At 43.0% G+C, this 71157-nt stretch overlaps 5 protein-coding genes across 6 annotated transcripts; 4 read left to right on the top strand and 1 right to left on the bottom strand.

The window, feature by feature from the left end:
- The first annotated feature begins 1279 nt into the window (after nucleotides 1-1279).
- LOC132465534 (putative nuclease HARBI1) lies at nucleotides 1280-2665 on the top strand. The gene is made up of 3 exons (XM_060062211.1): nucleotides 1280-2051; nucleotides 2152-2310; nucleotides 2393-2665. The coding sequence occupies exons 1-3, from the start codon at nucleotides 1411-1413 to the stop codon at nucleotides 2610-2612; spliced, it is 1020 nt and encodes a 339-aa protein (XP_059918194.1). The 5' UTR covers nucleotides 1280-1410; the 3' UTR covers nucleotides 2613-2665.
- Nucleotides 2666-2733: 68 nt separating this feature from the next.
- Nucleotides 2734-3926, bottom strand: LOC132465533 (uncharacterized). Its single transcript, XM_060062210.1, has 2 exons — nucleotides 3213-3926; nucleotides 2734-3072 (listed from the first exon to the last, which is right to left on the bottom strand). The coding sequence occupies exons 1-2, from the start codon at nucleotides 3625-3627 to the stop codon at nucleotides 2789-2791; spliced, it is 699 nt and encodes a 232-aa protein (XP_059918193.1). The 5' UTR covers nucleotides 3628-3926; the 3' UTR covers nucleotides 2734-2788.
- An 11554-nt stretch (nucleotides 3927-15480) lies between these two features.
- On the top strand, nucleotides 15481-17495 carry LOC132465530 (uncharacterized). Its single transcript, XM_060062206.1, has 2 exons — nucleotides 15481-16013; nucleotides 16231-17495. Exons 1-2 carry the CDS (start codon nucleotides 15706-15708, stop codon nucleotides 17126-17128), a joined length of 1206 nt encoding a protein of 401 aa, XP_059918189.1. The 5' UTR covers nucleotides 15481-15705; the 3' UTR covers nucleotides 17129-17495.
- A 26792-nt stretch (nucleotides 17496-44287) lies between these two features.
- On the top strand, nucleotides 44288-46972 carry LOC132465532 (uncharacterized). Its single transcript, XM_060062209.1, has 6 exons — nucleotides 44288-44302; nucleotides 44543-44925; nucleotides 45090-45311; nucleotides 45586-45819; nucleotides 46264-46383; nucleotides 46774-46972. Exons 2-6 carry the CDS (start codon nucleotides 44554-44556, stop codon nucleotides 46846-46848), a joined length of 1023 nt encoding a protein of 340 aa, XP_059918192.1. The 5' UTR covers nucleotides 44288-44302; nucleotides 44543-44553; the 3' UTR covers nucleotides 46849-46972.
- A 2834-nt stretch (nucleotides 46973-49806) lies between these two features.
- Nucleotides 49807-56801, top strand: LOC132465531 (uncharacterized). 2 transcript variants are annotated; one of them, XM_060062208.1, is made up of 10 exons: nucleotides 49808-50500; nucleotides 50708-50865; nucleotides 53125-53271; nucleotides 53604-53777; nucleotides 54022-54186; nucleotides 54616-54759; nucleotides 54835-54934; nucleotides 55175-55557; nucleotides 55722-55943; nucleotides 56271-56801. In XM_060062208.1, exons 1-10 carry the CDS (start codon nucleotides 50305-50307, stop codon nucleotides 56550-56552), a joined length of 1971 nt encoding a protein of 656 aa, XP_059918191.1. In that variant the 5' UTR covers nucleotides 49808-50304; the 3' UTR covers nucleotides 56553-56801. The 2 variants fall into 2 exon arrangements, with proteins under 2 accessions (XP_059918190.1, XP_059918191.1); XM_060062207.1 differs by having other exon boundaries at nucleotides 49807-50500; nucleotides 54616-54934.
- Nucleotides 56802-71157: the final 14356 nt, after the last annotated feature.

Here is a 71157-nt window from a genome sequence, read left to right as displayed (position 1 = left end):
TAAAGATTAAGGACCTGGATTATATCTTACAGTATTGAAAACTGTTGAAATTACAATTCAGAGTGGAGAAGGCTGAAGGAATTGGCCCTAAAAGTGTCAGTTTCACCCACTCTGGATTATCGCTTCAAGAGACTGTGAAATGCTTTTTAAAAAAATGTCATTTCCCCTATTGGTGAAATGAACCTTGTCTTTTAGGTACAAACCACAGCAGTTAAACCTTATTCCAGGATGCTCTACGCTGTTGCCTCCTAGCTCTACACTAACAAATGCGTTCATCACACTGTTCACCCATTTCCTAGCGTGATTTAGCTTCCCCGGATGGTCAGCCCTCCACCAGCGTCTCTTGTTGATGGTAGAGTAGACGATCTGCATTGCTGGGAACTGCCGGTGGAGGTACTGCAGGTCCTGCTTCATTGCGGCAACAATAAGCCTTGGTTTAGTTATTCAGTTCTGTTGGATTCCAGCCCACCATGGAATATATGGCAATGAAATTGCTGATAAATTAGATAAAAGATACTAACCTAATTAGAAGAATTTAACCTTAAGTATATATATTTTTTATTTTTATTTATTCATTTCTTTTGTTCGTTTGTTTTATTTTGTTTATTTTGTTTCGTTAGTTTGGTTTTTTCTTTGAATTTATTTGTATGATTTAAAGTATGATTTGCCAACGTCCTTGTCCTTGTCAACGTCCTTGTCACAAACTCCTGTGTAGTAGTCCAGTAGGTCGCGGTATATGGGGAAAAACTATGATCCGCCACTAAACTAGAAGAAGAAGAAGATCTCTGCATCCGGTACGTCACGGACTAGGTCACGTGTCCTGGCCACATAACGCGGAAGCAAATCGCTCTTGTATGTTACCATGCGCCACTGAGCAGTTTGCATAGGAATGAATGGGCGTCCATTTTCCAGTCCGTGGTCCATCCTTTATTATGTCCATGGTCTGAACAAGCAATCACCGAACTGACCGCTTCTAAACTCGTGCACGAGAATTGACGTAATCCATAGCAACGGCGCGTCACTCTTAGTTCATTCTTAGTGATTCATCCTTAGTAAGAATAGGTCTCAGCGGCTTTGTGAATAACTTTTAAGAAAAAACTCCTACGTAAAATGTTTTAGCGCGAGTTAGGAGCACTCCTAGCGGTAAGATAAAATGCTTTGTGAATACGGCCCCTGGGGCCGGTTGCACCAACTGGGCGTAAGCCTGGTCGTAACTACGCCTGGTCGTAACTTGGCGTTCTAAATCCAACCTAACCGGTTGCACCAACTGGGCTTAGCGTTCTTTTCACTAAGACCAAGACGTAAATCCTACGCCTGGTCAGGGGGAGGCGTAGAGTCGAAATTTCTGCTGTTTCCATAGCAATTACAATAATAAAAAAAAACGTTACAATCAATGCATCCAGCGCTAATATGGCACGTATTATCCATAGGGTGTACAACGAGCGGGCATTTAGACGGGAAAGGGTAATTAGGGACAGAAGCAATCCATTGGACATTTATAATGACGAGGAGCTGATTGAGAGGTTTCGATTCTGTAGGAGAGATCTGTTTGAATTAATAGAAGAGCTGTCACCGGATTTACAGTTCGTGTCGGACCGCAATGCAGCGCTACCACCGTCCTTGCAACTGCTGATTGCGCTTCGTTTTTTCGCAAACGGGGCTTTTCAGAACACTGTAAGCGACATGGTGAGGGTCCATAGATCGACCGCCTGTCGGGTAATCCGGAGGGTTTCCCTGGCTTTGAGCCGCCGCATCGCTCGTTACGTCCACCTCCCGAACGAGGAAGAGGCGGCGGCGATGAAGGAACGGTTCCGCCAGGCGTCCGGTATGCCTGGGATCGTGGGCTGCATCGGGATACATGTGCAGATCCAGGCCCCACATGAGAACGAGTATTTGTACGTTAATCGAAAAGGTTACCATTCGATTAACATACAAATAGCTTGTGACGCAAATTATAACATCATTAATTTGGTGGCGAGATGGCCTGGATCCACCCACGATTCCCGCATCCTCCGGGAGAGTGCGTTATTGCAGGACTTCGAGGAAGGAAGGTAGGCTATAGCCTAGTGTTTTTCTAATCAGCTACACTGAAACAATTTGAGCTTCACTTTAAGTAATGAACAGCAACCTAATTAAAGTATATTTTCATAGGTGCAGCGGGCTGCTCCTCGGGGACAGTGGATACCCGCTGAAACGGTGGCTGATGACCCCGCTAATTGCTCCAACAACTGACCAAGAACGGAGGTATAACACCATACACTCCGCAACTAGGTCAGTTGTTGAGAGATGTATCGGGGTTCTCAAACGCAGGTAAACCATAAGTAATATGCATCCCTTAAAAAGACATAAAAAAATATCTAGATATAGATGTAATTTTTCTTATTTTGTTTAGGTTTCACTGTCTTCATGGGGAGATGCGGATGCACCCAGAACGGGTCTGCACTGTAATAGCAGCGTGCACAGTTCTGCACAACATTTGCATCGCCAAAAGAATCCCTCTCCCCAGACACCATCAGCCACCGGCAGTCCCCGAGGAAGATGTGCGTCAAGCCACTCGGCCTGAGGACATCGCTGGCCGATTAGTCCGTGCTCAGCTCATTAATCAGTTGTAAATATTGTTTTAATTATGTATATATGTTTTTTATAGGCCGACACGAACTGTAAATCCGGTAACAGTAAATCTTAATTTGAACAGTAAAAAGTAAAACATTAAAACACAGAAATATAATCAAACAATTATCCTAACTCTAAAATATTTATTTACATTATTTACATTGTACAGGGATGGTCACGGTTGGTCTTCAAAAATAATTGTTTGGGGCCTAATTTGTTGCTGGAGCAAATGAATTTGGAGCCGTAATTTAATTTGTTCTAATTCAATTTTTTTGGTCTCTGCCTCTAATTTAATGGTCTCCTTCTCCACCCGGACAATTTCCTTCTCCATGAGGACCTGTTGAAGGTCCTCACTTCTCCTCCGCTTCGTTGCCGGGGGTGGGGATGGACAGGAAGGGGTTGCCACTGCTGGTTCTATCGGTGGTGGTGGTGTTGAGCTGGTAGTGGCACTTTCCAAGTCTGAAACAAAATGTGAATTTATTAATTCTGGGCAATAAGGCTAGTCCTGCTTATTCAACTTATGTGTAGTCCTGCTTATTCAACTTAGGCTAGTCCTGCTTATAACAAACCATCCTCAATAAATATGCTAGGCTACATACCTTCTTCCAACTGCTCCGGCGGTTGAGGACATCCGCTGTCCACCCCGTCCAACCCGACGAAGGCTGGTGAATCCTCCCCGAAAATAGCGACGATAATGTCACTATAGGGTGATGTTTTCGGGGGAGGACCACCGCCAGTGGGATGGTGCTTTAGAGAAGAGACGTCCTTCTTGGCCCGGGACAGGAGGTCTTTCCATTTCTTTTTTATGTCACCATCCGTCCGATGACAGCCTGAGTCTGAACAGCTGTTCAGACTCTCCATTATAAATCTCCATGTCTCTTGCTTTGTTTTGTTTGTTACGACATTGGACTGCTTGGCAGTCAGTGCCGTCTTATTCTCACTGTATAATTCTATTAATTTTCTAATTTCAACGTCGGTGAAGTTAACTTTTCTCTTTCTGTTTTCCTCCATCATGTCGGTTTGTCGGATTTGTCGGTTTGTCGGATGTTGGTAAAATAGTAAACAGCTGTTGTCACAAGGTATCCTAGCAACGCGGTGATATGCGCATCACATGGAACATTCACATGGCCGCGCATGGCTAAGACCGGGCGTAGTTGAGACCAGTCGTAAGTCCCGTTGGTGCAACCGGCGTTAGTTCCATTCTAACGCCAGGTCGTAACTAAGACCTACTTAGCAGTTACGACCAGGCTTAGTTACGCCCAGTTGGTGCAACCGGCCCCTGGTCTATTCCAACATTGCTGAGGCATATAAGGCCATTCCAGGTGACGCACTCTGTCACCTGTGGTGTCCCTCAAGGATCAGTCCTTGGCCCCACCCTCTTCACGCTATACATGCTCCCCCTTGGTCGTGTCATCAGCCGGCATGGAATACCTTTCCACTGCTACGCTGATGACACCCAACTCTACATCAAAACAAACCCAACCCCCTCTGCAGCTCCATCCACACTTTCCACCTGCCTGGAGGAGATAAAGGTGTGGATGGCGGCTAACTTCCTGCAGCTCAATGGCTCAAAAACGGAAGCCATTCTTGTTGGCACTCCACACCAGACCCGGTCATCCAGAATCACCAACATCACCTTCTCCGGCCATGACATCCACCTCTCATCCTTAGTCACTAACCTTGGTGTCAAAATGGATCCTCACCTGACCTTTGAGGCCCACATTCAATATCTCTGCAAAACCTCCTTCTTCCACCTCAGGAACATTGCAAAACTCCGCCCCATACTCACTCCCCGATTCCGAAAAACTTGTCCACGCCTTTGTCTCCTCCAGGCTGGACTACGGCAACACACTCTTCATCAGGATCCCCAGAAAGAACATCCAGAGGCTGCAATACATCCAGAATTGTGCTTCCGGGATCCTGATGGGGGTGCGGAAGTACCACCACATCACACCCATCCTCAAATCCCTCCACTGGCTTCCTGTCCAGTACAGGATCCAATTCAAGGTCTCCCTTCTGTCCCACCAGTGCCTCCATGGCACTGCCCCCCTCAAAGAACTCATCACCCCCCATTCCTCCTCACGCCATCTCCGCTCTGGACAGGCCAACCTCCTCAGCTTCCGAGGACAAGGCTCCGAATTATGGGCAACCGCGCCTTCTGCTCAGCTGCACCTAGTCTGTGGAATGCTCTCCCTGACCATCTAAGGGCCCCACAGACTGTGGATTCTTTTTAGAAAAGCCTTTGGCTAAACTTCTATTTATTTATTTTTATTTATTTATTTATTTTGTTGCATTTTTCTCTTTTCTTTTAATGTGCATTGTAGCACTTTGAGATCATTGAATTGATATAAAGTGCGTTATAAATACACCATTTATTATTATTATTATTCCTCAACCCCATCTTGGCCTTTCAGACCATAAATCTGTGCTGCTGGTTCCAGCTTACAAACCCAGGCTGATACGGACTAGGGCAACCCAGTCACACATCAGGGTGTGGCCAGATTGAGCAGTCTCAGCGCTGCAGGACTGTTTTAAATGCACTAACTGGGGGATTTTTAAAACAGCAGCATCTCAGGGTGAGCATCATATTAACATTGAGGAATATGCTGAAACAATGATGAGCTACATTGCCAAGTGCACAGAGGATGTTACTGTGATGAAGACCTATATAGTACGGAACAACCAAAAACCCTAGATGACTGCTGAGGTACGTCAGCTGTTAAAGGCTCGGGATGCTGCGTACAGTGGAGGAGACAAGGCCGCTCTCTGTTCAGCCAGATCAGCTCTCTCCAGAGGGATCAGAGCAGCCAAAAGACGCCATGCAGGGAAAAATAAAGGAGAACCTCTGTAGCACAGGAAACACCAGGCAAATGTGTCAGGGGGTTCAACATATCACTCAGTACAAGACCAGGCAGAGGATTGAGGACTGTGATGTTTCTCTCCCTGACAGACTCAATGACTTTTTTGCCCGGTTTCAGGCACCAGGAGGGCCAACGAGAGGGGGGACTGGACTCTCCCCTCCATCCGGTCAGCCGCCTGTGGTCATCAGCCCAGCTGACACCAGGAGAACCCTGGCCAAGATCAACCCTCGGAAAGCAGCCGGCCCGGACAACGTTCCGGGGAGGGCGCTCCAAGCCTGTGCTGATGAGCTGACAGATGTTCTAACAGACATTTTCAACATCTCTCTCTGTCAAGCCACTGTACCCAGATGCTTCAAAACATCCATCATCGTTCCAGTTGCAAAAAAGTCTGTTGTGTCCTGTCTGAATGACTACCGTCCTGTTGCATTGACCCCAATAGTGATGAAGTGTTTTGAACGGTTAATCAAACCACACATCACATCCAGCCTACCTGCATCACTGGATCCACATCAGTATGCCTACCGCTCAAACCGTTCCACAGAGGATGCAATATCAACCACCCTGCATACAGTACTCACCCATCTAGAACAGAGAGACACCTATGCTAGAATCCTGTATGTTGACTTCAGCTCTGCATTTAACACCATCTTGCAGAGACTGATGGATAAACTTCTCCTCCTGGGCCTAAAACCCACCCTCTGTCACTGGATACTGGATTTCCTGTTGGAGCGACCACAGTCAGTTTGTGTTGGGAAAAACATCTCCAAATCCATCACACTGAGTACAGGATCCCCCCAGGGATGTGTGCTCAGTCCTCTACTGTACACGCTGCTGACCTATGACTGTGTGCCAAGGCACAAGATCAACATGATTGTAAAGTTTGCAGATGACACTACAGTCGTGGGTCTCATTCATGGGAATGAGGAATCCTGTTACAGAGAGGAGGTCAATCTGTTTGAGAGCTGGTGCAGAGACAACAACCTGGTGCTCAATGCGGAAAAGACCAAGGAAATGATCGTGGACTTCCGTAGATCACAACCTAAGCACACACCCCTCTGCATCAGTAATCGTGAAGTGGAAAAGGTGGAGAACATCAAGTTCCTGGGAGTACAGATTTCTGATAACCTTTCCTGGTCCAAAAACACCACTGGGCTAGTGAAGCGAGCCCAACAGAGATTGTACTTCCTGAGGAAACTCCATCAGGCCCCACTACCTCCCAGTATCCTCACCACATTCTACAGGGGGGCAGTGGAGAGTGTGCTGACGTACGCCATCCCTACCTGGTTCTCCAGCTGCAGTGCGGCGGACAAAAAGGCCCTGCAAAGAGTGGTGAGATCAGCGGAAAAGGTCATTGGAGCCTCACTTCCCTCTGTACAGGACATATTCCTAAGCCGCTGCAGGAATAGGGCCCAGAAAATAGTGAGAAACCCCTCTCACCCTCTGAACAGCTTCTTTCAGCTCCTACCCACCAAGAAGCGCTATCGCAGCTTAAGATGCTCCACCACCAGGCTGCGGAACAGCTTCATGCCTCAAGCTGTCAGGATGCTCAATGCACCAGTGGCCTCATTACAGAAAAATCCTAACTTCTCATCCTAACTTAAGTTAGGGACTCAAAGATAGGAAAAATCCTAACTTCCTATTACAGAAGCAGTCCCTAACCTGTTGGCCGTTTCCTATCTTATCTTTAGCCTCCTATCTTATCTTAACTTAGGTGATCCTAACTGTTCTTTCAATCCGATTTTTCGATCGGCAATCGTCAGGTGATGTCTGGTTCTGCACATAATGCGCACGAGATTGATATAAGGCTTAATAATAAAGGCAATAATAACGGTTAATAATAACGGCAAGCTTGTAGCAGTAGTATGGTCATGGCGGGGATTGCTGGAGGCATTAGTTCAGGCGGTGGACGAAAGGAAAAGTATTTTATTCTGCATATTTTCCCCAAATTTAACGTCGCGGATCAAAGCAAACAGATGGCAAGAGGTGTCGGACGCGGTCTCAGCGGTTTGTGGGGTACTGAGGATGGTGGACAGTATAAAGAAAAAGTGGTCGACCAAAGCGAGTGACGCCAAGACCAGAGGGACGCTACAGAAGAGAGACCAGGCAAAGACGGGGGCTGGTATGCCAGAAGTGAAGCCTATAACCATGCTAGAGGAGAAGATCCTGGCCACCATGGGTCAAGTTTACACCCAAGGTAAGTTCAGCTCAACGCTTCTATCTATCTAGTTTAGCAACCGCGGATTATGTTTAAGTTTGACTTCACCAATACAAGGCAAGAACGCTAGCGCTAAGGTTAGATTTTGGCAATAAATAAACCTAACGAGTGGACCACAGATTCACAGAATTTGTATAAACTAGTGTCAGTGTCCACATTTTGGGGGCGGTGTACTGCTAGTGCTACGGTGTAGCAACTAACGGTTAATCTAAAATGTAACAAATAGACGCGCTATCGATAAGTGATTTTGAGGAGTGGCTCCATAGTAACCCTAACTAGAATAGGGCGACCAGACGTCCCAGATTTTAATTGCCTGTCCGATTGGATATTTCAATCACATTAATATCCAAACTGGAATGTCCCCGGTGTTTCTGCCTCATCGGGACCATGGCCTCGTTTTGATTTCTGACGTCTCACTTTAAACTAGAAGCTATATAGACAAAGATAGTTGTTGGACCACAAAATACAGAATATGGACCAGTAAACAGCAAAAGAAAAGCCAACGCTGACAACCCCCCTAACATGAAATCATTTGTGTATAGGCATTTCAACCGGCACAGAGGTGGGCCTGCCTGAGGAGATCCTTGAGAACGTCAGTGCCGAGGTGTCTGAATCAACTGAGGTCATACTGACGTTGATGGATTGTGACAGCAGGACTCTGCCAACAGCAATAATTATCCCATCACCTGGCAAGTTGATGCTCACTGTTTAAATATTTTAATAAATATGAGGTGCATTTTTACAACGACGCTGTCTCAACTGTAGCTACTCCATTTATGAACAGTTGAGGTTTATAATAGGAAGGCTACTGTTCAAGGAAAATTGTCTTGATTCACAGTTTAAATTCTTCTCTACAGCTAAAAATAAGAAACACATTAGCCTACAAGAGGAGCTTCTGGAGTTGGAGAAGGAGAAGCTGTTGGTGATGCGAGAGAAACTAAATGTTGAGAAGGAGAGACTGAAATTGGATAAAGAAAATTTTGAATTCATGAAGGAGTATTTTATTGACCACGGGAACAATATTGTGAACTTATTTGAACAATGAAATGAAATAATTTGTACACTTATTTAAGTTTGATTGAGTTAAACTGTTAATTTATTTTTTATATTGTTGAATTAAATATTTTACATCAAATTGGTATGTTTTCTTTTTAATTATCTTATCTAAAATAATGTGCAATTAGGTTGTTTCTGGCAGTTCTACCAGTCTGTGCACCATCATAATAATAATACATTTCATTTAGAGGCGCCTTTCAAGACACCCAAGGTCACCTTACAGAACATATAGTCATCATAAATTTTTTAAAAAAAACAAGACATTGTGGAAAAAAAAATAAATAAATTAATTAATTAACATAAGCAATAAGAAATAAATAAAACAAAAACAAGACAAAAAAATAAATAAAAACAGTGATCAGTTAGACGTTGTGAGCGAGTTTGAACAGGTGAGTTTTGAGTTGTGACTTGAAGGTTGTAATGGTGTCTGACTGTTTTATGTGTGGGGGGAGGGAGATCCAGAGCCTGGGTGCTGAACAGCTGAATGACCGGGCACCCATTGTAGTGAGTCGTGATGTGGGGATACATAGTAGTCCAGCAGAGGTTGAGCGGAGGGAGCGGGAGGGAGTGTATTCTTGGAGGAGGTCGCAGAGATAACTGGGGGCTAGGTTGTGGAGAGCTTTGTAGGTGAGGAGTAGGGTTTTGTATTGGATACGGTAGTGTACTGGGAGCCAGTGAAGTTGAATGAGGACAGGGGTGATGTGGTCAGATGATTTGGTGCGGGTGATGATCCGGGCGGCTGAGTTCTGAATGATCTGCAGTCTGTTGATGAGTTTGGTGGGGAGTCCGGTGAGGAGGGCGTTGCAGTAGTCTATGCGTGATGTGACAAATGAGTGAACTAGGATTTCAGTGCTGGATTGGGTCAGTGATGGGCGGAGTCTGGCGATGTTGCGGAGGTGGAAGAATGCAGTCCGGGTGATGTTGTGAATATGGGGTGCGAATGAGAGGGTGTTGTCCAGGATGACGCCGAGGCTCTTGACTTTGGAGGAGAAGGGTACTGGGAATCCATCGATAATTATGAGTGGAGCTGGGGTGTGTTGTGATTTAGTGAGGGTGGATTTGGATCCGATGAGCAGGGCCTCGGTCTTGTTTCCATTGAGTTTCAGGAAGTTCCTGCTCAACCAGCTCCGGATCTCTTCCAGGCACGTGATGAGGGAGGTGGGGGGGATGGCAGCGGTGGGTTTGGTGGAGATGTAGACCTGTGTGTCGTCAGCGTAGCAGTGAAAATGGACCCCATGGTGACGGAGGAGTGTGCCCAGCGGGAGGAGGTAAGTGGTGAAGAGGAGTGGACCCAAGACTGACCCCTGGGGGACACCCAGTGAGACACCTGAACACCCAGACTTGTGGTTGCTTAGTTGAACAAATTGTTGACGGCCGGTGAGGTAGGATGTAAACCAGGAGAGTGCAGCACCAGTGATCCCAATACCAGCTAGGCGGTCAAAGAGCAGAGGGTGGGAGATGGTGTCGAATGCTGCGCTGAGATCGAGGAGGATGAGAATGGTGAGTAATCCAGAGTCGGCTGCAAGGAGGAGGTCGTTGGTGATTTTGACTAGGGCTGTTTCAGTGCTGTGTTTTGGACGGAAGCCAGATTGGAACGGTTCATGGAGATTGTTAATGTCGAGGTGGGACTGTAGTTGTGCGGCAACCACCCTTTCAAGTGTTTTGGAGATGAAAGGGAGATTGGAGATGGGCCGGTAATGGTTAAGGTCAGTTGGGTCAGCACCAGGTTTTTTCAGGATGGGAGTGATGGCAGCCAGCTTGAGAGTGGGGGGTACAGTACCAGTAGTGAGGGAGGAGTTAATTATGTTGGTGATCATGGGGGAGATGGACGGAAGACATGCTTTGACAAGGGAGGTGGGAAGAGGATCGAGCTGACAGGTGGTGGTTTTGGCTTTGCGGATGAGTTCTGAAACGGTCTGTTCTGTTACTAGGGTGAAGTCGGAGAGGCTGATGAGAGGTTGGCCAGAGGTGATCATCCAGGGTGGGTCATCAGAGGGGGTGCGAGATGAGGCCAGTTGTTGGTGAATGGTGTTGATTTTAGAGCTGAAGAAGTGTAAGGAACGCAGTGCATTGGGTGGTGGAAATATCTGGAGGGAGAGATTTAGGAGGCTGAAGTAAGGGGTTGACTGTTGAGAAGAGGACTCTGCTGTTGCCTGTACCAGTGTTGATGAGGTAGAGTCGCTCCAGTCGACGACCAGTGGCTTTGAGCTGGCGCAGATGAGGAGTGAACCAGGGAGCAGTGTGGGTGAATGAGACTGAGCGGGTTTTCAGGGTGGTGAGGGAGGAGGAGAGGCAGTTATTGTAGTGAGTCACCAGGTCAGTCAGGGAGGAAGCTGGGGGAGGGTTGGGGTAGGAGCTGATCATGGTGGAGAGGTCTGTGGTGTTGATAAGTTTGATGTTTCTGAAGGAGATGGTCCGTTGTTCCTTGGTTTTGTGTAGTTGGGTATGAATGTCAAAAAGTACAGCTTTGTGGTCGGAGATGGGGAAATCAATGACAACAAGGTTAGTGGGAGTGATGTCAGTGCAGCAGATTAAATCCAGAATGTGACCTTTGTTATGGGTTGGGAGGTTGACATGTTGCGTAACGCCAAGACAGTCCAGAAGTGATGTGAAGTCATTAGCAAAAGTACAGGATGGGTTGTCAATGTGGATGTTGAAATCACCAAGGAGGATAACAGTGGGGGACATTGCACATACAGATGTAAGTAGTGATGAGAATTCATTGAGGAAAACGGCGGAGGGTTTTGGTGGTCTGTAAATGGTGACAATGATAGTGGGTTTGGGGCCTGAGAGTTTTACAGTTAGACATTCAAAGGAGGAGTGAAGGGGGACTGTGACAGTGGTGACTTTGATGTTATCACGATGGAGGAGAGCGAGGCCACCCCCCCTCCCATTAACCCGGGGTTTACTAATAAAAGAAAAACCTGGTGGGACAGCTTCATTTAGATGGGAGAAGTCATTTGGTTGTTGCCAGGTCTCAGTGAGGCAGAGAATGTCTAGGCTCTGGTCAACAATAAAGTCATTTATCAAAAGGGCCTTATTACTGAGGGATCTGGTGTTCAGCAGACAGAGTTTCAGACAGGTGAGTGGAGTGTAGCAGGTTGCTTTGAGCAGAGGGGACAGTACACTGTGATTGACGGGACTGACCGTACGGGCTGTGCGAGGAGGGGGGCGGGGCCCAGTGGACCAGAAGGAGCGTATGTTTTTGTTGCTGGTGTGAGTGTACTGAAAATTCCGTCCAGAGCCTCGGTGGATGTATTTTGGTCGTTTGAGAATGTCCTGGTGGGATGCAAGCTGAGGTGGTTGGGTCCTTGAGAAGATCCGTAGACGTAACATCTCCGTTACCGAGTAACGGAGCGGCAGAAATGCGCTCACGTGAGAGTCAAACATAGCGCAATCCAGAGGAACAGGTTAAAATCCACAGGTTGTGAAGTCGGAAGAAGCCAGCGGTAGATCCAGGCGATTATGGTGAAGCCACAGAGCCAGCACAGCGGAGGCAGAGGAGTGGAGCAAGCCGGTTGTAGCTACGCTGGAGACGGGGAAGCCAGTTGGACGGCGCCGGGGGTTAACAGCAGTCTAGCCGGCCGGCAGGTGTCATCCACCAACAGCTGCACGACTCCATGCACAAAACACAAAACAAAACACGCAGACGTTTAACGTTCAGAAATAAATAAATAAATCAAGAAAACTGACGCAGTTACTTAACTTAACTTTGTAGTCCGATCCGAGGTCCAGAAGGGTTTCAGACAGAAGGTGTTGAAAGTAAGCAAAAGAAAACTGATAAAAAGTTAAAAGACTAGAAAGAAAAAGAAAATCGCGAAAAAATAATGTTCAGAATGACGTTCCGGTGAGCAGCAGCAGCAACAGCGTTCAAAAGGCAACAGCGTCCACCAACTGTACGACCTAACGTAAAAACACGTAAAAATAAAGAAAACTGGAGCACTGACAATAGCGAAAAGTGACTATATATAACTAGTAAACTTAGCTAAACTACTAAAGACCAAAAAAAAACGACAAAATGTTCAATGCAATAGTGAGAAATATCGGAAATACTGAATAAAAACAAGCCATACAGAGCGGCGTTAGACCATTAGCGTCCCCGTTACTAGGCAATGATGTATGCCATCATGGCCTTCCTCTTCATCTTCAACCATGGCCGGGACGTCCTTAGGGTCCGGGAGATTAGCAATCCTGCATATGTTGTGCAACACAGCAGTGGCCTTCACGAACATCACTGCTCTCTCAGGGGAATATTGAAGATATCCCCCACTCATATCATGGCATCTCCATCTACAACATCAAAAGTTAATCAGTTTGTTTGCTTACAATGCTTTCCTTTTTTGGTGTGATGTTATAGTCCATATTAATATTATCACATTTTAAATAAATACATTTGCTACATTGCTTTTGAAGTATATAGTGTTACACTATCTTCTTAGGGGTTACGACACACTCCTTATCTACGTTATTGAATGCACCAAAGCAGTATAGTTTAACCTTCCTTTCCATATACCATATAGCCTCTCCTGACGGCTACGGCACCTTTTGTGTGCCACATTGTACCTCCTCTCTGCCTCTGTAAACTCGTTCATGACTGGTGTCATTAGGTAGGGTTTCAAGGGATATCCCGAGTCCCCCAAAAGCCATCCACTTCCCCTGCCCTCACTCAGGTATGCATTGATATCACTGTAAATGCACATATTGAATATATTAAAGAGTATTTGAGTGAAGCCTAATAATAAAGCAGGTAAAACAATTCTTTATGTTAGTGTCTATGGGACCCACCTGGTGTTGAATATGAAAGAGTCATGGGTGGATCCAGGCCACTTTGCCAACAAATGCCGTATAACCATATTTTGGTCCCCTATGGCCTGAACATTGATGGCATGGTATCCCTTACGGCACACATAAGCCGGCTTATTGCCACTCTGACTTAAAAAAGCCTCCTTAATCTGCTGCAGCTCTTCTCCACGAGGAAACTGAATGTATTTCTTTGCAAGATTGCAGATGGCATTGGTCCCTGAGATTGCGTGAAATACATGGCTGTGAAACCGAAGACAGGCTTGCAACCTCAGTCTGGAAGTCCCCCTTGGCAAAAAAACGTAGAGCATTTGTTATCTGCACAACCACTGGCAAGGCTCCATGTCTCATTGTAGGCCTCTCCAGAGCAGGACGTAATTCTTCCACCAAATTCAAAATTAACTGTCTTGGCAGGCGATAAAGTGATATTAAAATATGGTCCGGAAAATGTAACGCGTCATTATGCGGTCTCAGTAGCCTTTCAGTCATCACGTTTCTGTTTTCATGTTCGTCCTCGTCTTCATTGTCACACAGCAGACCCACTAGCAGTGCTGCTGCCATTTTTCAGTTATTTCAGTTATTTACAGTTATTTTGAACTTAGGACAGGGTGTATGGCCACCTAACTTAGGGAGCCTAACTTAAGAAATTCCTAACTTAGGATAGTTCTGTAATGGTTAAATTCCTATCTTAAAATAAGATAGGATTTCTTCCTAAGTTAAGTTAGGAAACCTCCTTCTGTAATATCAAAACCCCTAAATGCCTTCCTATCTCAAGATAGGATAGGATTTCAGAGTTAGGCCGTGGCTACACCAGACGCGGACATTTTGCTTTGCGGACGCCTTGTGAACGCAGCAGAATTCGAAACCGTTGAAAGCAATGAGAGTGGCTACACCAGACGCTGAAACTGAATGTACCGCGCCGACATTTCCGCGCGGAAAATTAAGACATAGACTGGTTTCTATTTTTATTATTTTCCGCGAGGTTTGCGTGGGCCTTTTAACATAGAGTATGGTAATAAATCAATAAGATGTAATTGGTGTCCTGTCGCTGGAGATCTGCACCAATCACTGACAGGATGTGGTCCATCTGCGTTGGTGTCATACGAAAATACGATCGATGGGTTGCAGCGTTAAAACGCAACTCCTCCGCCAGGTTGTAAAATACCCCTTGCTGTCGCCTGCGCTGGTTGATTGCAGTCACGCAGGTCCGTTTCCTCTTTTTAATCCTTTGGAGGATAACAAGTAAGGCAAGTGCCTTCCTCCTATTCACTGTAAAACAACTCTCTTGTGGTTAGATTGCACATCTGTCAATTGTCATCTATGCTAGACTATCTGCAACTAGCCTGTCTGTCATTAACGAATTAATCAGTTAGTTAGTATCACACAAACATACGTTTAAAACAACTCTGTAGAGGTTAGATTATTCACAGCTTTTCATCTATGCTAATATGTCTGCAACTAGCCTGTCTGCAATACCGAAGTTTTACATAACTTGCTATATATCAAACCTACTTAGTCAGACTAATATTATATTGATCTTTGACGTGGAAGCTGGTTACCCTAGCTATTTCATTTGCAACTAGTTCGTTTGTATCAAATTAGTTAGTTGGTCACGACTTACCAACGTAACTTTGTATCAATGGTTTATGGTTTATGTCCGTTGATGGTTGCTTGGTAACTATGTCTAGCTCAAATTTAACGTTATACGAATGTAGTTTGATTTACGGGTTGCTGTAGACTTAATACTTACCCATGTTACTCTGATCCAGATGAACTGGTGCCGATGAACTGTGGTTTATAAAATATATAAACACAGAGATCAAAAAAGATAAAGGAGCCATTTTTAACGCGTCCAGTGTAGCCGGTTAATTAAAAAATTCCGCTTGGTGAACGTTCTATTTCCGCACGGCAGAATTTCCGCGTCTGGTGTAGCCGTAGCGTTAGGGCCCGTGTCCACCAAAAGCGTTTTTAAAAGACGGAGCGCTCCGTGAACTGCTTTCAACGCGTTTGTGCGCGCCGCTCAAAGACGCACGAAGCGTTTTTCGTTTACGTCATTAAATACGCGTCATCGCTTGTATCCATAGATACACAGCTTCTATCTTGGCTCCATCATATGGCATCTGACACCTGAACGTCCTGGTTACTCCTACAATTTGCGAAATGAATCCAAGAGTAATAGCGCTTCTTGCCGTGGCAGCGGAGGTTGCGGACGATCCCCCTGCGCCTGTCGTGGTTGCCCGGAGGAGAGTGTGGGTCCACAGTATTAATCGTGGCAGGGGGCAGTACGGGGAATACCACCGGCTGTGCCAAGAGCTCCGCCTGGACGAGGATCGCTTCAAGGTCTATTTCAGACTCAACCGGCAGCAGTTTGAAGGAGTTTTAACATTTATTGGGCCGACCATCGCCAAGATGAACACCAATTATAGGGAGAGCATCAGTCCCGCCCAACGGCTTTGCATTTGTCTGAGGTGAGTAGTATAAACTGAAATGTGTCTTTGTAAATAAACACAACAGTTGCTATTTAACGTTAGGTCTACAGACCTAACGTTAAATACCAATAAATTAAATGTAGGCTATTTTCATATTTAATTAATTAGAAGGCAAACCTTTATTAGCAGCTGTGCAGTTCTTTTTTGTTTTCTAATTAACTGAAGATAATGTAGGCTATCTTTGTTTATGTTGCAGGTACCTGTCAACTGGAGACTCGTACAGGTCCATAGCCTTCAGCTACAGGGTGGGGTTCTGCACTGTGGCGAGGATTGTGAGGAGTGTGTGTGAGGCCATATGGCAGTGTATGGTCTCCACATACATGCCTGTGCCAGGGGCAGAGGACTGGATGAAGATAGCGGGGGACTACGAGAAGCTGGCGGACTTCCCCAACTGCCTCGGCGCCATAGACGGCAAACATGTGGTTATCCAGGCCCCACCGTCTACTGGCAGCCAGTACTTCAATTATAAGGGGGCCTTCTCCATCGTCCTTCTGGCGGTGGTGGATGCCCGCTATCGCTTTAGGGTCGTGGATGTGGGGGCCTACGGCAGGAGCAGTGATGGAGGCACGCTCTCTTCTTCGGCCTTTGGCACTGCTCTGCGGCTGGGGAACCTGGACCTTCCACCTGATCGACCCCTACCTGGAGCAGACCATCTGGGACCCCAGCCGCATGTTTTCATTGGGGATGAAGCTTTTCCTCTGCGGAGGAACCTCCTGCGGCCCTACCCTGGCCAAAACCTGGGGGGAGAGCGGAGGAGCTTCAATTTTCGGCTGTCCCATGCCCAGAGGATTGTGGAGTGCGCCTTTGGCATCCTCGCCAACCAGTGGAGGCTCTACAGGAGGGTTCTCGGCGTGTCTCCAGAGGTTGCAGAGAGCGCCGTGAAAGCCACCTGTATCCTCCACAACTATATGCGATGGGATGGTGAGGGAGAGGATGGCCCCCGCACTCCAACTGTGCCATCACAGGGTGCAGTGCAGAGCATCCCCAGGGTCGGCAGCAACAACGCCTCCAGGGAAGCGGTCGCAGTGAGGGAGACCTTCAACCGCTATTTTTCATCTCTGCCTGGTCGAGTGACTTGGCAGGATGGAATTTAGTTTATAATTTTTGTATATATTTAAATCAAAAAAGGCGAAAAACCAAAACTAATAATAAAATTTCTTAAATCAATCTAACATTCATGTTGTATGCTGGATTACTTCTGAAGACAAAAACACACCTTTAACACCTTCATCATCATCAGAGCATTCATTATGTATCTACTACCTAATGTAATGAAAACAAAACAACATTGTCTTAGCATTAAAATGTTTAATTAACTGATTCATTAGAAAATGATTCCAAGATATTATGTACACATTTGAAACATTTCTTATAGCTTGTACTAAATCTAAATAGAAAATGATTCCAAGATATTATGTACACATTTGAAACATTTCTTATAGCTTGTACTAAATCTAAATAGAAAATGATTCCAAGATATTATGTACACATTTGAAACATTTCTTATAGCTTGTACTAAATCTAAATAGAAAATGATTCCAAGATATTATGTACACATTTGAAACATTTCTTATAGCTTGTACTAAATCTAAATAGAAAATGATTCCAAGATATTATGTACACATTTGAAACATTTCTTATAGCTTGTACTAAATCTAAATAGAAACTGATTACAAATGTTATTTACACATTTAAAAAAATCTTAAAGCTTAAACTAAATCTAAATAGAAACTGATTACAAATTTTATTTACACATTTAAAAAAATCTTAAAACTAAATCTAAATAGAAACTGATTACAAATTGTATTTACACATTTAAAAAAATCTTAAATCTTAAAACTAAATCTAAATAGAAAATGATTACAAATGAATTACTCTCCAAACTCCACATCGTAAAGGACCTGCTGCATCCTCATGCGCGCCTGGGCCCTTTTCTGGTTTGACAGCCTCCTCAATGATGGGACGAGGCTGAGCATAAAATGCTCATCCTCGTCCAGAGCCAGTGTATTCTCCTTTTCATTTTGGAGGGAGGACAGGATAGATTGCTGGAACACAGACAGCGGCTGCTCCAGCTGTCTCCTGCGTGGTGGTGGAGGTACAGGACGCCGCGGTGTGACCAGAGTCACCGTAGAGGTAGTGGGAGGAGATGGAGGAGAGGTGTCCACAGCGGACTCTGATAGGCTGGGAGAGGGAGGAGATATCTCCTCTTCACTTTGAGCCACCACCTGTGAAAGAAAGCATACATTTGTTTGTTTAAAATGTGCAAATTAAAATGGTGAATTCTTATAAATATCTCTGCATCTGGCTTCACCCAACAAAAACCTTAAGAACACTAGTATGTTAGGGTATGTTTTTAGCATATGTTTTAGGCTACTAGCTTTTGTTATAGGCCTACCTCTCGTTGGGGAGACATACTGGGCGCTAGCAGGGCCAAGATCTCCGGTGCTATTTCCTGGCTATAATCTCCCTGCTCCATATTGCTAGACGATACCCTCTCCTTCACATGGCGCTCCAGAAAGCCCATGATCGCCATGTACTTCCACCTCTTGAAAGAGGTGGCACCGGCCCCACTTTTCTTCCTGTCCCTCTCTGCCTTCCTCTCCCTCAAATATTTATCCCGCAAGTACTTCCATTTCTTGCGGGACACTTCAGCTGTTGATACAAGATTATGTCTCTACAATTAGCAATTCACACAACCTACAAGGTTAATATCAAAGCCTACCTATCAGTAACGTTAATACTAACTGCCAAGTTAACGTTAATACTAACTGCCATGCAAACGTTAATACTAACTGCCAAGTACGGATGGCAGTTTGTACCTAACGGCTAATCGTTAAATGCGATAATATCATTAATAAACATGATAATAATATAAATAATTAATTAATAATTCTCACCTGTAACGCCCAGCATAGCTGAAATGTCTCGCCAGGCCTGGTTGCGTTTTGTTAGGTCGTGATACGCCTTCAACGTGAGGTCGTACAGGACCGGACACTCACTCACAGCTGTTATCAAGCTTTCGTCCGACATGTTTCAGTTTGTTTCAGTTTGAGTTCCGTTTATACTTTTAGCCTTGCCTCATCCTCGATTTTGATTGGTCGTTCAAAAAAAGCGCAGATGACGTGAAGCGCTTTTCTTCAAAAGTTCAACTTTTTTCAGCGGGGGAGCGCGTCTAAAAGCGCGAGGCGCCCGGAGCGTTTAAACGCTCCGGGCGGCTTTTTAAAAGGCGCGCTGCTTGCGCGTCCTGCCATAGAGAATGCATTGCAGACCGACGCTCCGTCTTTTAAAAACGCTTTTGGTGGACACGGGCCCTTAGGGCCTGTGTCCACCAAAAGCGTTTTTAAAAGACGGAGCGCTCCGTGAACTGCTTTCAACGCGTTTGTGCGCGCCGCTCAAAGACGCACGAAGCGTTTTTCGTTTACGTCATTAAATACGCGTCATCGCTTGTATCCATAGATACACAGCTTCTATCTGTTGGCTCCATCATATGGCATCTGACACCTGAACGTCCTGGTTACTCCTACAATTTGCGAAATGAATCCGAGAGTGATAGCGCTTCTTGCCGTGGCAGCGGAGGTTGCGGACGATCCCCCTGCGCCTGTCGTGGTTGCCCGGAGGAGAGTGTGGGTCCACAGTATTAATCGTGGCAGGGGGCAGTACGGGGAATATCACCGGCTGTGCCAAGAGCTCCGCCTGGACGAGGATCGCTTCAAGGTCTATTTTAGACTCAACCGGCAGCAGTTTGAAGGAGTGTTAACGTTTATTGGGCCGACCATCGCCAAGATGAAGACCAATTATAGGGAGAGCATCAGTCCCGCCCAACGGCTTTGCATTTGCTATTTTTCATCTCTGCCTGGTCGAGTGACTTGGCAGGATGGAATTTAGTTTATAATTTTTGTATATATTTAAATCAAAAAAGGCAAAAAACCAAAACTAATAATAAAATTTCTTAAATCAATCTAACATTCATGTTGTATGCTGGATTACTTCTGAAGACAAAAACACACCTTTAACACCTTCATCATCATCAGAGCATTCATTATGTATCTACTACCTAATGTAATGAAAACAAAACAACATTGTCTTAGCATTAAAATGTTTAATTAACTGATTCATTAGAAAATGATTCCAAGATATTATGTACACATTTGAAACATTTCTTATAGCTTGTACTAAATCTAAATAGAAAATGATTCCAAGATATTATGTACACATTTGAAACATTTCTTATAGCTTGTACTAAATCTAAATAGAAAATGATTCCAAGATATTATGTACACATTTGAAACATTTCTTATAGCTTGTACTAAATCTAAATAGAAAATGATTCCAAGATATTATGTACACATTTGAAACATTTCTTATAGCTTGTACTAAATCTAAATAGAAAATGATTCCAAGATATTATGTACACATTTGAAACATTTCTTATAGCTTGTACTAAATCTAAATAGAAAATGATTCCAAGATATTATGTACACATTTGAAACATTTCTTATAGCTTGTACTAAATCTAAATAGAAAATGATTCCAAGATATTATGTACACATTTGAAACATTTCTTATAGCTTGTACTAAATCTAAATAGAAACTGATTACAAATGTTATTTACACATTTGAAACATTTCTTATAGCTTGTACTAAATCTAAATAGAAACTGATTACAAATGTTATTTACACATTTAAAAAAATCTTAAAGCTTAAACTAAATCTAAATAGAAACTGATTACAAATTTTACTTACACATTTAAAAAAATCTTAAAGCTTAAACTAAATCTAAATAGAAACTGATTACAAATTTTATTTACACATTTAAAAAAATCTTAAATCTTAAAACTAAATCTAAATAGAAAAGGATTACAAATGAATTACTCTCCAAACTCCACATCGTAAAGGACCTGCTGCATCCTCATGCGCGCCTGGGCCCTTTTTTGGTTCGACAGCCTCCTCAATGATGGGACGAGGCTGAGCATAAAATGCTCATCCTCGTCCAGAGCCAGTGTATTCTCCTTTTCTTTTTGGAGGGAGGACAGGATAGATTGCTGGAACACAGACAGCGGCTGCTCCAGCTGTCTCCTGCGTGGTGGTGGAGGTACAGGACGCGAGGTAGTGGGAGGAGATGGAGGAGAGGTGTCCACAGCGGACTCTGATAGGCTGGGAGAGGGAGGAGATATCTCCTCTTCACTTTGAGCCACCACCTGTGAAAGAAAGCATACATTTGTTTGTTTAAAATGTGCAAATTAAAATGGTGAATTCTTATAAATATCTCTGCATCTGGCTTCACCCAACAAAAACCTTAAGAACACTAGTATGTTAGGGTATGTTTTTAGCATATGTTTTAGGCTACTAGCTTTTGTTATAGGCCTACCTCTCGTTGGGGAGACATACTGGGCGCTAGCAGGGCCAAGATCTCCGGTGCTATTTCCTGGCTATAATCTCCCTGCTCCATATTGCTTGACGATACCCTCTCCTTCACATGGCGCTCCAGAAAGCCCATGATCGCCATGTACTTCCACCTCTTGAAAGAGGTGGCACCGGCCCCACTTTTCTTCCTGTCCCTCTCTGCCTTCCTCTCCCTCAAATATTTATCCCGCAAGTACTTCCATTTCTTCCGGGACACTTCAGCTGTTGATACAAGATTATGTCTCTACAATTAGCAATTCACACAACCTACAAGGTTAATATCAAGCCTACCTATCAGTAACGTTAATACTAACTGCCAAGTTAACGTTAATACTAACTGCCATGTAAACGTCAATACTAACTGCCAAGTACGGATGGCAGTTTGTACCTAACGGCTAATCGTTAAATGCGATAATATCATTAATAAACATGATAATAATATAAATAATTAATTAATAATTCTCACCTGTAACGCCCAGCATAGCTGAAATGTCTCGCCAGGCCTGGTTGCGTTTTGTTAAGTCGTGATACGCCTTCAACGTGAGGTCGTACAGGACCGGACACTCGCTCACAGCTGTTATCAAGCTTTCGTCCGACATGTTTCAGTTTGTTTCAGTTTGAGTTCCGTTTATACTTTAAGCCTTGCCTCATCCTCGATTTTGATTGGTCGTTCAAAAAAAGCGCCGATGACGTGAAGCGCTTTTCTTCAAAAGTTCAACTTTTTTCAACGGGGGCGCGCGTCTAAAAGCGCGAGGCGCCCGGAGCGTTTAAACGCTCCGGGCGGCTTTTTAAAAGGCGCGCTGCTTGCGCGTCCTGCCATAGAGAATGCATTGCAGACCGACGCTCCGTCTTTTAAAAACGCTTTTGGTGGACACAGGCCCTTAGGAAGCTTCTGTAATGAGGCCCCAGCGTCCTAGATCTTCTCACTGGACTTTATTTATTATTTATTTATTTATTCATCATTGGGACGTTTGTTTGAAATGTGTGTGTACTTGATCTTGATCCCTGAGAAAAAACGCCTTCTCGTTTTGTTGTTGTTCAACAAAATGACAATAAATTTGATTTGATTTGATTTTGATTTGATTTGAAAATGTATAATGTGCATCATTGTCACTATGGTAACATAACTTGTTGACGCTCACACTTTTTGCCATCATGCCCTTTGACATGATGTCACCATGCCCAGTGATGGAATTCATATGCTATGTTGACTGGTTTCCGCGGCTCTGTTCTTCATCAGTTTACCTGGTACCGTGCAAGTACGTTGTGTTTTTCACTGCTCTCTCTGTGCGTTTTTTTGGCTTCTGCTTTTCCAACATGCATTGCATTGTCGTCTCACCACCCTCTCCAAGACCCTGTGAGGGTAAATATTTGTTATTTACTTCAACTTATCAGCTGTACCATTACCTCAAAGAGCCAGTTCAACAAGGGCTGTGAAGTTGGAGGGTAGGATGTATGTTGGAAAAACTAAACTTTGTAATTCCATTGGCCTTCAGGTCGTCTTGGAGCCCAACCGGACCCTGGACCCTCCCTCCGGACGTCCAACTCTGAGGTCAAGGCCGCTGTCGACTTCACCCCTGCCTCGGCCCCGCCCTGGCGGGTGGTGGTGTCTGGCTCCTCCCTCAGAGCAGTCATCTCCCAGCTGCTGACTCAGGTAAGCTGTCCCCCGGCCCCATGGGCACCAGTAGGCTACTGTCCCAGACAGTGTCTGTCTACAGTACCAGGGCCGGCCCTGGGCATAGGCAGTATAGGCGAATGCTAAGGGCGCATCCATCCGCAGGGGGCGCCAAAAAAAAAAAAATACATATATATATATATATATATAGCCTATATTAAAAAAAATATATTATTATTTTTTTGCATACTGTATTCATCTAACTTGAACTTCAATGTTTAGATTACTTAGTACCAGTAGTTATGTCGAAATAAATATTAGACAACATAACATAACATGTAAAATAAAAGAGCGCCCTAGTTTCCGTGCTACCCCCCCCCTCCCCCCCCCCCTCCCCATAGACTCTTCCTGAATCGCGATTAACCTTAATTACCCACTTGATACATCATTCTGACCGGAGAAGAGAAAGCTATCGATTATTTGCACATCACAATGTCAAAGAATCCTAAACACTCTGGCGCCCAGGGGAGGAAAAGAAAGAAGAGGAGGAAAAAACGAGAAAAGACAGAAATACAGTAACTCTAATTTGTTTATCTTTAATGTAGGCCCTGCTGGCTATATAGCCAACTGGTCACTTTGTCGGGCTCTTGTTCACCTTTCTATCTTTATTTCTCTGGAGCTAACTGTTCCCTATACATAACTCTGCTTGATACATGGCTATTGATTTAATTTATTCACTTATCGAAGCAATATGTGGTTTTAAATGTGTTTTTATTATTTAGTAAATACAAATAGTCCGCCAACAGTTGTCAGGGCGTAGCGCGTTGCCAAGCAACATGTAAACAACTTAACCAGAGTTAACTAGTCATGCAGTGTTTGTTTTTAAAAAAGAAAAGGAACGGCAGCTCTCAACCTAGCTGGTCCGCTGCTGAATCCAAACCCCCACGCTTCAATAGCCGCGTTTACATGGCACATCTCATCCGCATAGATCTGTTCCTAAAATGTGATCCGAATGTACTGTATACGGGTGATTCTCACGAAATGCAGATTTAAAAGGTGTCCAACATCAGAATTTTTAAAATGCATTTGAAGCAAATTTTCCTTTTGCACACATCAGATTAAGGTTTAAATTTACTAAAAACCTTATTTTCAGGAGATTTTTTAAATATTTATTATATATTAATTTACATTTTAGAGACGAAGTCCATAAAAAATTCTCATTACCACAACACAACATTACATTAAAATTATGGTTTAAAATGTGTACTTTTGGCTATTTTTAAAGTAGATTATTAAAATTAATGCTCAGAGCTATGTATAACTTTAGGAAAAATACTTTTTTATATTTATATTTTTTCATAATTGACTTAATATTTCTCATTACCGAAACACACAATTTGATTTGCAACGTACATTTCAATATTTTGCTGAAACGATTACATTTACCATTTTTATGAAGCATACCTGAAATAAGTATTGTTTTATATAATGTGTATATATATTTTTCAACAAAGTATGATTAACTCATAATTATGCAGTTTGTACAAAAAGCACATATTGCGGTAATGAGAATGCTGTTTCGGTAATGAGGTTCAATATTTCGGAAATGAGATTCAGTTCAGATTCATTGTTCACCAAGAGTCCTGATGCCTTACCTTCATATTTTACACATGTAACACATATAATTTTTAAAAGAATATTTATTTCATGAATAGAGCTTGATTTGCTCATTGAAAGTGGTCATAACAGTACCATGTCTTGTGTTAAACAAAACTTAAAAAAACATTTGCCATCTATGTAAACAACTAAAACAAATACATTTACCAATCATACACCTATCATGTCATCCTGAGAAACATTTCAATTTAACATACAATCATATGATCTTACAATTATTTTAGTTTAATATAAAAGCATTTGGTCCTGACCTTCAATCATGCAACCTTTTATCAGAATCATTTTTGAGAATAATGTGATGAAGTGAATCATGTGCGGATTTTGTGTTTTTCCCATAAATCAGGCAAAATGCAAAAATGTCTGGCAGAGGAGGTGGCAGGAAGTGGTTCTGGGATTATGTCCCGTATGTCCTGGCGGTAATACCAGACCATTTCTCCAGGAAATCTGATGCTTGGGACATAGAAGCGGTTTTCCCCTACACTGGTCATCAGCAATCTGTTTTTGTTTTTTTAAAAGAAAGAAAACATTTTAGTCTCCCCAAAATTTTGGCTGAACAGCACATTGCTATAATGTAACTGGACAAAGTTCTATCCTAGTCTAATATGAATGTCATTACACTTTTTTTAGAGATGAAAACATTTTGAAATCAAGTTCACCTGTTTGACTGTGCCAGGAAACAAATCGCCGTCATATTCGACAAGGACCCACTGTCCAACCTCTATGGTGGCCTCGGTGCTGTCAGGTTCCTCGATGCTGTCAGGGCCCTCCTCCCCTCCCTCAGAGAAAGCGTGGCAAGTTGGTTGAAAGCACTGACAATCTTTGTCACAAAAGCAGGACACTGGCCTTGTGTTTATGACTCCAGGTTTTGTGGATGTCAGCTGTTGGGTGAAATTCAAAATTCAAAACATTACATTTTCACTTTAATCATTGAATTGAACATTGAAGTGTCTCATACTTAGTTGATGACAATTTTGTGGGATTATTTTGGATAATGGTGTGTATAGACTGCTTTCCAAGGCAAAAGCCTGGGAAATTCAACTTATTTAACTGCATTAACTTATTAAGCTGACTCACTTGGTGTATTTTCATTGTCCCGGGAACAGCTTTCAGGTGTGGGGGCACCAATTCAGAGCTTTCCTTGATTTTCTCCTCTGACACCTTGTACAGGGTCACGGAAGAATTTCTCTCCAGCTGCTCATACAGTGCATCCGCATCAGGTATGCTGGTCCCATAGGAAACTATTCGGTCGGCAAGGTTTTTTAGGGCCCCACCTACTCCATCCGGTGCACCTTTGCCATGTGAGGCCTCAGTGTAGTTCCAGGTCACCCATTGGAAACCATGGATGAAGGGCACAGTGGAGGCTAAATAGAAAAAGGTACGGTTTCTGTACTGTGATGTTGGGCCATCTGAAATGAAGTGGATGTGTTTTGCATCCGGATATTTCTCCCTGATGTTTCTGAGCACGGGATCAAGATGGGCCCATGTTGCCACAGCATCATGTTGTAGGCAGGCAGACAGGGAAGCAAAGGCTTCCACCCTGCCCCTACTTAGATAAGTCACCCCAGTGTGGAGAGTCACTTGTTCATTGCCCTTTCCAAAGTGTGTTTCCTTTATTTCTTTTGAGTATTTGCAGCTGTAGTTCTCAGAGTAGTCAACGTGCACAGCTACAGCATTATCTGTGAGTGATTCTTTCATTGATTTAAGGGCCAAATATTGGTGCCTGATGTTAAATAAATGAATTTGGAATCGTGGCAGATGTTCCGTGGATAGAGTCATCAACTTCTCAATCGATGTGTTCCTTTTCTCAAGGAAGGTGTTCTTCACCTCCTTCTCTACCATAGCCCCATCCTTGCTGGTCTTGGAGACATTGACTGACCTCGTGACCCACTCTTGCCAGGTGACAATGTTTCCCTGAGTGAGAGGATCCAAGGTGGTGGGAAACATCTTGTCCATGCACGTTGGACATATGCCATACATGCAGGACATGTTGTTTATGTCACATACACAGGATTGCACAAGGTTTTCTGGGCTTGATGTTAAAATGATCCCCAGTTGTTGCAACTTGCTTATTTTCAGGGCTATATTTTCATGCATTTTGCAAGCACAAGTTTCTCTGTCCTTCAGTTTAGGCCTCACAATCCAAAATGGTCTCAATCTAAAAAACTGAGCTTTAGACAAAATCTTTCCAGGGTGTTCAGCACAGAACCTTTGATGGAGATTGGCTAGGGTGTCTGTCAGGGCTCTTTTTCTGAAGATTTGTCCCTTACGGCGTATCTCTCCAAACTTGCCATTCAAAACTGTTGAGACATCATCCTGATGTAGGAAAATGCTCACAACCTTGCCCAGTTGCCTCCTCTTGCTGGTGCTCGGCAGTCCCATTTTAGCCTTCCTGACTCTCTGACTTTCTACTGGTAGCCTGGCCATTGCTCTTTGTGGCCTTCTAGCCTCCAGCCTTTTAATTTTCCGGCTGAGTTTCAGCAGTTCTTTGGCCTTTGCTGCAACTTTCTCTTCAGCGAATCTCAATTTTGCTCTTAATTTTAATACAGAATTTGATGACCGCTCTCTTTTTTTCAGTACTTGCTTGGGTTTCTGAGGGGTAGATGACTCCATTGGCCCTGTCAGGTCTAAACTTACCTCTGCTGGTGGTGGTGTTTCATTTAATTGTATTGAATTGTCAGCCTCACTTACTGAGGATTCTGGGGTTAGATTGAGAACTACTTGTTCTTGTTTTTTTGTCCTATAATATTTGGCCGAATTCTTTCTCCATTGCATTTTTTGCCTCTCACGCTGTTTATTTGACAGATCTTGTGTTGTTCTTATTTTGCCATTTTCCTTGCGTTTGTGATACCTGGAAAAAAAATGAATACATTTTAAATAAGAATGAAAGGTGAACTGCATTAAGCATGGACTTCATACAAATAGTGAATGAAACTTGAACTCTGAACAATTGTCGTTTCTCCATTTATGAACACTTGTGTGTGTGTGTGTGTGTGTGTGTGTGTGTGTGTGTGTGTGTTTGTGTGTGTGCGTATGGTATGTTTGTCAAAGTTATGATTCTTTCCTATGATCACCCTGTCCCCTAACCTCTCTCTCTCCTTTCTTCTGTACCGCTCTCTTTTTTTCAGTACTTGCTTGGGTTTCTGAGGGGTAGATGACTCCATTGGCCCTGTCAGGTCTAAACTTACCTCTGCTGGTGGTGGTGTTTCATTTAATTGTATTGAATTGTCAGCCTCACTTACTGAGGATTCTGGGGTTAGATTGAGAACTACTTGTTCTTGTTTTTTTGTCCTATAATATTTGGCCGAATTCTTTCTCCATTGCATTTTTTGCCTCTCACGCTGTTTATTTGACAGATCTTGTGTTGTTCTTATTTTGCCATTTTCCTTGCGTTTGTGATACCTGGAAAAAAAATGAATACATTTTAAATAAGAATGAAAGGTGAACTGCATTAAGCATGGACTTCATACAAATAGTGAATGAAACTTGAACTCTGAACAATTGTCGTTTCTCCATTTATGAACACTTGTGTGTGTGTGTGTGTGTGTGTGTGTGTGTGTGTGTGTGTGTGTGTTTGTGTGTGTGCGTATGGTATGTTTGTCAAAGTTATGATTCTTTCCTATGATCACCCTGTCCCCTAACCTCTCTCTCTCCTTTCTTCTGTACTCCTCAAGTAATTCTGGATTGCTGTATATTTTTTCCCTATGCTTTGCCAGCCTGTCTTTTGCTGATGCCCTTTTCCTTTCCACTGAAGTTTGCCTGTAACAAAATATTATATTTTAAATCATACATGAAAGTAACATTTCATAAAAATATATAGAAATACATAATTACTACAAAATATTAAATGGACAGAATATATTAGGTGGCCTTTACTGCATTTACTTGAGTTAGAAACTATGCAAGCGCTAGATAAAAATGGAAAATTAGTTGTTTACACTATGTAGCTATGTTGTTTATGGCAGTGTTTATTGCAAATATCAGGTTATATTAGGAAATGAACAAGACTTGTGGGAATGTTCTTCATTAGTCTGTTTCTCATTACCGAAACACTGAGTCTCTCCACCGCAACAGGCCATTATTTGTTGCGGTGGGTGATAATGGTGTTTCGGAGGATGAGTGACCTTGACCCTTTTTGCTAACTGTGGAAGCACCATGAGGGCTAGCTTAACTTGACCTCACTATATTTATTAAGACCATAAGAAGGTATATAATGATAAAAAAAAATAAGCTCAAAACTTTATATATCGGTAATGAGAACTAAAACGTTGTGTAGGTACTATGACAGACAAACTTTTTACTTTTTGTCTGGAGAGATAAAGTAACAACTGCTTACCTGGTAGGCATCTTGAGTGTCACAGTCAATACGGTCTCTCCAACAAAATTCCTTGAAAAATGTTAGTTCCTAGTGGACTTGGACAATGATTGAAAATTGTTGCGGAGGATGGGAAAAACGGTGTTGGACACATTTATTTTCTTTATTATTTTCACTACTTTTATCAAATTTTAGCAAATTTCTAATACCTCTTCACTGTATATGATTGGAGTATAACATTCACTGAAAAAAAATCTTTTATATGCATTTTAATTAATAATATTTACATCTTAAAGAATAAAAATTCAGTGATGACATGTTGCGGTAATGAGAAATGTACCCTTAAATGTGAAAAAAAAAAATATATATATATTTGTGATGTTCAGGTGAAAACATGTGCTAAGTGGACCATGGAAAGATGTTTACAGATGTGTCATTGTTATTTTGATTGCATCTACTTTGGTCATCAAAATGCTTCATGACACCCCATATGTCTGATCTCGCGAGAATCACCCATACATGGCAGTAACAAAAGTGTCCGTTATGTCTCTCGCGCACAACTGACACATCTCTGGACCGGCGGCGACATAATGGATGTCTTATCACCATCGGGGATTTTAAATTGGATTTTAATGAAAGCACAGCAGGAGAGAGGTTTTCTCTGCCTGCTCCTTCAATTAAGAAGGAGGAGGACAGCGCAGCAACGTCAATTTCTCGTCAGATCTTTATATTGACCCCAGCTCCGCCGCAAACAAGAGGAATTTGGATGCGAGTCCGCAGCCAAGACTGGCTGCGGACTCGGATCCAACCCTAACCCTCGACTTCGTCTCGGGCGGTAAGCCGTCCACGAGCCGGGCATATCAAACTGTTTATTGCCCGGCCTCTCGGTGATTATTCCTTACATATATATCTATCTAGGCCTATCTGTCTATCTATCTATCAACGCGTGTCTAGTTTTAATGTGATGTATTGTGTGTATGTCCAGTCAGACTTGTTCTGTGTGGTCTTGTAGGCTACTGTCCTGTGTGGGCCGAACCACCTAAATGGATTCCCGACGATTTGTGTCGTTTGGTATTAATAAAGACATGACTAGGCTATCTATCTATCTTAGACTATTTAATTAACAATTATTCACCTCAGGCTCCGTGAATAGTGGGGAATAGAGGGATAAAAGACAAGAGATATATCCCTTGTAATTTATCCCTCGTCTTGTCGATTAGTTGGTTTATGTGACGATATCAAAAACTGCAGTCATTTAATGTCATTTAATTCAATTCAATTCAAAGTGTTTATTGTCATATGCATAAATGAGACGTTCTCAGTTGTGCAATAAAATTCTTCCTTTGTTTCCACAGACTGAATGCCAAGATTTTTTTTTACAAGATAGATAGAACAAATCATACATTTAAGTTAAAATAAATAAATAAATAAAACGGAATAGTGCAAATCCAAGAAAGCCAAAGTGCGTGAGCAAAATGTAAACAGCTGCGGCAGTCCTGAGGTAGAATACTCCTTAACAACAGACTCCTATCTGTTGTTAAGGAGTCTGAGGGCAGTGGGGAAGAAAGAGTTCTTGAAGTTTTGGACTTCATACTTCTATACCTCCGTCCTGAGGGTAGAAGTGTAAACAGTCCATGCTGGGGGTGGGTGGGGTCCTTGAGTATGGTGGCAGCTCTCCTGTGGACTCTGCAGTGGTAGATGCTCTGCAGAGAGGGCAGTGGGGTTCTGATGATCCTCTCTGCGGTCCAAAGCGGAAGTGCTGCCGTACCAGACGGTGATACAGCCGGTCAAGATGCTCTCAACAATGCAGCTGTAGAAGTTTCTGAGGATCTCAGGCGACATGCCAAACTTCCTCAGCCTCCTCAGGAAGTACAGCCGCTGTTGGGATTTCTTAACCAGCTGTGTGGTGTTGAGTGTCCAAGTGAGGTCGTCGCTGATGTGGACGCCGAGGTACTTGAAGCTGCTCACCCTCTCTACTTCAAGCTCCCCGATGAACAGTGGCCGATGAGGACTCCTTTTCTTCCACTATCCACTATCATCTGATTACTACTATCTACTATCTACTATTACTACTATCATTAAACTGCAGTCATTTAATGTCCTCAAAGCATAGGCCTATATTTTACAATAACATTGTAGATTTTAAAATAATAAACACAACAGCTTGTTTTTGGAAATATTTATTCAATTTAACAAATCAGCAAATGCTGATAAAAGTGCACATGTGGGAACTTAACAAACAAAGAAACAAACTTGTGTGCATGTGAAAGAGAACATCAAAAGAAAGTTGTAAAATTGAAGTGTGTGTGTGTGTGTGTGTGTGTGTGTGTGTGTGTGTGTGCGTGTGTGTATAAATGGCATGTGAGGGAGAAGAACAAGGTGCAGCTGACAGCACTGCGAGCGTAATAAACTTACTATAACACCCCTCACAATGTGGTCAGCTGCACCCCGTTCCCCTCATCCCACATGTCAACCTCACGACACTTGGCCTCGTACACCATCCTGTACATTTCGAACTTTAGACCCTCTCTAGTCTTAAGAGACAGCTTTTTGAAATCCTCTTGGAGGCTTCGAAAGAATAGTGAACAGAGTCCTCTGGAGGACTCTGACTCACTACTCGATTGCTAACAGCCTCTATAGCTGTGATGAGCCTCTCCGCATCAAGAGCATCACGAGTCTGGTCTCTGCCTCGTCCTGTCTTTCTCCTGCTCTTTCCTGCTGCCTGCTCCTCGGCCTGTGGTGCTAGCTGGTCAGCGGCCTGTGGTGCTAGCTGGTCAGCGGCCTGTGCTCTCCCTGGTGCCTCCTGGTCCTCGACCGGTGCTCTCCCTGGTGCTGCCTGATTATCTACCGGTGCCTCCTGGTCCTCGACCGGTGCTCTCCCTGGTGCTGCCTGATTATCTACCGGTGCCTCCTGGTCCTCGACCGTTGCTCTCCCTGGTGCTGCCTGGTCTGTGTCCTCCTCACTCTCACTCTCACTCACTGGCCCTGCCATGTTGGTCTGGCTATGGCGGTCTTCCATGAATGGATCTATGAAGGCCATTATGCGGGCATACTTCCATGGCTTCCCTCCACCTGCCCCTGCACCACTCCTCCTCCTTTCCTTTTTCTTTTTCCTATTCTTCCTGTGTCCCTGAGACCCTTCCATTTCTTGATGCACTCATTAACTATTGAACACAAAACAGAAAACACAGCTGTCATCATTATCTATGTCACTTACAGCAATATATTGTTTCACTTCTTATGTCAAATGACTTATTGTAAGTTGCTTTGGATAAAAGCTCAATGGTCATTTGTCAGCTGTCTATCCTCAATTAAACCGTATTGAAGTGACACGTTTGTTCTGTGCATTATTAATTAGCATTATTATGCGTGCATTATTCCTTTGCACAACGTATTATTCCTTTGCACAACGTATGTATTTTCGATATTTGAAAACGATATCGTCCCATTCAGAGCAAGGAAGATTAGTATGCTAGGATCTCGGTTAGCAGGCATGTATGGCGCCTATTTTACAATAATCTCAAACGTTTCATTAACTCACTCACCAGACAAACCAACCACGCGTGACACCTCCGCCTTGGCGTTTCGATCTCTGAACTGAAAAAGGGTTGGGTCGTAAAACACCGGGTGCCCAGTTACAGCCGCGATTAATACTTCAGCCGACATTTTGTTCAGTGAGTGAATAAATGTAGGTAGGAACCAAAGTGCCTGCCGGTGTTCCCTGGGATGCACGCAAGCGAAGAGCGTCTACATTCCGATTGGCTGTCAGTGTTTGGCCGCTGAAGCGCGTCATTGTAATTTGCATAAAGTTAAAAAGTTGTAAACTTTTTTTGGACGCTCTGGTCGCTCAACTTTGGCCGCTGGTAGCGTTGCCCATAGAAAGTGAATGACTTCCGGCGATTTGGTCGCTCAATTCGCTTCTGGTGTGGTGGTACAGTTACTCTTTTTTTTTTTGAAGCAGGAAGGGCAACGTTGGAGGTCTCCTCTGCTATTGACTCCTGAGCGTTGCCAACACTAGGTGCGTTTCCATCCCCCTGATTTTATGCGAACTTTGAAGTATCGAATCAGTAAACGGTGATGGAAACACCAAAATTCGCATAAAAATGGTATAATTCGCAAAAAAGTTTATCCGCTCTCTTGAGGTGGTTTTTGAGAAATTCGAAAGACAGTAAATTCGCAAAATGGGAGATGGAAACACACTTTTCGAAACAGCTTTGACGTAGCGAACTTTGAACGCACAGGACTGACAGTCTTTCCGATTTCCGCATAACGACCGGCCATAGCAACCCTGCCGACATCAACGTGTAACGTCATCACCCTATTGTGCTCTCCCATACGTAAGACACTCGACGTCGTCCTCGTATTTCCCTTGCTACCGCTGTGTACATTGTAATTTCTCTATTTCTTCGTCTACGGATGGAAGTTAAAATAGCCAATGTTAACTTCACTGAAAGAACAGTTATGACTTGCCCAAGGGAAATCAATTGCTGCTGAATTCCTCTCTCCATGTTTGTTGTTATTCTTCTCTATTGGCAGACTAACCGCTTTTTGTTACATTTGTTACAGCTTTTCTACTTCTACCATTTATTACAGCCACGTATCGGCTGTACGTGGCTGTTTGCATACAGCGCCACCTCTAGGCAGAACTAGGGTAGTTACCCGCTCCAAACACTTGATGGAAACGCACCTAATTCAAATTACTTTTTTGCGAACTTTCTAAAGATTTACAGTGTCATTGCCGTCACTAGCTGCGTTTCCATCTTAAAGGTGATGCGAATCTTTAGAAAGTCCGCAAAAAAGTAATTTGAATTAGGTGCGTTTCCATCAAGTGGTTGGAGCGGAATAGGGTGATGACGTTACACGTTGATGTCGGCAGGGTTGCTATGGCCGGTCGTTATGTGGAAATCGGAAAGACTGTCAGTCCTGTGTGTTCAAAGTTCGCTACGTCACAGCTGTTTTGAAAAGTGTTTCCATCTCCCATTTTGCGAATTTACTCTCTTTCGCATTTCTCAAAAACCACCTCAAGCGAGCGGATAAACCTTTTTGCGAATTATAAGATTTTTCCGCGAATTTTGGTGTTTCCATCACCGTTTACTGATTCGATACTTCAAAGTTCGCATAAAATCAGGGGGATGGAAACGCACCTACTATCATCATCATCTATCACAGAATACATAGGCCTACGTGTTTAGAACTAACATGGGATGTATTATCAGCTCTCATGCAGAGTTCCCGTTGTCCGGTAATTACCGGTCTTTGACCGTAAAAAAATTAGGAGGACCGAAAATTCTAAATGTCTCCGGTCAGAATGACCGATTGGAAATAAGGCCCCGTACACACGGAGCCGAAACGGGCGAAAACGATCCGGTTTCGTTTTATGCAGAATATTCAAGGCGCTGGTTCTCCACAGAAAAAAGTGGAGTGCATCGACCCTGCGCGCATACAGCATGCGCGCTGTATACAAACATTCAGTCACGAGGAGATTCAACCTTTTAAATTGAGCAGCATGAATGTGTTCATTTGAATTGTGTTTAAATATGCTACAGTGGTCATTTGTTTAGCCAATTCATGTAAAACAATGAGGGTTTTGATTGTAGCGTAGCCTGTGATACAATAAATAAGTTGTTACATTTCGTGCACTCGCTCAAATTGATCGCTATAGACTACCGTAGGTTTATGAACTAAACGGCGGCAAGCTAGCGAAAGCCGGCGGCAAGCTTTGCAGAGTACCGGTATTTAACAACCATGGCGTATCAAAATATGATCACACACTTCTTCTTCTTCTTCTTCTTCTTCTTTATATAGCCTGCCTATCAATTTTTTTAAGTGCAATAAACACGGCCAATATCTGACCGATTTCTTTCCAATTTGACCGGTAAAATGAAACCTTCCCGGTCACATGACCGGCACCAATTTCTTCTAGCGGAAACACTGCTCTCATGTATTATCAGCCAACCTCAAACCATCGCTAAAAAGCAAGCAATAAGTCATGGGTACCCATGAATTTATCCTAAACCTTATAACAACGGTGACAACTTACCAGAGGATGTTACATTCACGTCCTCGTCCGTTCTAAAACCAACATCAATTCCATTTTCCTCCACGTTGAATATTGGCCGTCCTCCGATGAAACTATTCATTTTTTCATAGAATGGAAAATTGGTTGGAGCCGCACCACTCCTGTCAACTGCTTGTTTGGCCTTGTTGTAAGATGCCTTCAATACCTTCCAACGTTTTTTCATTTGCTCAATTGAGCGACTATAGCCTTTATCCGTAAACTTTTGATGCACATCTTTTAAAAGGTCGCTATGTCTAACCTTTCTCTGGTCCATCCTTCGGAAGATATCTTGTTCCATTTCCAAGAGGACATTTGTCTCCTCGAAGGTCCAATTACGAACTACCGCAGCTGCCATCTCTCTAAATTAAGAATTATTTTAACGTTCAGCCTGCAAAAGTACTAGTAGCCTACTCATTTACAGTTATCTCGGACGCGCGCGGACACTAAGGTACGCGAACACGTCATTAGGGTGCACTCACACTAGGGCCTAGGCCATCTGGCCGTGGCCGTGGCTGTGGCCGTTTTCACACCTAACCTTGCTCAAATCTGCCAGTGTGAGTGTGGCCAGTCTGGCCAGGCCAGGCCAATTTGGCCACTTGGGAGAGGTGTGCTGCTACGGTACGGGCCGCTACCGTACAGATGCTAATGAGCTGACACGCGCACACGCACGGCTACGCAACCATAGCTGGATGACGTATAGTCCATGCGACGACCATGGACATAATAAAGGCGACGAGCCTTCTTTCCCATTAAACGGTAAACATGGCGTCAAGCAGTTCAACTGTTGGTTCACGTTGGTCCCATAGAGAAGTCGAGTGTCTGTTAGCTATTTGGGCATTTCGGCTCGGTTAAGTGTGAAAACGGCCACGGCCAGATGGCCTAGTGTGAGTGCACCCTGATAAACACCCATGTCCCGGCGCTTAGCAGCCGGACACGTTTACCGGACTACTTATTCGGAGTGATAACAAAGACGTGAATCAGGCAATAAATCCACTTTCCTTGACAGCGGTCAAGTTCGGTGTGCTTAAAAGTACCGACGGGACTTCCGGTAATGGCGGCGAGCTAGACAGACGCTGCTTTTTAGTCTCTGTACTAATTATAATTTCTACTCCTTTGAAAGCCATATAACGAACTCAAATAGAACACGGATACGTTTTAAAGCAAGGTTAACTATGTCAGGCACAAGAAAGAACAAAAATAAACCCGACAATCAACCTAATAAGTCTACAAACACTTCGCCAAGTGGCAAACCGCATGCTAGCCACGAACTAGCAGCCTCTTCAGTGGAGGATAGCGAGAGGATGGACGCAACAAACAATGGTCGTCGGGATATCCAGAATCAAGATGTTTTAGAGGCCATCGCTTGTCTCAAGACTGAAAGTTTGGCGCGTCACAGGGAAGTTATTGATGGCATAGCCCACATTAGATCGGATTTGGATGTTATCAAAAGCAGAATGACCACGGCTGAACAACGCATAGGTGACACGGAGGATGTAACAACACAGCTAACGGCAACGGTGTCTGAGTTGGAAGCCAAAGTGAAACAACTTACAGAAAAGAATGACGACCTTGAGAATCGCTCACGCCGTTCGAATCTACGCTTCATTGGGCTGGAAGAAAAGGCGGAGGGTGCCGACGCTGAATCCTTTCTGGAGAATTGGCTCACCGAAGTCCTCGGACCGGAGAACTTCCCCCATCCGTTGCGGATCGAGCGAGCTCACCGCATCGCAGTTACTCCAACGGTCAACACTTCAGGCAAACAGAAGCAGAAGCCGACAACTGAACGTCCCAGGACACTGATCGCGAAATTCCTGAACTTCAAAGATAAAGCACGGGTGATGAACGCGGCACGGAAGAAGAAGGCGATTATGTACAACAACCGACAGGTCAAACTTTTCTCAGACTTTTCAGCCGACGTGCAACGCCAGCGGAACGCCTACTATGCGGTGAAACAGACTCTATACTCCAAGGGAATAGAGTATGGCCTTCAATACCCCGCCAAACTTCGGGTGACATATGAGGGCAAGGTCATCGTCTTCCAGACGCCCGGAGAAGTGGATACGTTTCTTCACAGCATTGATGATGAGTCAGGGTGATGTATTGCTTATATGCAAAGTAGGCTAAACTTGCAATAGAAATGCAATAGAAATTATTTCTAGTACACACGGCTGATTTGATTTGAAAGATGTTTACAAGTTAAACAAGGAAAAGAAAAGAAAAATGGCTCATTTAATTGGGCCCAATATTATTCTGTTATTTCTCACTTTAAAGGGTGTCGCTAAATAATTGAGTCATGCTTGCACTCAGTAACCTATTTGCTTTCAGAACCTTAAAGATTATACGTTATTGGCTATGGCTTATACTAAAATGTTCATTTTGTTCTACCATAAAGGGGTGGTATTTTATATTATTTGAATACACAGAGATTAAAGGTGGTTTATTTAGTTTATTTGACTTACTCTTGCTCCTAATCAGGAGCTATTGGAAGGTGGATTTACTTAGTTTAGACTGTAAAGTAGGCAGTCAGTGGGTGGATATGTTAAACATTTTGCATGTTCTAGCAAAATGTTTTTGGTGTGGTTCTTGTGTAGGTTTTCATTATTTCACGTGTATTGTCGTTTTATTTATTCTTTTTTTTCTTTTTTTGTATTTCCCTCTTCTCTGTCTCCCCTCATATTACCCAACTCTTCAGTACAGCTCATGCTCTTTGTTAAGGCTCCCCATAGCATCCCCTAATGGCAGATAACCAGGTATGCAAATTAACCTCATGGAACATAAGAGGCTTAGGCAGTTTGGTGAAAATAAAACAGGTAATGACTAGACTAAAACACTTGGGCTCTAGAATTATATTTCTACAGGAAACGCACCTAGTCTCCACTGAAGTCATCAGAATACGTAGAAGGTGGCAGGGGCAAGTGTTTGCTGCTAACTTCTCATCTCATGCTAGAGGAGTAGCTATCTTAATTCACAAATCTGTTCCAATTCAAATAATCTCAACTATTATGGACCCTGGGGGAAGTTATATAGTTCTACACGGTAGTTTATTTGGAAATTACCTTAATTTAGTAAATGTCTACGGGCCAAATAAGGATGATCCTGATTTCTACAAGAATATTTTTCTAACAATTTCAACCTTAAGGGGGGAAGTTATAATGGGGGGAGATTTCAATTGTGTTTTGAAACCAAATATGGACCGTGAGGGTGGTCAAGACTCATCTCATAGTCATACAAGAAAGGTAATTCACCACTTCATGGCAGAGCTGGGGCTGTGTGATATATTTAGGAAACATAACCCAGATAAGAGAGAATTCTCATGCCATTCTACTACATACAATACCTATTCCAGACTTGATTATTTTCTAATTTCTAACACCTCAGTATTCAAAATCAAGAGTTGTTATTATAATGGCATAATAATATCTGATCATACTGCAGTATCTTTAGAGCTTAAGGTTCATAAAGAATACAAAGGTCCTCCTAAATGGAGATTTGATAACAAATGGCTCCAAGATCCTCAGTTTGTACAGTTCCTTAATACAAACATAGATGTGTTTTTCAAGCTCAACAAAAATGAAACGTCATCGCTAATCAGATGGGATGCCTTTAAGGCTTACATCAGAGGGCAAATAATAAGCTATACCAGTTTTAAATCTAAAGAATTTAAAAAGAAACTGTTAGAAATTGAAAAAGAAATTAAAACACTAGAAGAGCTAATTGTAACTAATAAGACACCATCTGTAGAGCAAAGATTAAACACACTTAGAGCCCAATATAATGAAATGTCAGTAAATAAGGCCTTAAACAATCTAAATAAATTAAAACAGCAATTCTATGATCAGGGGGAAAAGGCAGGCAAATTACTTGCCTGGCGCATTAAAGCTATACAAAATGAGAGATCAATACATGAGATAGAAAAATCAAATGGAACAATGACTTCAGACCCCAAAGAAATAAATGAAACATTTCAGAAATTCTATGAAACACTTTATAAATCTGAATTCTCCGCTGATAAAACATCTTTAAATGGCTTTCTTGATGCCCTGAACTTCCCTACTCTTTCTCAAGAAGACATGGAAATTCTGGAGAGACCATTAGAACTAGAGGAGTTTTATTGTGCCCTTATGTCTATGCAAAGTGGAAAAACTGCTGGCCCAGATTCGCTGCCCATTGAAATATATAAGACCTTCAAAGATATGTTGATACCCCAATTATTCATTATGCTTGAAGAAGCCTTCAGAATAGACTCCTTACCACCTTCCTTCTCTACAGCCCTCATCACTACAATATTGAAACCTGGCAAGCCACCTTCTAAATGTGAATCTTACCGACCCATATCCCTACTAAACTCGGATACGAAACTAATTGCTAAAGTCATTGCACAGAGATTGGAGAAAGTCCTACCTAGTCTGATTCACGAAGATCAAAATGGATTTGTAGTAGGAAGACAAGCTTTTCACAATCTTAGAAGAGTCTTAAATATTATCAATATAGAAGATGGATCCCCCGATGTGGCCCTACTCTCCCTGGACTGTGAGAAGGCCTTTGACAGGTTGGAATGGCCATATCTATTTGATATACTCCCTAGATTTGGCTTGGGACAAAATATTATTAAATGGGTTTCGTTATTATACAATGGACCCACTGCAGCAGTCTTGACAAACTCCATGACATCCAAACCATTCAAACTTACCAGAGGAACACGCCAAGGATGTCCACTGTCGCCCCTTTTGTTTGTATTGTCCATAGAACCACTGGCCCTAACAATTAGATCACACCCTCTGATACGGGGAGTAACAATAGGAAGCTGTGAACACAGAATAAGCCTGTTTGCAGATGACATCATACTCTTTTTAAAAAATCTGACACAATCCCTTCCTGCCTTTCTTAACATAATAGCAACCTTTGGAAAAATCTCTGGCTACAAAGTCAACAAAACCAAGTCTAATATTATGTTCCTAAATGACAAAGAGAGAGATAATCCAATAGTAGGGAACGATTTTCATATTGCATCCAAGGGCTTTAAGTACTTGGGGATACAGATCACCCCCAAAATACAAGATATAATCTCAGAAAATTATAACCCAATTCTATCATCTACCAGTAATACTCTGAAGAGATGGTCAGATCTTCCCATATCTCTGATTGGTCGTGTAAACATACTTAAAATGAATATCTTACCAAAATTCTTGTATCTTTTTCAATCTATCCCACTTAGCCCCCCACCTACCCTATTTCCTAAACTGAAGGAATTAATGACTAATTTCATTTGGAATAACAGGCGCTCAAGACTTAGGATATCCTTACTTTATCTGCCATATGATAGAGGGGGCCTACAAGTGCCAAACTTTCTATGGTATTACTGGGCAGCCCAGATCAAGGCAATAATGCACTGGTTCTCAAATGAACCTAAAAATTCCTGGGTTGAAATAGAAAATTACACCACATCCCCCTTGCCATTAAAGTTATATTTATTTTCTGATTCATTAAAGAACCTGTTAAAGAACACACACAACCCCTTTGTTAAAAACTCCATCATAGTCTGGCACAAAGTGCAATCACATTTAGGTATTGATTCAGACCTCTCAGGGTTCACCCCAATATGGGGAAACCACCAATTCCCAGCAGGAAGAAACGACTCAGGGTTCAAATCATGGGCAATGAAAGGTATTAGTAAAATCAGGGACATGTATAATGCAGATAAGGTATTGTATAGTTTTGAGGAATTACATGGTGCTTACAATATACCCAGGAACCACTTCTTCAAATATTTGCAAATTAGGAGTTTTATTTTGAAAAAATACAAACAACAGATAAACAAACCACCACTGTCCAGTCTTGAAGAGGTTATACTAAATCATATGCATAGTCGTGGTCAGGTTTCGGTGACTTATAACTTAATTGTGGAAAACTCCAATGAATCTTCAAATGACACGAGAATGAAGTGGTCCAGTGACATGGATGCAGAAATTTCTGAGGACGAATGGGAAAAGGTGTGTCACACAGCACAGACTCAAACTATAAGCACCAGGTTTAAACTTATACAGTATAAATGGATTATGCGCACATATATAACTCCTTCCCTTTTGCACCGCTTCAATAACAATAACCCTGACCTCTGCATTAAGTGTGGTCTTGAAGAGGGCACACTTTATCACTGCCTGTGGACTTGCCCTAAAATAAGGGAATTTTGGGAAAAGGTAATAGAACGAATCTCTGACATAAACTCCACCAGATTGCCCGTCTGTCCTAAGCTGTTCATTCTTGGACTTGTCCCAACAGACTTAAGGTTATCCATTACAGATACAAATATGGTATATGTGTGCTCACTACAAGCTAAATACTGTATTGCCACTTCATGGAAAGCTATGGAGGCACCTTCTGTCAATTTTTGGTTCAAGACCCTGTCCAATACTCTGGCCATGGAAAAAATGACTTATGCTAAAAGGGGGAAGCTACAGATTTTCTACAAAGTATGGGAACAATTTACAGACTTCTTGGAAAGTCAACAAGATGTACAAGATGTATAGGCTGTATACTTTAACTTTCTGACAGTATTGTAATATTTTTTCTTTTTTTTGTTTTTTTTTTGTCTTTCTTTCTCTTTCTTTAATGTTGTTTTGTTGATGTCTTTTATCCAAAAAGTATTTTCCTTCTATGTTGCTAAGCATATGTATTTTCATGTATGTTGTTGTACAAGTTGGAAAATTTAATAAATACAATTCTAAAATAAAATTTAAAAAAAAAGTACAGACGGAGCTCAGTGGACCAATTGCGAACTACTGCGGCTGCTCTAATTAAACCCCAATCTATTCGGAATAAGTGTATACATGGCGATTAAAACAGACTACACCACCTCTTCTATTCGACATAGAATCTATGCCGAACAGATAATTGTATTCCGAATGAGGCGTATATATGATCACTTTCTGTTCCGCATAGAAATCTATGCGGAACAGATGTGTCCATGTGAACGCGGCTAATGAAAATCAAAACATGTCAGATATGTACATAGGTCCATAACAGTTTGTAACCCACAGTAAAATGGGGGTATTATCCTTAATGGTTTGCATATCTTACATTTCCCATATCTTGGGATCTATGGGATTTTCTTTGGTTTTCCCCCTGGTATGGAAAATAGTATCCCATATCGTTTTTTCAAGTAATTGTATCGAAGTTAGAGAATCCAGTATTGTGGCAACGATAGAGTCATTCACTGAGATATGGCAGGAGGTATTCAGTTAGAGCCAGGTAACTGTGGTTCAAAGGAAGGCTCATTTTCCATCAAAGCTGCGGAGGAGCTCTGCAACAGCTCCTGAAGCCCCAGGTTGACTTGTGTCTACCACAGACGGTCTAAAGAGGTGTCTACTGGTGTTGTGCTCTCCAGGTCAGCCCTGGGTCCCACCCTCCTGTGTGGTGGTTCACCATCTTCCAGGAGGTCCACCGCCTCCTCCGGTCCTCCTTCCCCTGGGTCAGGGTGAGGGTGGACAGGCCAACTGTCTTCTGCAGCCCATAGCTCATCACCAGGTCTCTATTGTTGAATAAGATGCTTCATATTGGTGACTTATACGTTTTTTAAGAGAAAAAAGCAGATTTGAAATCATTGATTTGTACTCTCTATACACAAAGTTAAATAACACATTTTGCAGTGTAGTAACATACTTAATTTCCATATTGTAATATTTGCTTGACCCTTTAATGTTGTCATTTGCATCCCTACTGTGCTAAACACAAATTCAACCCATAGAATCAATTGGCAAATTAACCAAATGCTTTCACAGAGAAACATAACATCAAAATGACAAATAGGTCCTGTGTGAATGCTAAGTGGCAGCATGCCTTCTGGGTCCTTCTTCCAGCTGGCTAAATACATCATGGCCCGTCTGGAGAAACAGTTGATCCCCTGGAACGGTCTGGAGAAGGCTCTGCTCACCGCGCCACACATCTTCCAGCATTACGCCGTCTACCTGGTGGCTAATAGCATAGCCGGGCTGGTCCCGGATCAGCTAGCACCTAGCCAGAAGGACCTGCTGGTCAGTGACAGGGCTTTGCAGGACATAGTAGCATTTCATTTTTGGCATCAATCGTATTGCATATCTGTTTGAAAGTTTGCTAATGAAAGCGATAGTTCACTTTTACTGATACTGCTTAGAAATAATACGATAAACAACATGTATACTTCTGAATACAAATAATTAGGATCCAAAAGATGAAATACATCCGAGTTGGGTAAGGATTTTTGAAATAAAAGCTACCCATATATTTTGTATATTGCATCCGTCCAGAGGATGGAGTGTACGCTGAAGAGCCTGCCTCCCGGCTCCATGCTCACCGTCAGCAGCGACCTGGTGGACGACCTCATGGTCAAGCTGGTACTGAGGCTCCTGCCCCTGAACGGCGAGGGCTACAGACCACTGAACCAGCAGACGCTCCTGACCACCACTCTCAAGGTAGGTCTAGTAGCAGTAGTGCTACAACTACTGCTAGGGCTACTGCTTCTACTACAGCTACTTCTACTACTCCTGCTACTTCAACTGTTACTACTTCAACTGCTATTATTAAAACTACTACTTCCACTTTCTACTACTACGACTACTGCCACTTCTACAATATATATAGTATGTTAGTATATTACCCATGCTACTGTTAGATTAGGTGCTTCAGCCGACCCTGCTGATAATTGTAGATATGGATACGTATCGTACAAAACCATACGTCCTGCTCCAAACTTGTTTGCTGCCTTTCTTCTTCTCTCCCTCTTCTTTGTTAGTGCTATATAAATAAAAACAAAGTTGCCTCACTGTCCCATCTTTCATTTCCATTCTTAAACCCTCCGGTCCCCTCCATCTCTTCTCCTTCCCTTTCTCTCCCAGATGAGTTGTTTCATCCTGGCCACACTAAGGAATATGCCCGGCATCACCGTGGACACCAGCCTCCCTTGTCCGTGCTGGGACATCAGGAGGCTTGCCATGCTGGTTCATTGCGGCCTTACCAAGTCCTTGGGGACCTCTCTCCAGGTAGGATTGGTTGCCGATGAATGTATGGTGGAGGAGCACTGGCTGAGGGCGTCTTCTCTCTTGTCTCTGTTGAAGGGCCCTAATGTGCTCGTCTCCATCCTTTGGGAGGTTGTCGAGGCCCTGCTGGCCCGGTACCATTCAGACCGCCCTGAGGAATCCTCCATCCCAAATCCTCCATCCCCACCCAAGGTAACAGCTTCAAACAAAGTGTTCTAATTATTAATAAATCCTTATTCAAAGAAATTCAAGAAGTTGAAAGGCAATTTTTGTTATGCCAGTTTAATTAGCAACTTTAGCAATTGTAGAATACATCTCTTTAATACTTACCGTAGTGAAAGACATTTCTGCACCATTCGAGGAGCCCTTGACAATGTGTTGGATTGTATTCATACGTTGCAGTCTTTGACTCTCTTGTTGTTCTCCTCTCAGTTCCCAGGGTGATGCAGGAGGAGCAGGAGATGGAGGAAGAGCTGCTCAGCCAGAGACTTCCTGAGCAGCTCAGGGAGCAACTCTACGGGACGTTTGGCACGTGGGTCCAACACGGCAAAGTCTTTGGCAGGGCTCTCCCACCGATGAGCACCGCAGAGCAGGACCTCAGAGGAGCGGACGCAGCCGTCCCCAGCAACACTCTGGCTGACGACCCTGTCGCTCTGGACCCCAGTCTGGACGCCCCTCAGAAGGAGCAGCCCGACAGCCACAGCCGTTGTGATCCGTTTGTGATGGAGAACAGTAGCTCTGGCCCTGTCACTGGAGATCCCCTTCCTCCAGCAGCTCATTCAGAGAACGGAGAGTCTAACTCCGTCTCCACAACCGTAGGTTTATCATGACACAACAAACCAAGACTGCAAGTCTAGCACCACATACATGTGCATAATAGCAGCTCGAGAACACGTGATAATAAAATCAAAGTAGTATTGAACCACTGGTTTGGTTTTAGACAGGCTAAGCAGTCCAGGTGTCTTCCTCTGTAAAACAGGACCCGGTTGTGATCCAGCGGTCCACCGTTGGATTCATTGTGGCCCAGCTGTTCAGAGGCCGGGACGAAATGTCCTCCCCGTCCCACATCGACCGGTACCGGGCCTTCCAGAACCTGGTTGTCCGGGAAGTCCACCTCCTGCTGCAGGAGGACGCCACCATGAACCAGTACAACCCTGGGTTTGAGCGGACCCTGGAGCACCTGAAGGACCCCGTGCAGGAGGTCTGCTTTAGGTTTAGTTATAAAACCAAACAACAAATTAAATTTGTTTAAAAAGGACAGGAACTGTAAAGTACAACGAGCAAGGTGAAGTTGGCAATTTGCTTAGAAAAGTAATAAAATTCATAAAACATGACTTAATGATGTACAGTATATTGTGGTCCTGTTTTATGTAGAAAGGAGGACTTGGTCAAATGCATAGAATACTTGTAGAATACGTGTAGAAATGCGATTTCATAATTCGGATAGAAGGATTAAAGGTCAGGTCATTCAACAGGAGAAGCTGGGTCTGCAGCTTCGCTGGGTCCTTGAGGATAGGCTGAAAGAGGCCTTGCCCGGCGTGTGCCTGTCCAGGGACGGGCTCATGAAGGACCCCCCGAACACCCTGCTGGCCTGCTCCCTGATCGCCACAGAGGTGCTTGATCACCTGAAGACCTCTGTGAGCTCTCCTGACTACAACAATGAGGCAGAGGAGTGTCTTCACGGGGAACAGTTGTTGGCCCCCGCTAAGGTTAGTCATCTCAGATCCTGGTGTAACAGTCCTTCACAAAGGCCCTGACGTGGTGGGCAACACACAAAGAAATGTTTAAGATAAGCCTACTACCTTTGCCCTGGCTCATAAAATGAGCAGACCATCTTGACACGTTCGGAACCTCTTTCAACGCACATTCAACGCCCTTACGTTGCCTGATTTGTGCGTGTGCTTCATTATATGATCAATTACGTTAAAACAGACAATACAGCATGCTGAACAAAGATACTATGACACTCGCTTGCGTATTGCTGGGACCTGGTAGATGTCTTAACTACTCAAACATTATTACTTCTACAGCCAGTCAACCTTGAGAAATGTATGATTAGCAAATATACAAAATACTCATCAAACTTTGATTGTTGACCGTTCGGATTAGGGTGACCGGGTACTTCAATGTTTCTTATTTTTATTATTGAACAGGACCCCCAGAATGCCCTGCTGGCCTCTAATGAACCGGACCCCCAGAATCCCCCTGATGACTTCAAGGGAGCAGAGGAGTGTCTCCACGGGGAAGACACAACGTTGGTCACCTCCCCTAAGGTCAGTCATCTTAGTAACTAGTGTAGCAGCCTATCACACAGGCCACAACGCGGTGTCATTTACAGTAACAAAGGTTTCTGTCATTCCCAAGTGTAACCTACAGAGTGCTGCCTTCTGGCTGAGTCCTTTCAGTCTAACATCACATGATACACAAAGCAACGATTTTACACATGGGTGATAATATGATGCCAAAAAAGTTGTTACTTAGAACCATACAAATTTATGTTTTTTTTACTGAAGGGAAGCAAATGGATGATATTTGGCTATGATCACCATCACCATCATAGCCAAAAAGCAAAGCTATATTATATTGTATATCGTACATAAATATGGAAGATATTATTTCTGCAGATTGATCATTAATATTCTTTGTTTGTTATTACTCAACAGGAGACTGTGGAGGTGAAGAAGAAAAAGAGGAGGTGGTCTTGGCTTCGCCGGCTCTTCACCTGCAAAAGAAAATAAGCACGCCACTGCTTGTATATAACTTGCATTTATTGTTTTTCTTATTATTGTTTTATACCTTGATTTATTTTGTACATTTTTGGAATGAATTATTGTGCTCAAATAAATGTTTCCCTGAATTCTCTATACTATGCATAAGACTCTAAATGGCAATGTTAAAAGGCATGTAGCTTCGAGGGCCTGTGGTTGCGAGGCAGTTTCAAATCAAATTGGTGGTGGGAACTCTACAACAGTCATTTAAGCTGTGCTTTTCATACATGTGCATTGCCATGTCCGTCTATGTGGCAAAGAGGTACGGGGAGCTATAGGCCAAAGCATTAACATATTTTCTCAAGGCATCTGGGAGTTTGTTGCCTGTTTATGCTTGCGAGATACAACAAACACACACACAAACACACACACACACACACACACACACACACACACACACACACACACACACACACACACACACACCTCATACTGAGTTATCGGTCCTATAAAAAAAAAAAAAAAAACTGTATACGCTGCTCTGCTCCGTTTGAAACTTATAATTGTTATCATAGACTTCTCACGCTTTAGGGGCAGGTTGAAACAATCAGCATGAGCCGGATCTTTGCTTGGCGAACGGGATTCAACCTCCTTATGGCAAAAGTAAATCCATATCCCACATCTGGCGTCCGTCGTCCAAAAGTCAACCAATTATTTACTTTTGTCCAAATTCCATCCCATCAACAGTTGCTTGTGTGTGTGTGCCCGCTGAATCACCGCGTCCTTGCACTGGCAGCGGCGCAGTTTTTTTTTTTTTTTTTTTTACTCCCGAGAACAGGGAAGTTAAGCTGCCATTCAGGTGCAAGTGAATGAGGATGCCATGTGATGATGCCCGCGCTCACGCAGCGTGGAGGCTCGGCGAGGCGAACAGACACAGAAACACCACCGACTGCTGGTAGCGGGACGGCGTGAAGACCTCTCAGGCAGCCCTGGGCTTGGAACAGCCTCGTCTCTGTGAACTATTCATTCATATAATCACATGAAATAATATGATAAAATATTTCAGCCCATCATAAAAAATAAATAAATATATTTTTCAAAATATCAACCTGAGTTCAGGATTGCAGTTGTGAGTGCCCCATGACTCTCTGAGTGCTGCATGATATCAGGACATCAAAGACAGGGCTGACTCGGACACCGGCGAGGGGTCCTGAATGCGGACCCCTGGTCCCTTTGTATGTCCCTTTCTGTCTGTGTCCCTCCATTGCAGATGCACCTCCATCTTTCCCTCTTTCGCTCTTTGACCATGACTTTCCTCCTCCAGCTCCCCCCTGTGTGCTCTGTCCCCTTATCTTTATGTCTCTCACTCTCTCCTTCTCTCGCTATCTGTCTCTCTCTCTGCCCCACTCTATCTACCTCTCCTTCTCACCCCCCACTGTCTCTCTCTATCTTTCTCTCTCCCTCTACCCCTCTCTCTCCCCCTCTCTCTCCCCCTCTCTCTCTCTCTCTCTCTCTCTCAGGTGCAGCGGTGGTTCCTTTACTTGTGTGTTTCCCAGTTATTGAGTAGAGCTCCATACTGTACTGTAAGCCTACAGGTTGTTGCAAAATCACTTATTTTCTGTGAATGCCAACCATATTCATTGTCTTTAAAGGGCTTAAATGGAATGGGAAAATAAGCATTAACTAAGTTACACAAGTTCAACATGTTAATCAGGGTTATAAATTTAGAAGACCTCTAATAACCATAAAATGGTTATTAGAGGTGTCATAAAACAAATACCAATAGCAGTGTGCAGAGTAAAAAAATATTTGGAAGAATTATAGCATTATGTTGACACATTCACATTGTGTGTGTGTGTGTGTGTGTGTGTGTGTGTGTGTGTGTGTGTGTGTGTGTGTGTGTGTGTGTGTGTGTGTGTGTGTGTGTGTGTGTGTGTGTGTGTGTGTGTGTGTGTGTGTGTGTGTTTGGTAGTTTCTGAGTGTCTTTTCTTTAAATTATTTATCTTTTAAAGTTAAATAAAAAACCACTCTGCTCACAAGAGTACTGTATATCTGAGTACAGAGGCTCAACTCTGTGGCGTCTGTGGAAACACAAAGTTGTTACATGACGAGAAGTGACAGGATGAGGATTTAAAGCAAGGAAGCTCAACTGGATCTGTGGATTTAAGGCATTTAAAATCTATTTGATGCTCATGGAAAATACTAGCGCTCATATGGTTTTCAATTCTTTCAAATCCTGTTGAATCCATTCATTTTTTAGGGTAGAATAGTTGAGTGCTTTCTGTTTGATGCAGAGTGGCAGATAACCAGCCAGCCGCAAAAAACACAAAAGTGCAATGACTAAATTGCTGAAAGCCAAACGAGCAGTTTTTTTCTTGAAATCTAAATATATGCTTTTTCTTCACTGTGTGTTTATTGATTCATTTATTTGACAGGGACATTGCACAGCTCATTAGCAGTACCAGAGTTATATAGGCAAATTTACATCTGTAGTCCCTGGGAAGGAAGCATGGGGCCGTAACTATTTTCGTGTCAGTGTGTCTATGTTTGTGTGTGTGCGTCGTGTGTGTGTTTTAATTGCAATTGTGTTGCATCCCAAGGCTGAGCTATGACGCCCTGAATTAGAAAGGTTTTTGTTCCAGTGGTTAGTGGGCCTGGGAGACAGGCCAAGCAAACTTAAGTTTGTTGTTATTTGGCTCTCGTTTTTTTGCGGGACATGGACTGAACTTTACATGTTTTCCCATTATTAAGGGAAACAAATGTATCTTTGTTTTGAGCAAATTGAATAAATAGCCATTTAGGTTTTGCCAGTGTAGCTGTGTGTCCTTACATGGCATGAGTCTCATGAACTCTAGCTACTTTTGTAATATAATTATTCCAAAAGTAATATTATTATTACATAATAATGTTAATATTATTATATTATTATTATTGTAATATATTTTATAATATTATGCTGATTGTAACACACTTTTTCAGAAATAAGTTATAACATGTAATTTCTGCCACTAGTGATTGCTCAATCAAAACAATAACAAAATACATAGTTTGATGAAGTTATGGAGTAGTGTGGGATCATAGGAGATCGCCACCAGCTGAGAGACCATGACCTCCGGCAGAGGTCATGTTCACGGACAGGTGAATGTGTTCAAGTACTATTGGCGTTCAGTCACGTAATGTAGTTTAATTCGAATGAAATTGCTACAAGTAACAAAACAGCTTTTGCAACCTTGCAGTAACATTAATATTTTAAGTAGGAAAGTAAAAGTTTTGAGTATGAGTATTTCTGACAGCTAGATTAACCTCATATGTTACAGTATTAAACATTGTAGAACGTACTATTGAAAAACAATGCAATATTAAAAAAAATTCATCCATTCAAGGATGAAAAAGGATGCTAAGCATTAAAATGTATAATTTGCATCATTGTCACTATGGTAACACAACTTGTTGACACTCACACTTTTTGCCATCAGGCTCTTTGACATGATGTCACCATGCCGAGTGATGGAATTCATATGCTATGTTGACTGGTTTCCGTGGCTCTGTTCTTCATCAGTTTACCTGGTACCGTGCGAGAACGTCGTGTTTTTCACTGCTCTCTCCGTGCGTTTTTTTGGCTTCTGCTTTTCCAACATGCATTGCATTGTCGTCTCACCACCCTCTCCAAGACCCTGTGAAGGTAAATATTTAATAATAATAATAATACATTTAATTTAGAGGCGCCTTTCAAGACACCCAAGGTCACCTTACAGAGCATAAATTTGTTAGTTACTTCAACTTATCAGCTGTACCATTACCTCAAAGAGCATGTTGAACAAGGGCTGTGATGTTGGAGGGTAGGATGTATGTTGGAAAAACTAAACTTTGTAATTCCATTGGCCTTCAGGTCATCTTGGAGTACAACCGGACCCTGGACCCTCCCTCCGGACGTCCAACTCTGAGGTCAAGGCCGCTGTCAACTTCACCCCTGCCTCGGCCCCGCCCTGGCGGGTGGTGGTGTCTGGCTCCTCCCTCAGAGCAGTCATCACCCAGCTGCTGACTCAGGTAAGCTGTCCCCCGGCCCCATGGGCACCAGTAGACTACTGTCCCAGACAGTGTCTGTCTACAGTACCAGGGCCGGCCCTGGGCATAGGCAGTATAGGCGAATGCTAAGGGCGCATCCATCCGCAGGGGGCGCCAAAAAATAAATATATATATATATATATATATAAAAAAATATATATATATATATATTATTATTATAGAAATACAGTAACTCTATTTTGTTTATCTTTAATGTAGGCCCTGCTGGCTATATAGCCAACTGGTCACTTTGTCGGGCTCTTGTTCACCTTTCTATCTTTATTTCTCTGGCGCTAACTGTTCCCTATACATAACTCCGCTTAATACATGGCTATTGATTTAATTTATTGACTTATCGAAGCAATATGTGGTTTTAAATGTGGTTTCATTATTTAGTAAATCAGGGCGTAGCGCGTTGCCAAGCAACGTGTAAACAACGTAACCGGAGTTAACTGGTCATGCAGTGTTTGTTTTAAAAAAATAAAAGGAACAGCAGCTCTCAACCTAGCTGGTCCGCTGCTCAATCCAAACCCCCACGCTTCAATGAAAATCAAAACATGTCTGCTATGTACATAGGTCCATAACAGTTTGTAACCCACAGTAAACTGGGGGTATTATCCTTAAATTATCCAATGCATTGTAGTAACCATTGTTGGAGCAGTGTTTATTCTCAAGCTGATTTGGATGATAGTTTGTGGTTTGCATATCTTACATTTCCCATATCTTTCATATAATAATATATTATTGTATTTTTTTTACACTTCACTTGAGTGCTTGAGAACCAAACTAGATATCCATCCTACATTTAATTGTATTTACAATAATTAGAATCTGAACTCATATCTATTATTTTGCTTATGAATGCCTTTAGTAAACATCATGCATTTCTTTGCAGTATTTTGTGCATACCTTATTGTATGATTGATTCATTGTCACTGTTTTTTTTATTATTATTAAACGTTCATTCCGCAGTATTTTGTGCATACCTTATTTATAGTGTATTTATGATTCATTGCTCGTTACTTGGTTTGTCTCAAAGACAAAGCTTTGCAGCTTCTCTGAGTGTATGAACATTGGTAGTCGAATTTACTGTGCGATCCAAAGGGGCAGGGGGCGCCAGCAAAAATCTTGGCGCCAAATTGGTCAGGGCCGGCCCTGTACAGTACTGTTGTCAAAAATATAGATTTTTAAAATAGATTAATATCTCAATGCTCTGTGCGACGGTGTTAGCTAAAAGTTAGCCATAACTCAACAGCTAGCATGTAAAGCGGAGAGACTCCGTGACCGGTTTTCGATAGAGAAAGAAAACGGCAGGAGTGCTTTTTAGAAGTACTTTGACTTTGAGGCAAATACCCTAGAATTGTCAAAAACGAATGTACACCCATATGCAAGAAGAAGGTTTTGTGTTTCATAACTGCTTTTGCTCGCAAATAACAACTGAAGAAAATACTTCCCCTTATCGTTTAACAACCAAAAATGATGTCTTACCTTTGTTGTTTAGGTTCACGAATTTGAGTTTGATTTGATCGCATAAAACCCACTATAACAGATAATCCAGTGTCTTGGTTTGCAACTAAACATGATGATTTTTACAATCAATGACAAAGGAAATAGGACAATCTCCTTTAATCAGAATACATGTCCTTCATCGCCATCTGCTGGGAATCTGGTGTATTTGTGAATGTCAAAATTGTGAAAATTGTCCATTCGATTCTCATGATATCTAACTGTTTGTGTCTCACATTACTTCAGGGCTACCTACTGATAATGACCAACTGATAGTTATTTCAGGTGGAAATGTAATCTTCCACTTAAGCTGTGTTCCAGCTTTATTCACTCTAACTAAGTTGTATCGGCATTGAATATTTCACTTGCACAAGAATCTTTCTTTGCACACCATGATGACATATTATAGCCATTGCAGTTGTGGAAATATGCTCTTTTTACTTTGGGTATGGGATTTTCTTTGGTTTTCCCCCTGGTACGGAAAATAGTATCCCATATCGTTTTTTTCAAGGTATTGTATCGAAGTTAGAGAATCCAGTATCGTGGCAACGATAGAGTCATTCACGGAGATATGGCAGGAGGTATTCAGTTAGAGCCAGGTAGCTGTGGTTCAAAGGAAGGCTCATTTTCCATCAAAGCTGCGGAGGAGCTCTGCAACAGCTCCTGAAGCCCCAGGTTGACTTGTGTCTACCACAGACGGTCTAAAGAGGTGTCTACTGGTGTTGTGCTCTCCAGGTCAGCCCTGGGTCCCACCCTCCTGTGTGGTGGTTCACCATCTTCCAGGAGGTCCACCGCCTCCTCCGGTCCTCCTTCCCCTGGGTCAGGGTGAGGGTGGACAGGCAACAGGCCAACTGTCTTCTGCAGCCCATAGCTCATCACCAGGTCTCTATTGTTGAATAAGATGCTTCATATTGGTGACTTATACGTTTTTTAAGAGAAAAAAGCAGATTTGAAATCATTGATTTGTACTCTCAATGCACAAAGTTAAATAACACATTTTGCAGTGTAGTAACATACTTAATTTCCATATTGTAATATTTGCTTGACCCTTTAATGTTGTCATTTGCATCCCTACTGTGCTAAACACAAATTCAACCCATAGAATCAATTGGCAAATTAACCAAATGCTTTCACAGAGGAACATAACATCAAAATGACAAATAGGTCCTGTGTGAATGCTAAGTGGCAGCATGCCTTCTGGGTCCTTCTTCCAGCTGGCTAAATACATCATGGCCCGTCTGGAGAAACAGTTGATCCCCTGGAACGGTCTGGAGAAGGCTCTGCTCACCGCGCCACACATCTTCCAGCATTACGCCGTCTACCTGGTGGCTAATAGCATAGCCGGGCTGGTCCCGGATCAGCTAGCACCTAGCCAGAAGGACCTGCTGGTCAGTGACAGGGCTTTGCAGGACATAGTAGCATTTCATTTTTTGGTATTGCATATCTGTTTGAAAGTTTGCTAATGAAAGCGATAGTTCACTTTTACTGATACTGCTTAGAAATAATGCGATAAACAACATGAATACTTCTGAATACAAATAATTAGGATCCAAAAGTTGAAATTCATCCGAGTTGGGTAAGGATTTTTGAAATAAAAGCTACCCATATATTTTGTATATTGCATCCGTCCAGAGGATGGAGTGTACGCTGAAGAGCCTGCCTCCCGGCTCCATGCTCACCGTCAGCAGCGACCTGGTGGACGACCTCATGGTGAAGCTGGTACTGAGGCTCCTGCCCCTGAACGGCGAGGGCTACAGACCGCTGAACCAGCAGACGCTCCTGACCACCACTCTCAAGGTAGGTCTAGTAGCAGTAGTGCTACAACTACTGCTAGGGCTACTGCTTCTACTACAGCTACTTCTACTACTACTACTCCTGCTACTTCAACTGTTACTACTTCAACTGCTATTATTACAACTACTACTTCCACTTTCTACTACTACGACTACTGCCACTTCTACAATATATATAGTATGTTAGTATATTACCCATGCTACTGTTAGATTAGGTGCTTCAGCCGACCCTGCTGATAATTGTAGATATGGATACGTATCGTACAAAACCATACGTCCTGCTCCAAACTTGTTTGCTGCCTTTCTTCTTCTCTCCCTCTTCTTTGTTAGTGCTATATGAATAAAAACAAAGTTGCCTCACTGTCCCATCTTTCATTTCCATTCTTAAACCCTCCGGTCCCCTCCATCTCTTCTCCTTCCCTTTCTCTCCCAGATGAGTTGTTTCATCCTGGCCACACTAAAGAATATGCCCGGCATCACCGTGGACACCAGCCTCCCTTGTCCGTGCTGGGACATCAGGAGGCTTGCCATGCTGGTGCATTGCGGCCTTACCAAGTCCTTGGGGACCTCTCTCCAGGTAGGTTTGGTTGCCGATGAATGTATGGTGGATGAGCACTGGCTGAGGGCGTCTTCTCTCTTGTCTCTGTTGAAGGGCCCTAATGTGCTCGTCTCCATCCTTTGGGAGGTTGTCGAGGCCCTGCTGGCCCGGTACCATTCAGACCGCCCTGAGGAATCCTCCATCCCCACCCAAGGTAACAGCTTCAAACAAAGTGTTCTAATTATTAATAAATCCTTATTCAAAGAAATTCAAGAAGTTGAAAGGCAATTTTTGTTATGCCAGTTTAATTAGCAACTTTAGCAATTGTAGAATACATCTCTTTAATACTTACCATAGTGAAAGACATTTCTGCACCACTCGAGGAGCCCTTGACAATGTGTTGGATTGTATTCATACGTTGCTGTCTTTGACTCTCTTGTTGTTCTCCTCTCAGTTCCCAGGGTGATGCAGGAGGAGCAGGAGATGGAGGAAGAGCTGCTCAGCCAGAGACTTCCTGAGCAGCTCAGGGAGCAACTCTACGGGACGTTTGGCACGTGGGTCCAACACGGCAAACTCTTTGGCAGGGCTCTCCCACCGATGAGCACCGCAGAGCAGGACCTCAGAGGAGCGGACGCAGCCGTCCCCAGCAACACTCTGGCTGACGACCCTGTCGCTCTGGACCCCAGTCTGGACGCCCCTCAGGAGGAGCAGCCCGACAGCCACAGCCGTTGTGATCCGTTTGTGATGGAGAACAGTAGCTGTGGACCCGTCACTGGAGATCTCCTTCCTCCAGCAGCTCAGCCGGAGAACGGAGAGTCTAACTCCGTCTCCACAACCGTAGGTTTATCATGACACAACAAACCAAAACTGCAAGTCTAGCACCACATGCATGTGCATAATAGCAGCTCGAGAACCTGAGATAATAAAATCAAAGTAGTATTGAACCACTGATTTGGTTTTAGACAGGCTAAGCAGTCCAGGTGTCTTCCTCTGTAAATCAGGACCCGGTTGTGATCCAGCGGTCCACCGTTGGATTCATTGTGGCCCAGCTGTTCAGAGGCCGGGACGAAATGTCCTCCCCATCCCACATCGACCGGTACCGGGCCTTCCAGAACCTGGTTGTCCGGGAAGTCCACCTTCTGCTGCAGGAGGAGGCCACCATGAACCAGGGCAACCCTGGGTTTGAGCGGACCCTGGAGCGCCTGAAGGACCCCGTGCAGGAGGTCTGCTTTAGGTTTAGTTATAAAACCAAACAACAAATTCAATTTGTTTAAAAGGAAAGAAACTGAAAAGTACAACGGTTCGCTCTCTATCACATCCATGCATTGTTAACCTGCATGGTTTTCCTAATTTAATAAATGCCTGCAAGGTGAAGTTGGCAATTTGCTTAGAAAAGTAATAAAATTCATAAAACATGACTTAATGATGTACAGTATATTGTGGTCCTGTTTTATGTAGAAAGGAGGACTTGGTCAAACGCAGAGAATACTTGTGTAGAAATGTGATTTTATAATTCCGATAGAAGGATAAAAGGTCAGGTCATTCAACAGGAGAAACTGGGTCTTCAGCTTCGCTGGGTCCTTGAGGATAGGCTGAAAGAGGCCTTGCCCGGCGTGTGCCTGTCCAGGGACGGGCTCATGAAGGACCCCCCGAACACCCTGCTGGCCTGCTCCCTGATCGCCACAGAGGTCCTTGATCACCTGAAGACCTCTGTGAGCTCTCCTGACTACAACAATGAGGCAGAGGAGTGTCTTCACGGGGAACAGTTGTTGGCCCCCGCTAAGGTCAGTCATCTCAGATCCTGGTGTAACAGTCCTTCACAAAGGCCCTGACGTGGTGGGCTACACACAAAGAAATGTTTAAGATAAAATGAAAACATTTCATAAAATGAGCAGACCATAATTTGTTTGTGAATGTTCAATGTCTGCTTACTGGCTTTCTTGACACGTTCGGAACCGCTTTCAACGCAACGCCCTTACGTTGCCTGATTTGTGTGTGTGCTTCATTACACGATCAATTATGTTAAAACAGACAATACAGCATGCTGAACAAAGACACTATGACACTCGCTTGCGTATTGCTGGGACCCGGTAGATGTATTAACTATTCAAACATTATTACTTCTACAGCCAGTCAACGTTGACAAATGTATGATTAGAAAATATACAAAATACTCATCAAACTTTGATTGTTGACCGTTCGGATTAGGGTGACCGGGAACTTTAATGTTCCTTATTTTTATTATTGAACAGGACCCCCAGAATCCCCCTGATGACTTCAAGGGAGCAGAGGAGTGTCTCCACGGGGAATAACACAACGTTGGTCACCTCCCCTAAGGTCAGTCATCTTAGTAACTAGTGTAGCAGCCTATCACACAGGCCACAACGCGGTGTCATTTACAGTAACAAAGGTTCCTGACATTCCCAAGTATAACCTACAGAGAGCTGCCTTCTGGCTGAGTCCTTTCAGTCTAACAGTACATGATACACAAAGCAACGATTTTACACATGGGTGATAATATGATGCCAAAAAAGTTGTTACTTAGAACCATACAAATGTACGTTTTTTTTACTGAAGGGAAGCAAATGGATGATATTTATCCATCACCATCATAGCCAAAAAGCAAAGCTATACTATATTGTATATCGTACATAAATATGGAAGATATTATTTCTGCAGATTGATCATTAATGTTCTTTGTTTGTTATTACTCAACAGGAGACTGTGGAGGTGAAGAAGAAAAAGAGGAGGTGGTCTTGGCTTCGCCGGCTCTTCACCTGCAAAAGAAAATAAGCATGCCACTGCTTGTATATAACTTGCATTTATTGTATTTCTTATTGTTGTTTTATACCTTGATTTATTTTGTACATTTTTGGAATGAATTATTGTGCTCAAATAAATGTTTCCCTGAATTCTCTATACTATGCATAAGACTCTAAATGGCAATGTTAAAAGGCATTTAGCTTCGAGGACCTGTGGTTGCGAGGCCGTTTCAAATAAAATTGTTGGTGGGAACTCTACAACTACAACAGTCATTTAAGCTGTGCTTTTCATGTGCATTGCCATGTCCGTCTATGTGGCAAAGAGGTACGGGGAGCTATAGGCCAAAGCATTAACATATTTTCTCAAGGCATCTGAGAGTTTGTTGACTGTTTATGCTTGCGAGATACAACAAACACACACACAAACACACACACACACACACACACACACACACACACACACACACACACACACACACACCTCATACTGAGTTACCGGTCCTATAAAAAATAAAAATAAACTACGCTGCTCTGCTCCGTTTGAAACTTATAATTGTTATCTTAGACTTCTCACGCTTTAGGGGCAGGTTGAAAGAATCAGCATGAGCCGGATATTTGCTTGGAGAACGCCCGTAGGTTTATCATGACACAACAAACCAAGACTGCAAGTCTAGCACCACATACATGTGCACAATAGCAGCTCGAGAACACGAGATAATAAAATCAAAGTAGTATTGAACCACTGATTTGGTTTTAGACAGGCTAAGCAGTCCAGGTGTCTTCCTCTGTAAATCAGGACCCGGTTGTGATCCAGCGGTCCACCGTTGGATTCATTGTGGCCCAGCTGTTCAGAGGCCGGGACGAAATGTCCTCCCCGTCCCACATCGACCGGTACCGGGCCTTCCAGAACCTGGTTGTCCGGGAAGTCCACCTCCTGCTGCAGGAGGACGCCACCATGAACCAGTACAACCCTGGGTTTGAGCGGACCCTGGAGCACCTGAAGGACCCCGTGCAGGAGGTCTGCTTTAGGTTTAGTTATAAAACCAAACAACAAATTCAATTTGTTTAAAAGGAAAGAAACTGTAAAGTACAACGGTTCGCTCTCTATCACATCCATGCATTGTTAACCTGCATGGTTTTCCTAATTTAATAAATGCCTGCAAGGTGAAGTTGGCAATTTGCTTAGAAAAGTAATAAAATTCATAAAACATGACTTAATGATGTACAGTATATTGTGGTCCTGTTTTATGTAGAAAGGAGGACTTGGTCAAACGCAGAGAATACTTGTGTAGAAATGTGATTTTATAATTCCGATAGAAGGATTAAAGGTCAGGTCATTCAACAGGAGAAACTGGGTCTTCAGCTTCGCTGGGTCCTTGAGGATAGGCTGAAAGAGGCCTTGCCCGGCGTGTGCCTGTCCAGGGACGGGCTCATGAAGGACCCCCCGAACACCCTGCTGGCCTGCTCCCTGATCGCCACAGAGGTCCTTGATCACCTGAAGACCTCTGTGAGCTCTCCTGACTACAACAATGAGGCAGAGGAGTGTCTTCACGGGGAACAGTTGTTGGCCCCCGCTAAGGTCAGTCATCTCAGATCCTGGTGTAACAGTCCTTCACAAAGGCCCTGACGTGGTGGGCTACACACAAAGAAATGTTTAAGATAAAATGAAAACATTTCATAAAATGAGCAGACCATAATTTGTTTGTGAATGTTCAATGTCTGCTTACTGGCTTTCTTGACACGTTCTGAACCGCTTTCAACGCAACGCCCTTACGTTGCCTGATTTGTGTGTGTGCTTCATTACACGATCAATTATGTTAAAACAGACAATACAGCATGCTGAACAAAGACACTATGACACTCGCTTGCGTATTGCTGGGACCCGGTAGATGTCTTAACTATTCAAACATTATTACTTCTACAGCCAGTCAACGTTGACAAATGTATGATTAGAAAATATACAAAATACTCATCAAACTTTGATTGTTGACCGTTCGGATTAGGGTGACCGGGAACTTTAATGTTTCTTATTTTTATTATTGAACAGGACCCCCAGAATGCCCTGCTGGCCTCTAATGAACCGGACCCCCAGAATCCCCCTGATGACTTCAAGGGAGCAGAGGAGTGTCTCCACGGGGAAGACACAACGTTGGTCACCTCCCCTAAGGTCAGTCATCTTAGTAACTAGTGTAGCAGCCTATCACACAGGCCACAACGCAGTGTCATTTACAGTAACAAAGGTTCCTGACATTCCCAAGTATAACCTACAGAGTGCTGCCTTCTGGCTGAGTCCTTTCAGTCTAACAGTACATGATACACAAAGCAACGATTTTACACATGGGTGATAATATGTTGCCAAAAAAGTTGTTACTTAGAACCATACCAATTTATGTTTTTTTTACTGAAGGAAGCAAATAGATTCATCCATCACCTTCATAGCCAAAAAGCAAAGCTATATTACATTGTATATCGTACATAAATATGGAAGATATTATTTCTGCAGATTGATCATTAATGTTCTTTGTTTGTTATTACTCAACAGGAGAGTGTGGAGGTGAAGAAAAAGAGGAGGTGGTCTTGGCTTCGCCGGCTCTTCACCTGCAAAAGAAAATAAGCACGGCACTGCTTGTAAATAACTTGCATTTATTGTTTTTCTTATTTTTGTTTTATACCTTGATATATTTTGCATTTCCATGGGTGGGTGCAGCCCATTCACTGAAATTAACAGGTGTAATAACCCCATCAGCCTCCATTTTGGGGGGGGGGGGGGGGGGGGGGGGGTTGTATCATGACCCTACGGACTTCAGTGGGGGTTTCATTCCGTCTGTGCACGGCACCTTCTCAACGAGCAGGTGTGCGCCTGCAGCCAGAGGGGGCGCTGTCACGTTAAAATTGTACCGGGGGCGAAAATTGTACCGGCCTACGTCATCGTTTGTTTACATCCTGACAACCTGCCCGGAAACAGACGACGCGATGCAGAAAACATGTTTCCAAACGACGAAATATCTATCTATTATGATAGATAGCGATAACACTTGTTTTTACTTTATATTTGTATTGTATTTAATTGTTTAATCGAAACAATAAAAAAATTTGCCCGCGAGACGGGCGATCGCGTCAAATGACGCGTCAAATCACGTAGGGGGTTCTTGAACATTCTAGACTATGAAACCTGCTTAAAACACTCAGTTTACTAGCTAAATTTGATTAAACAATTCAATACAATACAAATATAAAGTAAAAACAAGTGTTATCTAGCGATCCGTTATCTGTATTATGTTTCAAGAACCCTCCTACGTCATTTGACGCGATCGCCCGTTTCGCGGGCAAAACATTTGTCATTTGACGCGATCGCCCGTTTCGCGGGCAATTTTTTTTATGGTTTCGATTAAACAATTAAATACAATACAAATATAAAGTAAAAACAAGTGTTATCGCTATCTATCATAATACAGATAGCGATCCGCTATCTGTATTATGTTATTTCTGTTGCCGGGCAGGTTGTCAGGATGTAAACAAACGATGACGTAGGCCGGTACAATTTTCGCCTTTTAACGTGACAGCGCCAAAACACCAATTCCCCACACAATGTTTTGTACTTCATTGAAAACCGCTACGCAGCGCTTATTTTCGGGCGGCTGCCTGGTTCGCCCGTGCCTAAAACCGCCACTGCGCGCGCGCGCACACACACACACACACACACACACACACACACACACACACACACACACACACACACACACACACACACACACACACACACACACACACACACACACACACACACACACACACACACTCCATTCAGGAAAACATAATATGCAAAATGAACAAGTATTAAAAATGAACACACACTTCAGAAAAAACTACGCAGGAAACATTACAGACAAGTAAACAATATACAAGTATATAGCCTACAATATATACAACTCCCTGCACAAGGAACACAGATTCAAATTATTTTATTTTGCTGCTCTTCTGCCAACCACTCATCAAGTGATTTGCCATTTGAGACTCGTGACCAGAAGGTGGCACTGCCATGACGACTGTGCCCGAAGTTCTTTTCTTTTGGGCTGCCCATAGTGGTGTGATCTGTTGCGCTATATTATGAACAAGGCAGTGAAGCGCAGACTTTTATTTTGAAGGGTAGCGTTTTTGCTGTCATGTTTTTCTTTATTCCTTTGAGTGTTGTTATTATAGTATGAGGAAATTATGTAATTGTAAATGTTCATGTTAATGTTTTGAGCACGTGTCAGGGGAAATGTCGGATGATTACCGGAAGTACTTACTTTCTAAACCTGCACTTACCGCGTTCCGTCAGGTTCTACTTCCTCTGAGACTTTTCCCAGAAAGGTATGTTACGCAGTTTTACTGCTCTCCCTATTTTCATTGTATTTTGTTGTAAAAGTGAATATAAGTTACTTACAAATATCGGTAAATCTGGTGTAGTCACAGTGTTAATTTGTATAACTGTTGTGTTATTTAATTTCATGCATAAACTTGCTAATTCCAGGAGAAGATGTGGTCTGTACGGCAAGGCTGCTACGTAGCTTGCCGCGCAAGAGTGTACTGTTGAGACTGGTTGTTTAAGGCCGTGTTGCAGGGTTTATTTTCCAACGAATTTGTGCAATTTGCTTGTTGGTAATATAGCTTTAAACTGTTATTTATTGTATTTGATGTCAGGTATCACAAAACGGAATGTAATACGAAAAACTATTAGAGCGGTTTGCTATTGATTCTCATTTCCCCCAGAATGCATTGCATGACTTCACGTTGGGAGACTCGGACCAAAGCCGCATTGAGACCCTTGAGAGTAGAGATTACTAAGAGAGTGTTCTGCAGATTATACAGATGCATAGATAAATACATCGATATTATATATAGTTAGTATTTGCTACACGTGAACCTCCTAAGATGGGGCAATTTGATTGGTTCGCTATCTCGGGATATTGGGCAATATCCCATGATTGTCAAACTCGATATTGTTTTCATCGCAAAATGTCAGCTAATAACAAATAAACCTTTGGTCTCGGGTGCTATTCCCACTATTCAGTTTGCCGAATAATTGTTGACTATTAGCCTAGATAGATAGCCTAGTCAAGTCTTTATTAATACCGAACTACACAAATCGTCGGGAATTCATTTAGGTGATTCAGCTCACACAGTATAGCCTACAACACCACACAGAACAAGGGAGACAAGTCTAACTGGACATACACAAAATACATCACATTAAAACTAGACACACGCGTTGATAGACGGATAGAAAGATAAATATGTTTTATTGTTTGCCTTGCGGAGCCAGCGTATGTGCACGTATGCAAATTAGCCATTTGCGCCTGACACAAGAAAGACGTAATGTTGAGCACTGATTGCGTGTCCGATATGCTAAATAAGCCCATAGCTAGCATTATGCCTTCTATTTCTAGATCTTCTGACTAAGTTTACCGGTACTTGCAACATAATTGCTGTCACTAGATATAAAGAAAATGGTGACTTTCACTCGGTGCTATTCACTGACAGTAAAAATAAATAAAAGTGTTGTTATTGTATGCACTGCTGTTCATTGACTACCTCCAGCGCTCGTTGCTGCGTTGCTAAATGATAGCAACTCTCCACTCATTCTCCTCTGACCATGCATTTAAATGACTTTGACCGCCATCTGTTCTCGGCAATTCCTCATTCGACCCGTCCTCTCACGCAGGTTAAACTTCCGGTTAGCCTGCACGTAGGCCTTTTAACAGGAGACAGGTAGTGACTTTTCTCACAGTGTTACAGAGCACAGAGAGCATAAACTGAACACCTGTTAATGTTTCTTCTCCATAATGCAGTTCTGTGAGTTTCTGCAAGTTACTATTGTTATTATCTCTTTATTTTTGATAGAAATTATTTTAAGTTGATTTCATTTGCATTTTATTTATTTTTGTTTATGCTTTTGTGCATACTATGCTGTTTCCTCTTTGACTTTTTCCAGAGTGAGCACAGAGCATGTATGAGAAAACTGAACACCTGTGAATGTTTCTTCTTTCTCCATAATAATAATAAAAGATCCGTTTTTTATAGCGCTTTTTTAAGTACTCAAAGACGCTTTACAAATAAGAAAGGAATACATACAGACAGTAATAATGGAGGTATATATCCCCTGGAATAAATCGTGTTGAGATCATTCAGGAGTGTGTCTTTACCTAAAAAAGAACACAACGCAGAATTAGACCCACGACACCCACATTGGCTACAGGTTTTGTAGGTGACCCCTCTCATATATTTCCTTTTCTGCACTCCACTCTCCTCAAGGGCCCGACGGTGCCTGTTCCTCTGTGAACCGGGACACAGGAGCAGCTGGAGCAGGAGTGGGGAACAAGTGGAGCTGGGCCTGCACTGGATGTTGAGGCACCAGAAGCTGCAGGCAACATCCTAGGAGCTGACATGAGCCGTGCAAAGTCTGGTGCAGTGGGGGCAGGTGCGATGGGGCACTCCCTGGTGGCAGCAGCCGGGCGTCGGCCTGGCCGCAGATCAGGAGCCTGCCCCTCCAGATTTGGAGGGAGGACAAATTCATGCAGTGGGCCTGATGTCGGAGGAAGGAGCTGCAGTTGAAACTCCTGCCTTCTTGGTGCTTGTCATGTGCAAATTGCACAGCGTTTTGCACATGGCCCCAACCAAGCGGCTGGTGGCGGGCCACTGAGCTGGTCCCCCAGGATGTCCTATCAAGCAGCGCTTAACACTCCACACCCGGCGTGACTCCAGACCGCTTGGGAGCCTTAAAACAGCCATGTGGCAGTCGCTCCTGATGACGAGGCTGGTAGTTGACCCGCTTCTTGTCACCGTCAGGGAGAGCTGTCCACAGCAGGATGACCTCAGGGAGACCCACCAGGTAAGCAGCGAGGTCCTGGACTTTGTCCCACCCAGTGACCCCATTCTGTCCAATGACTGCTCCCTTATAAATGGATTGATTAGTAGCAGGGGTTGACACTTGGGTTTCGAAAGCACTTGCCCATCGGGCAATTACAGGTCATGTTCAACTGAATCGTGAACAGGCCTCTTTTTGCCAGGCACCCGGTCTGGTTTTGGGGGGCTCAGAAAACTTATCCTAGCTCAGACTGAAGCTGAATGTTAGCTTTCACACATGTTGTGTTTATAAAGTAACAAACTTCTTTGTTTACTTATTTATCGAACGGTCACATCGTGCCATGAAGTGATTTCAGTCCACCGTTGCAACCAGGGCTCCAGACTAACTTTTTCACAGGTAACACTGGTGCCACCTAGCTTTTCATTTAGTAGCACCAAAACAAACACCGTATTATTTTTTTTGTGAACAGGAGTTCCTCTTTAGTGATGTTGTAGGCGGTGTTAAACTTGATGATCATTTCTTCATTCTCCGCCGAGCGATTGCTGTCATCTATCCTATTCAATGAGGTGGGGAGGGGCTGGGGCTTTGTGTGATGCAGCGGTCCCTGCACGTCTTGTGCTTTTGGCTTTCGTTGTGTAATTTTAATGACTGAACTTTGAATTGTGTAGATCCATTTACAAAATGTGTCATGCCTGCAACGGACCGGCCACATGTCCTGCAGTACACACACACCATGGCTTGTCCCTCATAACGTAACCACGGGAACTGCACCAGCCATTGTTGTTGAAAACTACTTTTTTTTTTCTCCCCACTGCCCCCCGCCTTTTTCGCCAAACCGTCACTGTCGTCTACAGAAGAAGAATCTGAGATTCTTGTCGCTTCCTCTGCTAACCCTTCTCCCCCACCACCAACAACAGTAGGGGTGCAATGGATCACAAAACTCACGGTTCGGATCGTGTCACGGTCGGATCATTTTCGGATCAACAACAGCAAAAAAGATAACGAGACCAGTGTTGTTTTTGGCAGGCATTTTAGATTTAGTTTTAGTCTTAGTCTTTTTGACGAAATGCTTCTTAGTTTTAGTCCCATTTTAGTCATTTCTATCTTTGAAAGTTTTAGTCTAGTTTTAGTCTGACGAAAACTCAAAAGGTTTTAGTCTAGTTTTAGTCCGACGAAAACTCGTCGGACTGTCGCACTCGTCGCACACGGCACACTCGTGTGTGCCGTGTGCGTGCAGGCGCAGCTGCGCGCGAGCGAGGCTTTTAGTGTGTGATGGGGGCGTGACTGTTAGGACAAGCAGCTGGCTCCATTTCTCCATTTCTTTTCCGCATATTATAGTTGGCGGGAAAAAAGCATGTTTTGAAACTTTGTTCGTCCACTCACTAACAATTTAGTCTCGTCTAGTTCTCGTCTGACGAAAATGTCTACATTTTTCGTCACATTTTAGTCTTTATATGGCTTTGGTGACGTTCGTCTTAGTCTCATTTTCGTCATGGAAAAAAGGGGTCTGACGACGTCATTTTCGTTTTCGTCTTGCCTGACGAAAACAACACTGAACGAGACAAATGTGACTTTAAATAAAATCTTCAAATGTGTAAAAACAAAAAAGTTAAAAATTTGGTAATAATCCTGCTTCCTTTAAACATAGTCAATATTTAATTTTTTTTCAATCTGAGGCATTTTTCCTTCTTTTTAACATGGATAGTAAATAATCCCTAACTCTGGATTTACAATTTTAAATTCAGGATGTCTGCATTGCCTAGGGAGAGTTTAGAGTCTACACTCTCCCAAGACAATGCAGACATCCTCATCTTCTTTTTTTTTTCATCAAGTATGGTCGCGAAATACAGTTTCTGTCGTGTTTTATTTGGCATTTTGTAAATCCATTGATTTCGGTTGGAAGACTCATTGCTCATTGCAAGGGTCATTTCGCTCGGTTCTAGCCCTACTGTGGATACGGAGAACCAAGCGAAAAGACTTCAACCATACATAAATATGACCGCTTCCGGTTTCCGGTTCAAATACAACATCTTTTTTTATCAGCCGATCCGCGGATCACTTGCGTACCGAACCGTGAGGGTTGATCTGTACGAATCACGGGAAACCCGTGAACCATTGCACCACTAAACAACAGCCTCATTTGTTTCCTCTGGCACATTTTTTTTCTTAAAATAATCGACTATCGACCGCTTCATATTGTATCTGCTTTGTTTACTTTTTTGTGCATGCTGCGTGCGCAGCAAGACTGTGCACGTGTAGTGTGCAGACCATAGACTGTAAAAGGTGCAGACAGACAGGCAAGCAGCGACAGGGAGCGAGAGAGAGTAGTGGACTCGCAGGAATGAGCCAGAAAGTACGATTTTATTATCAACCACAACCGCGGGAGAGAAAGAAAGAAAAAAAAGAAAAAACGTTTCTTGAAGCTCTAACTGAATAATCACAATCGTGTTTCTAGTAGTGTTGTCAGTCACGATACTGGATTTTCTAACTTCGATACTATACCTGGAAAAATATCGATATTCTATACCATTTTCGATATCAGGGGAAAAGTTTTTTTCAGGAAAGAACGTAACCAAAATAAATAGAGTATATCTCCACAACTGCAAGGGTGATAATGTCATCTTTGTGCCAAAAGAAAGATTGTTGTGCAAGTGAAATATTCAATGGGGATAATACTTGGTTAAAGTGAATAAAGCCATGGAACACAGCAAATGGAAGATAACATTTCCATCTGAAATAATTATCAGTTGGGAGCGCTGTCTTACTATGAGACACAAATAAAGGTAGATATCTTACAATTTTGACACTTCAAACCGCTATTTAAAGTTCAGGGCAAATATAATCGAATGCACCAAGCCAAACACTCGCAAATACACGTATGGCCACTAGATTGCGCTGAAGAACATGTTTTCTCATTGAAGGCAATTTACATTTTTCCTAAGAAACTTTCTTAGTCATTGATTGTAAACACCATGTTTAGTTGCAAAATTTGGCCCAGACACTGGATTATCTGTTTATGGTGGTTTTATGCGATCAGAATCAACTTTGTGGACAACAATCACGAAGGTAAAACTTCATTTTTGGTTGTTAAAAGAAAAGGGGACGTTTCTTCTTAAGTTGTTATTTGCAAGCTTTAGTCACAGAATGATATGCTTTGGACTGTTTGAATAAGTGGAGGCTCAGCATTCATATAATATACAGTTTGTGAGGGTTCAATTGCGTGAAAAAGATCGCTATTGCTGTGCATGTGCACAGTTATGAAACCCAAAACCGTGTTCTTGCATTTGACTTTCCTTGGTAATTTGCCTCAATCCAAAGTTCCAAACCGCACTCCTCCATTTTCCTTTTACCTAAACCGTCCGCAAAGGCGCTGCAATTGTGATGCTAGCTGTGTTGGCTAACCTTTAGCTAACACCTTTGAATCACTGCCAGAGACCGCACTGCGAGTGAGTGACAGAAGGCGGGGCTATATTCGCACTGCATGCTGATCAATTGCAAATACTTCTATTTTGTGTGATTTTGCGGAACCAAAGGTTGTTCTGCAGTTTCTAAAAACAGTTGAATAAATAGCTTTCATATTAACATCCACCCAAAATCCACTTGCCCGTTCGGGCAACCAGAAATCAATCTCAACTTGCCCAAATATTACTTTTAGTTGCCCCGGGCAAGCGGGCAACCGTTAATGTCGAGGCCTGAGTAGTAGTAGTAGTAGTAGTAGTAGTAGTAGTAGTAGTAGTAGTAGTAGTAGTAGTAGTAGTATTGAGTTATTTGAAATAGCCATTAAAGTGTTTTACCTGAGCCTCGTCCGGACAGATTGATTTCACTGTCCAGTGTAGCCTGAGAGGTGTCAGGCAGTACTGAAGGGGCAGCGGCAGGATGATGTCCTCCATCACATGACCTGGACGGCAGATCATCAGGTGATGCGGGCAGTTGATGGGAGGGGTCATCCTTCTGGAGCCCAGGAACTGTGTTGTCCTCTGTGGTCTCTTCTTCAAATCCCTCATCTTGAATGTCATCATCATTGATCTCCTCCACCAGTCTGTTCTCCTCCACTGGGTTCTGCAGCACTGGAGTTAGTGCTTTGCCGGTCTGGCTGTATAAGTACTCCATTCCCAGAAATTCACCTGCAAAAACAAAACAAAAAAGAGTATTCTTAATATTTTTAAGCAATATAGCACTCATGATCGTGGGGTTGGTGATTGATAATACGCCAATGTTGATACCTCTGGCCTCATGGATATTGTGGCAACCCCGAATGTCGGCGGCTGGGATTTTCAAAGGAGACGCTCCAAACAGGGTTGCGGGTCAACGGTTCATAAGTCCTTCCTCTTATGGGGTAAGAAGGGTCCGTCTCCGGGTCTGGTCCGGCTGCGTGGACGGGGTCTCAATCGCTCCCGTCTTCTCCCACTCAGTCCTGGGGGGAAGCGTATTGGCGTTGGTATGGGTTTGTGCGATCTCCCCCTACCGCGTCTCTCCAACTTGGCCTTCTCCCTCGTCTGGTGCGTGTTCGGTCCTTAAGAGGCCTCTGCCGTCTCCCTCCCCCAGGTGATCCCAATGCCCTTAATTGTCCGGGTGTGCTTGATGCGTGCTCCCGCGCCGCCGTGCTGAACAGCACATACCTCCTTGGATTACCTGTCCGTGGAGAGGGCGCTGTTCCCGGTGCTGGCGTAGTTCGACCCCCCCAGTTAGAGCAGGGTTGCCAAAATATATCTATTACATTAAAGGTTAATTTGATTAATAAATAGTGTTCGGTTCGTTAAGATTTCCCCACCGAACGGGGCGCCAGAAGAAGACACGTTGTTTTAACTCTTTGTGGTTTTCCTTTTCAGTTGTTTTAGTCCACAAATAACAGGTTATAAACCTGTCGAATAGAAAGGCTATGGTGTAAACAACAATATTGATAGCCACATGCATAATATATTATAATAAAATTGTATAGTTGTTATGTTCTATTAGTGTTATAACAAAATAGTATAATATAATATAGTATAGTAATATAATTAGTGTTTAAACTGAATATGCAACAATTGCAGAAATGCAACAATTCCCCACACAAGCAACATTGCACATTAAACATTAAACATTGCACTGCCACATACAAGCCACATTGCATTGCATCAAATTATCCAAGTGAACTACTTAAACCAAATGTACACTGCTCAAAAAAATAAAGGGAACACTAAAATAACACATCCTAGATCTGAATGAATGAAATATTTTTATTAAATACTTTGTTCTTTACATAGTTGAATGTGCTGACAACAAAATCACACAAAAAATATCAATGGAAATCTGCTTTCATCTGTGAAGAGCACAGGGCGCCAGTGGCGAATGTGCCAATCTTGGTGTTCTCTGGCAAATGCCAAACGTCCTGCACGGTGTTGGGCTGTAAGCACAACCCCCACCTGTGGACGTCGGTAGGCCTGTCACGATAACAAATTTTTCTGGGCGATTAATTGCCCCAGGAATTATTGCGATAAGCGATAATATTGCCGTTTTTCAACTAATATAATGATAAAGTACACCCTTTCGAAGATCAATAAACCTTTATTTTTAAAGAACACTGGAACTGGACGTCTGGAAGACATTTAAAATATCCAGAATAAATTAACAAAACAACAATCTATTATTAACAAAAAATGCTCTTGAATAAAAACCAAACACCACCAAAAACAATAAATAAAATTGAAACACTAAATAAAAAGGATGTAAACACGATTGCGCCAGGACTCCGCCTCCCACACAGACAATGCAACAAGTTAGTAGCCGCGTTTACATGGCACATCTGATCCGCATCTGATCCGCATAGATTTCTATGCGGCATAGATCTGTTCCTAAAATGTGTTCCGAATGTAGGCTACTGTATACATGGCAGTAACAAAAGTGTCCGTTCTGTCTCTCGCGCACACCTGACACATCTCTGGACCGGCGGCGACATAATGGATGTCTTATCACTATCGGGGATTTTAAATTTGATTTTAATGAAAGCACAGCAAGAGAGAGCTTTTCTCTGCCTGCTCCTTCAATTAAGAAGGAGGAGGACAGCGCAGCAACGTCAATTTCTCGTCAGATCTTTATATTTACCTTAAGCTCCGCCGCAAACAAGAGGAATTTGGATGCGAGTCTGCAGCCAAGACTGGTGGGAGAGAGTGGTCTTACAGGAATTTAGTGACCAGGAATCCTTGAAGGTCCATTTGCGAACTACTGCAGCTGCCATCTCTCTAAGTTAAGAAGTATTTTAACGTTCAGCCTGCAAAAGTACTACTAGTAGCCTACTCATTTACAGTTACCTCGGACGCGCGCAGACACTACGATACGCGAACACGTCATTAATAAACACCCATGTCCCGTCGCTTAGCAACCGGACACGCTTACCGGACTACTTTTACGGAGTGATAACAAAGGCGTGAATCAGGCAATAAATCCACTTTCCTTGACAGCGGTGAAGTTCGGTGTGCTTAAAAGTACCGACGGAGCTCAGTGGACCAATTGCGAACTACTGCGGCTGCTCTAAATTAAACCCCAATCTATTCGTAATAAGTGCATACATGGCGATTAAAACGGACTACACCACCTCTTCTATTCGGCATAGAATCTATGCCGAACAGATAATTGTATTCCGAATGAGGCGTATACATGATCATGATGTGTCCATGTCAACGCGGCTACTGACACTTGACGAGGGGGTTTACTCGTTGTGCCCTGTAATTATGAGCCGGAGCCCGATTTCAACCCGACATTTGTTACTTAGGCCTACCCTGCTAAATATATATAATATATATAATGCATAGAACGCCGGTCACTATCGGGAAAATAAGCCCAGACAGG

This window comes from Gadus macrocephalus, chromosome 10 (assembly GCF_031168955.1).
Source record: "Gadus macrocephalus chromosome 10, ASM3116895v1".
Taxonomy (NCBI): Eukaryota; Metazoa; Chordata; class Actinopteri; order Gadiformes; family Gadidae; genus Gadus; species Gadus macrocephalus.
This window is presented reverse-complemented; position numbering and strand designations above follow the sequence as displayed.

Excerpts from the sequence above, each read along its gene's own strand:
- LOC132465534 (XM_060062211.1), top strand. The coding sequence starts at position 1,411 with ATGGCACGTATTATCCATAGGGTGTACAACGAGCGGGCATTTAGACGG. Across the intron at positions 2,052-2,151 it reads CAGGACTTCGAGGAAGGAAG|GTGCAGCGGGCTGCTCCTCG; the intron begins GTAGGCTATAGC and ends ATATTTTCATAG. Across the intron at positions 2,311-2,392 it reads ATCGGGGTTCTCAAACGCAG|GTTTCACTGTCTTCATGGGG; the intron begins GTAAACCATAAG and ends TATTTTGTTTAG.
- LOC132465533 (XM_060062210.1), bottom strand. The coding sequence starts at position 3,627 with ATGATGGAGGAAAACAGAAAGAGAAAAGTTAACTTCACCGACGTTGAA. Across the intron at positions 3,073-3,212 it reads GCCGGAGCAGTTGGAAGAAG|ACTTGGAAAGTGCCACTACC; the intron begins GTATGTAGCCTA and ends ATTTTGTTTCAG.
- LOC132465530 (XM_060062206.1), top strand. The coding sequence starts at position 15,706 with ATGAATCCAAGAGTAATAGCGCTTCTTGCCGTGGCAGCGGAGGTTGCG. Across the intron at positions 16,014-16,230 it reads CGGCTTTGCATTTGTCTGAG|GTACCTGTCAACTGGAGACT; the intron begins GTGAGTAGTATA and ends TTTATGTTGCAG.
- LOC132465532 (XM_060062209.1), top strand. The coding sequence starts at position 44,554 with ATGCAGGAGGAGCAGGAGATGGAGGAAGAGCTGCTCAGCCAGAGACTT. Across the intron at positions 44,926-45,089 it reads CTAACTCCGTCTCCACAACC|GACCCGGTTGTGATCCAGCG; the intron begins GTAGGTTTATCA and ends TCTGTAAAACAG. Across the intron at positions 46,384-46,773 it reads CGTTGGTCACCTCCCCTAAG|GAGACTGTGGAGGTGAAGAA; the intron begins GTCAGTCATCTT and ends ATTACTCAACAG.
- LOC132465531 (XM_060062207.1), top strand. The coding sequence starts at position 50,305 with ATGATGTCACCATGCCGAGTGATGGAATTCATATGCTATGTTGACTGG. Across the intron at positions 50,501-50,707 it reads CTCTCCAAGACCCTGTGAAG|GTCATCTTGGAGTACAACCG; the intron begins GTAAATATTTAA and ends ATTGGCCTTCAG. Across the intron at positions 54,187-54,615 it reads TCCTGACCACCACTCTCAAG|ATGAGTTGTTTCATCCTGGC; the intron begins GTAGGTCTAGTA and ends TTTCTCTCCCAG.